This window comes from Oncorhynchus keta, unplaced genomic scaffold (assembly GCF_023373465.1).
Source record: "Oncorhynchus keta strain PuntledgeMale-10-30-2019 unplaced genomic scaffold, Oket_V2 Un_contig_6284_pilon_pilon, whole genome shotgun sequence".
NCBI lineage: Eukaryota > Metazoa > Chordata > Actinopteri > Salmoniformes > Salmonidae > Oncorhynchus > Oncorhynchus keta.
Genome location: NW_026288776.1, coordinates 1 through 72024, shown reverse-complemented (window position 1 = coordinate 72024; position 72024 = coordinate 1). Strand labels below are relative to the sequence as shown.

At 42.2% G+C, this 72024-nt stretch overlaps 1 pseudogene; it reads right to left on the bottom strand.

Moving 5' to 3' along the window:
- Positions 1 to 32557: 32557 nt before the first annotated feature.
- LOC127925807 (ras-specific guanine nucleotide-releasing factor 2-like) lies at positions 32558 to 65046 on the bottom strand (annotated as a pseudogene).
- Positions 65047 to 72024: the final 6978 nt, after the last annotated feature.

The following is a 72024-nucleotide window of genomic DNA, read 5'->3' as shown; positions in this document are numbered from 1 at the left end:
TCCAGTCATGTCTACTACAGTCATGTCTACTACAATCCAGTCACGTCTACTACAGTCCAGTCATGTCTACTACAGTCCAGTCATGTCTACTACAGTCCAGTCATGTCTACTACAGTCCAGTCGTGTCTACTACAGTCATGTCTACTAAATGTCTACTACAGTCCAGTCATGTCTACTATAGTCATGTCTACTACAGTCCAGTCATGTCTACTACAGTCCAGTCATGTCTACTACAGTCCAGTCATGTCTACTACAGTCCAGTCATGTCTACTACAGTCCAGTCATGTCTACTATAGTCCAGTCATGTCTACTACAGTCCAGTCATGTCTACTACAGTCCAGTCATGTCTACTATAGTCCAGTCATGTCTACTACAGTCCAGTCATGTCTACTATAGTCAAGTCTACTACAGTCCAGTCATGTCTACTACAGTCCAGTCATGTCTACTACAGTCCAGTCATGTCTACTACAGTCCAGTCATGTCTACTACAGTCCAGTCGTGTCTACTACAGTCATGTCTACTAAATGTCTACTACAGTCCAGTCACGTCTACTACAGTCCAGTCACGTCTACTACAGTCCAGTCATGTCTACTACAGTCCAGTCATGTCTACTACAGTCCAGTCGTGTCTACTACAGTCATGTCGTGTCGACTACAGTCCAGTCCAGTCTACGACAGTCATGTCGATGACAGTCATGTCTACGTCTGCTACAGTAATGTCTACTACAGTCATGTCTACTACAGTCGTGTCTACTACAGTCGTGTCTACTAGAGTCATGTCTACTACAGTCGTGTCTACTACAGTCATGTCTACTACAGTCATGTCTACTACAGTCATGTCTGCTACAGTCGTGTCTACTACAGTCCAGTCATGTCTACTACAGTCATGTCTACTACAGTCATGTCTACTACAGTCCAGTCATGTCTACTACAGTCATGTCTGCTACAGTCATGTCTACTACAGTCGTGTCTACTACAGTCATGTCTACTACAGTCATGTCTACTACAGTCATGTCTGCTACAGTCATGTCTACTACAGTCGTGTCTACTACAGTCATGTCTACTACAGTCGTGTCTACTACAGTCATGTCTACTACAGTCATGTCTACTACAGTCATGTCTGCTACAGTCATGTCTACTACAGTCATGTCTACTACAGTCATGTCTGCTACAGTCATGTCTACTACAGTCGTGTATAGTACAGTCATGTCTACTACAGTCGTGTCTACTACAGTCATGTCTACTACAGTCATGTCTACTACAGTCCAGTCATGTCTACTACAGTCATGTCTACTACAGTCATGTCTACTACAGTCATGTCTACTACAGTCATGTCTACTACAGTCCAGTCATGTCTACTACAGTCATGTCTACTACAGTCATGTCTACTACAGTCCAGTCATGTCTACTACAGTCATGTCTACTACAGTCATGTCTACTACAGTCATGTCTACTACAGTCCAGTCATGTCTACTACAGTCATGTCTGCTACAGTCGTGTCTACTACAGTCATGTCTACTACAGTCATGTCTACTACAGTCATGTCTGCTACAGTCGTGTCTACTACAGTCCAGTCATGTCTACTACAGTCATGTCTACTACAGTCCAGTCATGTCTACTACAGTCATGTCTGCTACAGTCGTGTCTACTACAGTCATGTCTACTACAGTCATGTCTACTACAGTAATGTCTACTACAGTCATGTCTACTACAGTCCAGTCATGTCTACTAAAGTCATGTCTACTACAGTCGTGTCTACTACAGTCATGTCTACGACAGTAATGTCTACTACAGTCATGTCTACGACAGTAATGTCTACTACAGTCATGTCTACTACAGTCATGTCTACTACAGTCATGTCTACTACAGTCCAGTCATGTCTACTACAGTCATGTCTACGACAGTAATGTCTGCTACAGTCGTGTCTACTACAGTCATGTCTACTACAGTCATGTCTACTACAGTAATGTCTACTACAGTCATGTCTACTACAGTCCAGTCATGTCTACTAAAGTCATGTCTACTACAGTCGTGTCTACTACAGTCATGTCTACGACAGTAATGTCTACTACAGTCATGTCTACTACAGTCCAGTCATGTCTACTACAGTCATGTCTACTACAGTCATGTCTACTACAGTCATGTCTACTACAGTCCAGTCATGTCTACTACAGTCCAGTCATGTCTACTACAGTCATGTCTACTACAGTCATGTCTACTACAGTCCAGTCATGTCTACTACAGTCCAGTCATGTCTACTACAGTCCAGTCATGTCTACTACAGTCATGTCTACTACAGTCCAGTCATGTCTACTACAGTCATGTCTACTACAGTCATGTCTACTACAGTCATGTCTACTACAGTCCAGTCATGTCTACTAAAGTCCAGTAATGTCTACTACAGTCCAGTCATGTCGACTACAGTCATGTCTACTACAGTCCAGTCATGTCTACTACAGTCATGTCTACTACAGTCCAGTCATGTCTACTACAGTCATGTCTACTAAAGTCCAGTAATGTCTACGACAGTCATGTCTACTACAGTCCAGTCATGTCGACTACAGTCATGTCTACTAAAGTCCAGTAATGTCTACTACAGTCCAGTCATGTCTACTACAGTCCAGTCATGTCTACTACAGTCCAGTCATGTCTACTACAGTCATGTCTACTACAGTCCAGTCATGTCTACTACAGTCATGTCTACTACAGTCATGTCTACTACAGTCCAGTCATGTCTACTACAGTCCAGTCATGTCTACTACAGTCCAGTCATGTCTACTAAAGTCCAGTAATGTCTACTACAGTCATGTCTACTACAGTCCAGTCATGTCTACTACAGTCATGTCTACTACAGTCATGTCTACTACAGTCATGTCTACTACAGTCCAGTCATGTCTACTAAAGTCCAGTAATGTCTACTACAGTCCAGTCATGTCTACTACAGTCATGTCTACTACAGTCCAGTCATGTCTACTACAGTCATGTCTACTAAAGTCCAGTAATGTCTACGACAGTCATGTCTACTACAGTCCAGTCATGTCGACTACAGTCATGTCTACTAAAGTCCAGTAATGTCTACTACAGTCCAGTCATGTCTACTACAGTCCAGTCATGTCTACTACAGTCATGTCTACTACAGTCCAGTCATGTCTACTACAGTCATGTCTACTACAGTCCAGTCATGTCTACTACAGTCATGTCTACTACAGTCCAGTCATGTCTACTACAGTCATGTCTACTACAGTCCAGTCATGTCGACTACAGTCATGTCTACTAAAGTCCAGTAATGTCTACTACAGTCCAGTCATGTCTACTACAGTCCAGTCATGTCTACTACAGTCATGTCTACTACAGTCCAGTCATGTCTACTACAGTCATGTCTACTAAAGTCCAGTAATGTCTACGACAGTCATGTCTACTACAGTCCAGTCATGTCTACTACAGTCATGTCTACTACAGTCCAGTCATGTCTACTACAGTCATGTGTACTACAGTCCAGTCATGTCTACTACAGTCATGTCTACTACAGTCATGTGTACTAAAGTCCAGTCATGTCTACTACAGTCATGTCTACTATAGTCCAGTCATGTCTACTACAGTAATGTCTACTACAGTAATGTCTACTACAGTCATGTCTACTACAGTCCAGTCATGTCTACTACAGTCATGTCTACTACAGTCCAGTCATGTCTACTACAGTCCAGTCATGTCTACTACAGTCCAGTCATGTCGACTACAGTCCAGTTCAGTCTACTACAGTCGTGTCTACTATAGTCATGTCTCACGACAGTAATGTCTACTACAGTCATGTCTACTACAGTCCAGTCATGTCTACTACAGTCATGTCTACTACAGTCCAGTCATGTCTACTACAGTCCAGTCATGTCTACTACAGTCCAGTCGTGTCTACTACAGTAATGTCTACTACAGTCATGTCTACTACAGTCCAGTCATGTCTACTAAAGTCATGTCTACTACAGTCGTGTCTACTACAGTCATGTCTACGACAGTAATGTCTACTACAGTCATGTCTACGACAGTAATGTCTACTACAGTCATGTCTACTACAGTCCAGTCATGTCTACTACAGTCATGTCTACTACAGTCATGTCTACTACAGTCATGTCTACTACAGTCCAGTCATGTCTACTAAAGTCCAGTCATGTCTACTACAGTCATGTCGACTACAGTCCAGTCATGTCTACTACAGTCCAGTCATGTCTACTACAGTCATGTCTACTAAAGTCCAGTAATGTCTACTACAGTCATGTCTACTACAGTCATGTCTACTACAGTCATGTCTACTACAGTCATGTCTACTACAGTCATGTCTACTACAGTCCAGTCATGTCTACTACAGTCATGTCTACTACAGTCCAGTAATGTCTACTACAGTCATGTCTACTACAGTCCAGTAATGTCTACTACAGTCATGTCTACTACAGTCCAGTAATGTCTACTACAGTCCAGTAATGTCTACTACAGTCATGTCTACTACAGTCCAGTAATGTCTACTACAGTCCAGTAATGTCTACTACAGTCCAGTCATGTCTACTACAGTCCAGTAATGTCTACTACAGTCCAGTCATGTCTACTACAGTCATGTCTACTAAAGTCCAGTAATGTCTACTACAGTCATGTGTACTAAAGTCCAGTCATGTCTACTACAGTCATGTCTACTATAGTCCAGTCATGTCTACTACAGTAATGTCTACTACAGTAATGTCTACTACAGTCATGTCTACTACAGTCCAGTCATGTCTACTACAGTCATGTCTACTACAGTCCAGTCATGTCTACTACAGTCCAGTCATGTCTACTACAGTCCAGTCATGTCGACTACAGTCCAGTTCAGTCTACTACAGTCGTGTCTACTATAGTCATGTCAACGACAGTAATGTCTACTACAGTCATGTCTACTACAGTCCAGTCATGTCTACTACAGTCATGTCTACTACAGTCCAGTCATGTCTACTACAGTCCAGTCATGTCTACTACAGTCCAGTCGTGTCTACTACAGTAATGTCTACTACAGTCATGTCTACTACAGTCCAGTCATGTCTACTAAAGTCATGTCTACTACAGTCGTGTCTACTACAGTCATGTCTACGACAGTAATGTCTACTACAGTCATGTCTACGACAGTAATGTCTACTACAGTCATGTCTACTACAGTCCAGTCATGTCTACTACAGTCATGTCTACTACAGTCATGTCTACTACAGTCATGTCTACTACAGTCCAGTCATGTCTACTAAAGTCCAGTCATGTCTACTACAGTCATGTCGACTACAGTCCAGTCATGTCTACTACAGTCCAGTCATGTCTACTACAGTCATGTCTACTAAAGTCCAGTAATGTCTACTACAGTCATGTCTACTACAGTCATGTCTACTACAGTCATGTCTACTACAGTCATGTCTACTACAGTCCAGTCATGTCTACTACAGTCATGTCTACTACAGTCCAGTAATGTCTACTACAGTCATGTCTACTACAGTCCAGTAATGTCTACTACAGTCATGTCTACTACAGTCCAGTAATGTCTACTACAGTCCAGTAATGTCTACTACAGTCATGTCTACTACAGTCCAGTAATGTCTACTACAGTCCAGTAATGTCTACTACAGTCCAGTCATGTCTACTACAGTCCAGTAATGTCTACTACAGTCCAGTCATGTCTACTACAGTCATGTCTACTAAAGTCCAGTAATGTCTACTACAGTCATGTCTACTACAGTCCAGTCATGTCTACTACAGTCATGTCTACTACAGTCCAGTAATGTCTACTACAGTCATGTCTACTACAGTCCAGTAATGTCTACTACAGTCATGTCTACTACAGTCCAGTAATGTCTACTACAGTCCAGTAATGTCTACTACAGTCATGTCTACTACAGTCCAGTAATGTCTACTACAGTCCAGTAATGTCTACTACAGTCATGTCTACTACAGTCCAGTAATGTCTACTACAGTCCAGTCATGTCTACTACAGTCCAGTCATGTCTACTACAGTCATGTCTACTACAGTCCAGTAATGTCTACTACAGTCCAGTAATGTCTACTACAGTCCAGTCATGTCTACTACAGTCCAGTAATGTCTACTACAGTCCAGTCATGTCTACTACAGTCATGTCTACTAAAGTCCAGTAATGTCTACTACAGTCATGTCTACTACAGTCCAGTCATGTCTACTACAGTCATGTCTACTACAGTCCAGTAATGTCTACTACAGTCATGTCTACTACAGTCCAGTAATGTCTACTACAGTCATGTCTACTACAGTCCAGTAATGTCTACTACAGTCCAGTAATGTCTACTACAGTCATGTCTACTACAGTCCAGTAATGTCTACTACAGTCCAGTAATGTCTACTACAGTCATGTCTACTACAGTCCAGTAATGTCTACTACAGTCCAGTAATGTCTACTACAGTCCAGTAATGTCTACTACAGTCATGTCTACTACAGTCCAGTAATGTCTACTACAGTCCAGTAATGTCTACTACAGTCCAGTCATGTCTACTACAGTCCAGTAATGTCTACTACAGTCCAGTCATGTCTACTACAGTCATGTCTACTAAAGTCCAGTAATGTCTACTACAGTCATGTCTACTACAGTCCAGTCATGTCTACTACAGTCATGTCTACTACAGTCCAGTAATGTCTACTACAGTCATGTCTACTACAGTCCAGTAATGTCTACTACAGTCATGTCTACTACAGTCCAGTAATGTCTACTACAGTCCAGTAATGTCTACTACAGTCATGTCTACTACAGTCCAGTAATGTCTACTACAGTCCAGTAATGTCTACTACAGTCATGTCTACTACAGTCCAGTAATGTCTACTACAGTCATGTCTACTACAGTCCAGTAATGTCTACTACAGTCATGTCTACTAAAGTCCAGTCATGTCTACTACAGTCATGTCGACTACAGTCATGTCTACTACAGTCCAGTCATGTCTACTACAGTCATGTCTACTAAAGTCCAGTAATGTCTACTACAGTCATGTCGACTACAGTCCAGTCATGTCTACTACAGTCCAGTCATGTCTACTAAAGTCCAGTAATGTCTACTACAGTCCAGTCATGTCTACTACAGTCATGTCTACTAAAGTCCAGTAATGTCTACGACAGTCATGTCTACTACAGTCCAGTCATGTCTACTACAGTCCAGTCATGTCTACTACAGTCATGTCTACTACAGTCCAGTCATGTCTACTACAGTCATGTGTACTACAGTCCAGTCATGTCTACTACAGTCATGTCTACTACAGTCATGTCTACTACAGTCATGTGTACTAAAGTCCAGTCATGTCTACTACAGTCATGTCTACTACAGTCCATTCATGTCTACTACAGTAATGTCTACTACAGTAATGTCTACTACAGTCATGTCTACTACAGTCCAGTCATGTCTACTACAGTCATGTCTACTACAGTCCAGTCATGTCTACTACAGTAATGTCTACTACAGTAATGTCTACTACAGTCATGTCTACTACAGTCCAGTCATGTCTACTACAGTCATGTCTACTACAGTCCAGTCATGTCTACTACAGTCCAGTCATGTCTACTACAGTCCAGTCATGTCTACTACAGTCATGTCTACTATAGTCCAGTCATGTCTACTACAGTAATGTCTACTACAGTAATGTCTACTACAGTCATGTCTACTACAGTCCAGTCATGTCTACTACAGTCATGTCTACTACAGTCCAGTCATGTCTACTACAGTCCAGTCATGTCTACTACAGTCCAGTCATGTCGACTACAGTCCAGTCCAGTCTACTACAGTCGTGTCTACTATAGTCATGTCTACGACAGTAATGTCTACTACAGTCATGTCTACTACAGTCCAGTCATGTCTACTACAGTCATGTCTACTACAGTCCAGTCATGTCTACTACAGTCCAGTCACGTCTACTACAGTCCAGTCATGTCGACTACAGTCCAGTCCAGTCTACTACAGTCATGTCTACGACAGTAATGTCTACTACAGTCATGTCTACTACAGTCATGTCTACTACAATCCAGTCATGTCTACTACAGTCATGTCTACTACAGTCCAGTCATGTCTACTACAGTCCAGTCATGTCTACTACAGTCCAGTCATGTCTACTACAGTCATGTCTACTAAAGTCCAGTAATGTCTACTACAGTCCAGTCATGTCTACTAAAGTCCAGTCATGTCTACTACAGTCCAGTCATGTCTACTAAAGTCCAGTCATGTCTACTACAGTCCAGTCATGTCTACTACAGTCCAGTCATGTCTACTACAGTCCAGTCATGTCTACTACAGTCATGTCTACTACAGTCATGTCGACTACAGTCATGTCTACTACAATCCAGTCATGTCTAATACAGTCATGTCTACTACAGTCATGTCTACTACAATCCAGTCATGTCTACTACAGTCATGTCTACTACAGTCATGTCTACTACAGTCCAGTCATGTCTACTACAGTCATGTCTACTACAGTCATGTCTACTACAATCCAGTCATGTCTACTACAGTCATGTCTACTACAGTCATGTCGACTACAGTCATGTCTACTACAATCCAGTCATGTCTACTACAGTCATGTCTACTACAGTCATGTCTACTACAGTCATGTCTACTACAGTCATGTCTACTACAGTCATGTCGACTACAGTCATGTCTACTACAATCCAGTCATGTCTAATACAGTCATGTCTACTACAGTCATGTCTACTACAATCCAGTCATGTCTACTACAGTCATGTCTACTACAGTCATGTCTACTACAGTCATGTCGACTACAGTCATGTCTACTACAGTCCAGTCATGTCTACTACAGTCATGTCGACTACAGTCATGTCTACTACAGTCATGTCTACTACAGTCATGTCTACTACAGTCATGTCTACTACAATCCAGTCATGTCTACTACAGTCATGTCTACTACAGTCATGTCTACTACAGTCATGTCTACTACAATCCAGTCATGTCTACTACAGTCATGTCTACTACAGTCATGTCTACTACAGTCATGTCTACTACAATCCAGTCATGTCTACTACAGTCATGTCTACTACAATCCAGTCATGTCTACTACAGTCCAGTCATGTCTACTACAGTCATGTCTACTACAATCCAGTCATGTCGACTACAGTCATGTCTACTACAGTCATGTCTACTACAGTCATGTCTACTACAGTCATGTCTACTACAATCCAGTCATGTCTACTACAGTCATGTCTACTACAGTCCAGTCATGTCTACTACAGTCCAGTCATGTCTACTACAGTCATGTCTACTACAATCCAGTCATGTCTACTACAGTCATGTCTACTACAGTCCAGTCATGTCTACTACAGTCCAGTCATGTCTACTACAGTCCAGTCATGTCTACTACAGTCATGTCTACTAAAGTCCAGTAATGTCTACGACAGTCATGTCTACTACAGTCATGTCGACTACAGTCATGTCTACTACAGTCCAGTCATGTCTAATACAGTCATGTCTACTACAGTCATGTCTACTACAATCCAGTCATGTCTAATACAGTCATGTCTACTACAGTCATGTCTACTACAATCCAGTCATGTCTAATACAGTCATGTCTACTACAGTCATGTCTACTACAGTCATGTCTACTACAGTCATGTCGACTACAGTCATGTCTACTACAGTCCAGTCATGTCTAATACAGTCATGTCTACTACAGTCATGTCTACTACAATCCAGTCATGTCTAATACAGTCATGTCTACTACAGTCATGTCTACTACAATCCAGTCATGTCTAATACAGTCATGTCTACTACAGTCATGTCTACTACAATCCAGTCATGTCTACTACAGTCATGTCTACTACAGTCATGTCTACTACAGTCATGTCTACTACAGTCATGTCGACTACAGTCATGTCTACTACAATCCAGTCATGTCTAATACAGTCATGTCTACTACAGTCATGTCTACTACAATCCAGTCATGTCTACTACAGTCATGTCTACTACAGTCATGTCTACTACAGTCATGTCTACTACAGTCATGTCGACTACAGTCATGTCTACTACAATCCAGTCATGTCTAATACAGTCATGTCTACTACAGTCCAGTCATGTCTACTACAATCCAGTCATGTCTAATACAGTCATGTCTACTACAGTCATGTCTACTACAATCCAGTCATGTCTACTACAGTCATGTCTACTACAGTCATGTCTACTACAGTCATGTCTACTACAGTCATGTCGACTACAGTCATGTCTACTACAATCCAGTCATGTCTAATACAGTCATGTCTACTACAATCCAGTCATGTCTACTACAGTCATGTCTACTACAGTCATGTCTACTACAGTCATGTCTACTACAATCCAGTCATGTCTACTACAGTCATGTCTACTACAGTCATGTCTACTACAGTCATGTCGACTACAGTCATGTCTACTACAGTCCAGTCATGTCTACTACAGTCCAGTCATGTCTACTACAGTCCAGTCATGTCTACTACAGTCATGTCGACTACAGTCATGTCTACTACAGTCATGTCTACTACAGTCATGTCGACTACAGTCATGTCTACTACAGTCCAGTCATGTCTACTACAGTCCAGTCATGTCTACTACAGTCCAGTCATGTCTACTACAGTCCAGTCATGTCTACTACAGTCATGTCTACTACAGTCATGTCGACTACAGTCATGTCTACTACAGTCCAGTCATGTCTACTACAGTCCAGTCATGTCTACTACAGTCCAGTCATGTCTACTACAGTCATGTCTACTAAAGTCCAGTCATGTCTACTACAGTCATGTCGACTACAGTCATGTCTACTACAATCCAGTCATGTCTAATACAGTCATGTCTACTACAGTCATGTCTACTACAATCCAGTCATGTCTACTACAGTCCAGTCATGTCTACTACAGTCCAGTCATGTCTACTACAGTCATGTCTACTAAAGTCCAGTCATGTCTACTACAGTCATGTCTACTACAGTCATGTCTACTACAATCCAGTCATGTCTAATACAGTCATGTCTACTACAGTCATGTCTACTACAATCCAGTCATGTCTAATACAGTCATGTCTACTACAGTCATGTCTACTACAATCCAGTCATGTCTACTACAGTCATGTCTACTACAGTCATGTCTACTACAGTCATGTCGACTACAGTCATGTCTACTACAATCCAGTCATGTCTAATACAGTCATGTCTACTACAGTCATGTCTACTACAATCCAGTCATGTCTACTACAGTCATGTCTACTACAGTCATGTCTACTACAGTCATGTCGACTACAGTCATGTCTACTACAATCCAGTCATGTCTACTACAGTCATGTCGACTACAGTCATGTCTACTACAGTCCAGTCATGTCTACTACAGTCATGTCTGCTACAGTCGTGTCTACTACAGTCATGTCTACTACAATCTAGTCATGTCTACTACAGTCATGTCTACTACAATCTAGTCATGTCGACTACAGTCATGTCTACTACAATCCAGTCATGTCTACTACAGTCATGTCTACTACAATCCAGTCATGTCTACTACAGTCATGTCTACTACAGTCATGTCTACTACAATCCAGTCATGTCTACTACAGTCATGTCTACTACAGTCATGTCTACTACAGTCATGTCGACTACAGTCATGTCTACTACAATCCAGTCATGTCTACTACAGTCATGTCTGCTACAGTCGTGTCTACTACAGTCATGTCTACTACAATCTAGTCATGTCTACTACAGTCATGTCTGCTACAGTCGTGTCTACTACAGTCATGTCTACTACAATCTAGTCATGTCTACTACAGTCATGTCTACTACAATCTAGTCATGTCTACTACAGTCATGTCTACTACAATCTAGTCATGTCTACTACAGTCATGTCTACTACAATCTAGTCATGTCTACTACAGTCATGTCTGCTACAGTCGTGTCTACTACAGTCATGTCTACTACAATCTAGTCATGTCTACTACAGTCATGTCTACTACAATCTAGTCATGTCTACTACAGTCATGTCTACTACAATCTAGTCATGTCTACTACAGTCATGTCTACTACAATCTAGTCATGTCTACTACAGTCATGTCTGCTACAGTCGTGTCTACTACAGTCATGTCTACTACAATCTAGTCATGTCTACTACAGTCATGTCTACTACAATCCAGTCATGTCTACTACAGTCATGTCGACTACAGTCATGTCTACTACAGTCCAGTCATGTCTACTACAGTCATGTCTGCTACAGTCGTGTCTACTACAGTCATGTCTACTACAATCTAGTCATGTCTACTACAGTCATGTCTACTACAATCTAGTCATGTCTACTACAGTCATGTCTACTACAATCTAGTCATGTCGACTACAGTCATGTCTACTACAATCCAGTCATGTCTACTACAGTCATGTCTGCTACAGTCGTGTCTACTACAGTCATGTCTACTACAATCTAGTCATGTCTACTACAGTCATGTCTACTACAATCTAGTCATGTCTACTACAGTCATGTCTACTACAATCCAGTCATGTCTACTACAGTCATGTCTACTACAATCTAGTCATGTCGACTACAGTCATGTCTACTACAATCCAGTCGTGTCTACTACAGTCATGTCTACTACAATCTAGTCATGTCTACTACAGTCATGTCTACTACAATCTAGTCATGTCTACTACAGTCATGTCTACTACAATCTAGTCATGTCTACTACAGTCATGTCTACTACAATCTAGTCATGTCGACTACAGTCATGTCTACTACAGTCCAGTCTTGTCTACTACAGTCATGTCTACTACAATCCAGTCATGTCGACTACAGTCCAGTCATGTCTACTAAAGTCATGTCTTCTACAGTCGTGTCTACTACAGTCATGTCTACTACAATCTAGTCATGTCTACTACAGTCATGTCTACTACAATCTAGTCATGTCGACTACAGTCATGTCTACTACAATCCAGTCATGTCTACTACAATCTAGTCATGTCGACTACAGTCATGTCTACTACAGTCCAGTCTTGTCTACTACAGTCATGTCTACTACAATCCAGTCATGTCGACTACAGTCCAGTCATGTCTACTAAAGTCATGTCTGCTACAGTCGTGTCTACTACAGTCATGTCTACTACAATCTAGTCATGTCTACTACAGTCATGTCTACTACAGTCATGTCTACTACAATCTAGTCATGTCGACTACAGTCATGTCTACTACAATCCAGTCATGTCTACTACAGTCCAGTCTTGTCTACTACAGTCCAGTCTTGTCTACTACAGTCCAGTCTTGTCTACTACAGTCCAGTCTTGTCGACTACAGTCATGTCTACTACAATCCAGTCATGTCGACTACAGTCCAGTCATGTCTACTACAGTCATGTCTTCTACAGTCATGTCTACTACAGTCCAGTCATGTCTACTACAGTCATGTCTACTACAGTCCAGTCATGTCTACTACAGTCCAGTCTTGTCTACTACAGTCCAGTCATGTCGACTACAGTCCAGTCCAGTCTACTAAGGTCATGTCTACTACAGTCATGTCTACTACATTCATGTCTAATGAAGTCCAGTAATGTCTACTACAGAGTCATGTCTACTACAGTCATGTCTACTACAGTCCAGTCATGTCTACTACAGTCCAGTAATGTCTACAACAGTCATGTCTGCTACAGTCATGTCTACTACAGTCATGTCTACTACAGTCATGTCTACTACAGTCATATCTACTACAGTCATGTCTTCTACAGTCATGTGTACTACAGTCCAGTCATGTCTACTATAGTCCAGTCATGTCTACTACAGTCCAGTAATGTCTACTACAGTCATGTCTGCTACAGTCGTGTCTACTACAGTCATGTCTACTACAGTCATGTCTACTACAGTCCAGTCATGTCTACTACAGTCATTGTCTGCTACAGTCGTGTCTACTACAGTAATGTCTACTACAGTCATGTCTACTATAGTCCAGTCATGTCTACTACAGTAATGTCTACTACAGTAATGTCTACTACAGTCATGTCTACTACAGTCCAGTCATGTCTACTACAGTCATGTCTACTACAGTCCAGTCATGTCTACTACAGTCCAGTCATGTCTACTACAGTCCAGTCATGTCGACTACAGTCCAGTCCAGTCTACTACAGTCGTGTCTACTATAGTCATGTCTACGACAGTAATGTCTACTACAGTCATGTCTACTACAGTCCAGTCATGTCTACTACAGTCATGTCTACTACAGTCCAGTCATGTCTAGTACAGTCCAGTCATGTCGACTACAGTCCAGTCATGTCTACTACAGTCCAGTCATGTCTACTACAGTCCAGTCATGTCGACTACAGTCCAGTCCAGTCTACTAACGTCATGTCTACTACAGTCGTGTCTACTACAGTCATGTCTACGACAGTAATGTCTTCTACAGTCATGTCTACTACAGTCATGTCTACTACAATCTAGTCATGTCTACTACAGTCATGTCTACTACAGTCCAGTCATGTCTACTACAGTCCAGTCATGTCTACTACAGTCCAGTCATGTCTACTACAGTCGTGTCTACTACAGTCATGTCTACGACAGTAATGTCTACTACAGTCATGTCTACTACAGTCATGTCTACTACAATCTAGTCATGTCTACTACAGTCATGTCTACTACAGTCCAGTCATGTCTACTAAAGTCCAGTCATGTCGACTACAATCCAGTCATGTCTAATACAGTCATGTCTACTACAGTCATGTCGACTACAATCCAGTCATGTCTAATACAGTCATGTCTACTACAGTCCAGTCATGTCTAATACAGTCATGTCTACTACAGTCCAGTCATGTCTAATACAGTCATGTCTGCTACAGTCGTGTCTACTACAGTCATGTCTACTACAGTCATGTCTACTACAGTCATGTCGACTACAGTCATGTCGACTACAGTCATGTCGACTACAGTCATGTCTACTACAGTCATGTCTACTACAGTCATGTCTACTACAGTCATGTCGACTACAGTCATGTCGACTACAGTCATGTCGACTACAGTCATGTCGACTACAGTCATGTCTACTACAGTCATGTCTACTACAATCCAGTCATGTCTAATACAGTCATGTCTACTACAGTCCAGTCATGTCTAATACAGTCATGTCTACTACAGTCCAGTCATGTCTAATACAGTCATGTCTACTACAGTCCAGTCATGTCTAATACAGTCATGTCTACTACAGTCCAGTCATGTCTAATACAGTCATGTCTACTACAGTCCAGTCATGTCTAATACAGTCATGTCTACTACAGTCCAGTCATGTCTACTACAGTCATGTCTGCTACAGTCGTGTCTACTACAGTCATGTCTACTACAGTCATGTCGACTACAGTCATGTCTACTACAGTCATGTCTACTACAGTCATGTCGACTACAGTCATGTCGACTACAGTCATGTCTACTACAGTCATGTCGACTACAGTCATGTCGACTACAGTCATGTCTACTACAATCCAGTCATGTCTACTACAGTCATGTCTACTACAATCCAGTCATGTCGACTACAGTCATGTCGACTACAGTCATGTCGACTACAGTCATGTCTACTACAGTCATGTCTACTACAGTCATGTCTACTACAATCCAGTCATGTCTACTACAGTCATGTCTACTACAGTCATGTCGACTACAGTCATGTCTACTACAATCCAGTCATGTCTAATACAGTCATGTCTACTACAGTCCAGTCATGTCTACTACAGTCATGTCTGCTACAGTCGTGTCTACTACAGTCATGTCTACTACAATCTAGTCATGTCTACTACAATCCAGTCATGTCTACTACATTCATGTCTAATAAAGTCCAGTAATGTCTACTACAGTCATGTCGACTACAGTCATGTCTACTACAATCCAGTCATGTCTACTACAGTCATGTCATGTCTACTACAGTCCAGTCATGTCTACTACAGTCATGTCATGTCTACTACAGTCCAGTCATGTCTACTACAGTCATGTCTACTACAGTCATGTCTACTACAGTCCAGTCATGTCTACTACAGTCATGTCTACTACAGTCCAGTCATGTCTACTACAGTCATGTCTACTACAATCCAGTCATGTCTACTACAGTCATGTCTACTACAGTCCAGTAATGTCTACTACAGTCATGTCTGCTACAGTCGTGTCTACTACAGTCATGTCTACTACAGTCATGTCGACTACAGTCATGTCTACGACAGTCATGTCTACTACAGAAATGTCTACTACAATCCAGTCATGTCTAATACAGTCATGTCTACTACAATCCAGTCATGTCTAATACAGTCATGTCTACTACAATCCAGTCATGTCTACTACAATCCAGTCATGTCTACTACAATCCAGTCATGTCTACTACAATCCAGTCATGTCTACTACAATCCAGTCATGTCTAATACAGTCATGTCTACTACAATCCAGTCATGTCTACTACAATCCAGTCATGTCTACTACAATCCAGTCATGTCTACTACAATCCAGTCATGTCTACTACAATCCAGTCATGTCTACTACAATCCAGTCATGTCTAATACAGTCATGTCTACTACAATCCAGTCATGTCTACTACAATACAGTCATGTCTACTACAATCCAGTCATGTCTACTACAATCCAGTCATGTCTACTACAATCCAGTCATGTCTACTACAATCCAGTCATGTCTAATACAGTCATGTCTACTACAATCCAGTCATGTCTACTACAATCCAGTCATGTCTACTACAATCCAGTCATGTCTACTACAATCCAGTCATGTCTACTACAATCCAGTCATGTCTAATACAGTCATGTCTACTACAATCCAGTCACGTCTACTACAGTCATGTCTACTACAGTCATGTCTACTACAGTCATGTCGACTACAGTCATGTCTACTACAGTCATGTCTACGACAGAAATGTCGACTACAGTCATGTCTACTACAATCCAGTCATGTCTAATACAGTCATGTCTACTACAGTCCAGTCATGTCTACTACAGTCATGTCTACTACAGTCATGTCTACTACAGTCATGTCTACGACAGAAATGTCGACTACAGTCATGTCTACTACAATCCAGTCATGTCTAATACAGTCATGTCTACTACAGTCCAGTCATGTCTACTACAGTCATGTCTGCTACAGTCGTGTCTACTACAGTCATGTCTACTACAATCTAGTCATGTCTACTACAATCCAGTCATGTCTACTACAGTCATGTCTACTACAGTCATGTCTACTACAGTCATGTCTACTACAATCTAGTCATGTCTACTACAATCCAGTCATGTCTACTACATTCATGTCTAATAAAGTCCAGTAATGTCTACTACAGTCATGTCGACTACAGTCATGTCTACTACAATCCAGTCATGTCTACTACAGTCATGTCTACTACAATCCAGTCATGTCTACTACAGTCCAGTAATGTCTACTACAGTCATGTCTACTACAATCCAGTCATGTCTACTACAGTCCAGTAATGTCTACTACAGTCCAGTCATGTCTACTACAATCCAGTAATGTCTACTACCGTCATGTCTACTACAATCCAGTCATGTCTACTACAATCCAGTCATGTCTACTACAGTCATGTCTACTACAATCCAGTCATGTCTACTACAGTCATGTCTACTACAATCCAGTCATGTCTACTACAGTCATGTCTACTACAATCCAGTCATGTCTACTACAGTCATGTCATGTCTACTACAGTCCAGTCATGTCTACTACAGTCATGTCTACTACAGTCCAGTCATGTCTACTACAGTCATGTCTACTACAATCCAGTCATGTCTACTACAATCCAGTCATGTCTACTACAGTCCAGTCCAGTCTACTACAGTCATGTCTACTACAGTCCAGTAATGTCTACTACAGTCATGTCTACTACAGTCCAGTCATGTCTACTACAGTCCAGTCATGTCTACTACAGTCCAGTAATGTCTACTACAGTCATGTCTACTACAGTCATGTCTACTATAGTCCAGTCATGTCTACTACAGTCGTGTCTACTACAGTCATGTCTACTACAGTCCAGTCGTGTCTTCTACAGTCATGTCTACTACAGTCCAGTCATGTCTACTACAGTCGTGTCTACTACAGTTGTGTCTACTACAGTCATGTCTACTACAGTCCAGTCGAGTCTTCTACAGTCATGTCTACTACAGTCCAGTCGTGTCTTCTACAGTCATGTCTACTACAGTCCAGTCATGTCTACTACAGTCGTGTCTACTACAGTTGTGTCTACTACAGTCATGTCTACTACAGTCCAGTCGTGTCTTCTACAGTCATGTCTACTATAGTCCAGTCATGTCTACTACAGTCATGTCTACTACAGTCATGTCTTCTACAGTCATGTCTACTACAGTCCAGTCATGTCTTCTACAGTCATGTCTACTACAGTCATGTCTTCTACAGTCATGTCTACTACAGTCCAGTCATGTCTACTACAGTCATGTCTACTACAGTCATGTCTACTACAGTCATGTCTACTACAATCCAGTCATGTCTACTACAGTCATGTCTACTACAGTCATGTCTTCTACAGTCATGTCTACTACAGTCCAGTCATGTCTACTACAGTCATGTCTACTACAGTCCAGTCATGTCTACTACAGTCATGTCTACTACAGTCATGTCTACTACAGTCATGTCTACTACAGTCATGTCTACTACAGTCCAGTCATGTCTACTACAGTCATGTCTACTACAGTCCAGTCATGTCTACTACAGTCATGTCTTCTACAGTCATGTCTACTACAGTCCAGTCATGTCTACTACAGTCATGTCTACTACAGTCATGTCTACTACAGTCATGTCTACTACAATCCAGTCATGTCTACTACAGTCATGTCTACTACAGTCATGTCTTCTACAGTCATGTCTACTACAGTCCAGTCATGTCTACTACAGTCATGTCTACTACAGTCCAGTCATGTCTACTACAGTCATGTCTACTACAGTCCAGTCATGTCTACTACAGTCATGTCTACTACAGTCCAGTCATGTCTACTACAGTCATGTCTACTACAGTCATGTCTTCTACAGTCATGTCTACTACAATCCAGTCATGTCTAATAAAGTCCAGTAATGTCTACTACAGTCATGTCTACTACAGTCCAGTCATGTCTACTACAGTCATGTCTACTACAGTCCAGTCATGTCTACTACAGTCCAGTCATGTCTACTACAGTCGTGTCTACTACAGTCCAGTCATGTCTACTACAGTCCAGTCCAGTCTACTACAGTCATGTCTACTACAGTCCAGTAATGTCTACTACAGTCATGTCTACTACAGTCCAGTCATGTCTACTACAGTCCAGTCATGTCTACTACAGTCCAGTAATGTCTACTACAGTCATGTCTACTACAGTCATGTCTACTACAGTCCAGTCATGTCTACTACAGTCCAGTCCAGTCTACTACAGTCATGTCTACTACAGTCCAGTAATGTCTACTACAGTCATGTCTACTACAGTCCAGTCATGTCTACTACAGTCCAGTCATGTCTACTACAGTCCAGTAATGTCTACTACAGTCATGTCTACTACAGTCATGTCTACTATAGTCCAGTCATGTCTACTACAGTCGTGTCTACTACAGTCATGTCTACTACAGTCCAGTCATGTCTACTACAGTCATGTCTACTACAGTCATGTCTACTACAGTCCAGTCATGTCTACTACAGTCATGTCTACTACAGTCCAGTCATGTCTACTACAGTCATGTCTTCTACAGTCATGTCTACTACAGTCCAGTCATGTCTACTACAGTCATGTCTACTACAGTCATGTCTACTACAGTCCAGTCATGTCTACTACAGTCCAGTCCAGTCTACTACAGTCATGTCTACTACAGTCCAGTAATGTCTACTACAGTCATGTCTACTACAGTCCAGTCATGTCTACTACAGTCCAGTCATGTCTACTACAGTCCAGTAATGTCTACTACAGTCATGTCTACTACAGTCATGTCTACTACAGTCCAGTCATGTCTACTACAGTCCAGTCCAGTCTACTACAGTCATGTCTACTACAGTCCAGTAATGTCTACTACAGTCATGTCTACTACAGTCCAGTCATGTCTACTACAGTCCAGTCATGTCTACTACAGTCCAGTAATGTCTACTACAGTCATGTCTACTACAGTCATGTCTACTATAGTCCAGTCATGTCTACTACAGTCGTGTCTACTACAGTCATGTCTACTACAGTCCAGTCATGTCTACTACAGTCATGTCTACTACAGTCATGTCTACTACAGTCCAGTCATGTCTACTACAGTCATGTCTACTACAGTCCAGTCATGTCTACTACAGTCATGTCTTCTACAGTCATGTCTACTACAGTCCAGTCATGTCTACTACAGTCATGTCTACTACAGTCATGTCTACTACAGTCATGTCTACTACAATCCAGTCATGTCTACTACAGTCATGTCTACTACAGTCATGTCTTCTACAGTCATGTCTACTACAGTCCAGTCATGTCTACTACAGTCATGTCTACTACAGTCCAGTCATGTCTACTACAGTCATGTCTACTACAGTCCAGTCATGTCTACTACAGTCATGTCTACTACAGTCCAGTCATGTCTACTACAGTCATGTCTACTACAGTCATGTCTTCTACAGTCATGTCTACTACAGTCCAGTCATGTCTACTACAGTCATGTCTACTACAGTCATGTCTTCTACAGTCATGTCTTCTACAGTCATGTCTACTACAGTCCAGTCATGTCTACTACAGTCATGTCTACTACAGTCATGTCTTCTACAGTCATGTCTACTACAGTCCAGTCATGTCTACTACAGTCATGTCTACTACAGTCCAGTCATGTCTACTACAGTCATGTCTACTACAGTCCAGTCATGTCTACTACAGTCATGTCTACTACAGTCCAGTCATGTCTACTACAGTCATGTCTACTACAGTCCAGTCATGTCTACTACAGTCATGTCTACTACAGTCATGTCTACTACAGTCCAGTCATGTCTACTACAGTCATGTCTACTACAGTCCAGTCATGTCTACTACAGTCATGTCTACTACAGTCCAGTCATGTCTACTACAGTCATGTCTACTACAGTCATGTCTTCTACAGTCATGTCATACTACAGTCCAGTCATGTCTACTACAGTCATGTCTACTACAGTCCAGTCATGTCTACTACAGTCATGTCTACTACAGTCCAGTCATGTCTACTACAGTCATGTCTACTACAGTCATGTCTACTACAGTCCAGTAATGTCTACTACAGTCATGTCTACTACAGTCATGTCTACTACAGTAATGTCTACTACAGTCCAGTCATGTCTACTACAGTCATGTCTACTACAGTCATGTCTACTACAGTCCAGTCATGTCTACTACAGTCATGTCTACTACAGTCATGTCTACTACAGTCATGTCTACTACAATCCAGTCATGTCTACTACAGTCATGTCTACTACAGTCATGTCTTCTACAGTCATGTCTACTACAGTCCAGTCATGTCTACTACAGTCCAGTCATGTCTACTACAGTCCAGTCATGTCTACTACAGTCATGTCTACTACAGTCATGTCTTCTACAGTCATGTCTACTACAGTCATGTCTACTACAGTCATGTCTTCTACAGTCATGTCTACTACAGTCCAGTCATGTATACTACAGTCCAGTCATGTCTACTACAGTCCAGTCATGTCTACTACAGTCATGTCTACTACAGTCCAGTCATGTCTACTACAGTCCAGTCATGTCTACTACAGTAATGTCTACTACAGTCCAGTCATGTCTACTACAGTCATGTCTACTACAGTCCAGTCATGTCTACTACAGTCCAGTCATGTCTACTACAGTCATGTCTACTACAATCCAGTCATGTCTACTACAGTCATGTCTTCTACAGTCATGTATACTACAGTCCAGTCATGTATACTACAGTCCAGTCATGTCTACTACAGTCATGTCTACTACAGTCCAGTCATGTCTACTACAGTCCAGTCATGTCTACTACAGTCATGTCTACTACAATCCAGTCATGTCTACTACAGTCATGTCTTCTACAGTCATGTCTACTACAGTCCAGTCATGTCTACTACAGTCCAGTCATGTCTACTACAGTCCAGTCATGTCTACTACAGTCCAGTCATGTCTACTACAGTCATGTCTACTACAGTCCAGTCATGTCTACTACAGTCCAGTCATGTCTACTACAGTAATGTCTACTACAGTCCAGTCATGTCTACTACAGTAATGTCTACTACAGTCCAGTCATGTCTACTACAGTAATGTCTACTACAGTCCAGTCATGTCTACTACAGTAATGTCTACTACAGTCCAGTCATGTCTACTACAGTCCAGTCATGTCTACTACAGTCCAGTCATGTCTACTACAGTCCAGTCATGTCTACTACAGTCCAGTCATGTCTACTACAGTAATGTCTACTACAGTCCAGTCATGTCTACTACAGTAATGTCTACTACAGTCCAGTCATGTCTACTACAGTCATGTCTACTACAGTCCAGTCATGTCTACTACAGTCCAGTCATGTCTACTACAGTCCAGTCATGTCTACTACAGTCCAGTCATGTCTACTACAGTCCAGTCATGTCTACTACAGTAATGTCTACTACAGTCCAGTCATGTCTACTACAGTAATGTCTACTACAGTCCAGTCATGTCTACTACAGTCATGTCTACTACAGTCCAGTCATGTCTACTACAGTCATGTCTACTACAGTCATGTCTACTACAGTCCAGTCATGTCTACTACAGTCCAGTCATGTCTACTACAGTCATGTCTACTACAGTCCAGTCATGTCTACTACAGTCCAGTCATGTCTACTACAGTCCAGTCATGTCTACTACAGTCCAGTCATGTCTACTACAGTAATGTCTACTACAGTCCAGTCATGTCTACTACAGTAATGTCTACTACAGTCCAGTCATGTCTACTACAGTCATGTCTACTACAGTCCAGTCATGTCTACTACAGTCCAGTCATGTCTACTACAGTCCAGTCATGTCTACTACAGTCATGTCTACTAAATGTCTACTACAGTCCAGTCATGTCTACTACAGTCATGTCTACTACAGTCCAGTCATGTCTACTACAGTCCAGTCATGTCTACTACAGTCATGTCTACTACAGTCCAGTCATGTCTACTACAGTCATGTCTACTACAGTCATGTCTTCTACAGTCATGTCTACTACAGTCCAGTCATGTCTACTACAGTCATGTCTACTACAGTCCAGTCATGTCTACTACAGTAATGTCTACTACAGTCCAGTCATGTCTACTACAGTCATGTCTACTACAGTCCAGTCATGTCTACTACAGTAATGTCTACTACAGTCCAGTCATGTCTACTACAGTCCAGTCATGTCTACTACAGTAATGTCTACTACAGTCCAGTCATGTCTACTACAGTAATGTCTGCTACAGTCCAGTCATGTCTACTACAGTCCAGTCATGTCTACTACAGTAATGTCTACTACAGTCCAGTCATGTCTACTACAGTCCAGTCATGTCTACTACAGTAATGTCTACTACAGTCCAGTCATGTCTACTACAGTCATGTCTACTACAGTCCAGTCATGTCTGCTACAGTCATGTCTACTACAGTCCAGTCATGTCTACTACAGTCATGTCTACTACAGTCCAGTCATGTCTACTGGTAATGTCTACTACAGTCCAGTCATGTCTACTACAGTCATGTCTACTACGGTCAGTCATGTCTACTACAGTCCAGTCATGTCTACTACAGTCATGTCTACTACAGTCCAGTCATGTCTACTACAGTCCAGTCATGTCTACTACAGTCATGTCTACTACAGTCCAGTCATGTCTACTACAGTCATGTCTACTACAGTCATGTCTTCTACAGTCATGTCTACTACAGTCCAGTCATGTCTACTACAGTCATGTCTACTACAGTCCAGTCATGTCTACTACAGTAATGTCTACTACAGTCCAGTCATGTCTGCTACAGTCATGTCTACTACAGTCCAGTCATGTCTACTACAGTAATGTCTACTACAGTCCAGTCATGTCTACTACAGTCCAGTCATGTCTACTACAGTAATGTCTACTACAGTCCAGTCATGTCTACTACAGTAATGTCTACTACAGTCAGTCATGTCTACTACAGTCCAGTCATGTCTACTACAGTAATGTCTACTACAGTCCAGTCATGTCTACTACAGTCCAGTCATGTCTACTACAGTAATGTCTACTACAGTCCAGTCATGTCTACTACAGTCATGTCTACTACAGTCCAGTCATGTCTACTACAGTCATGTCTACTACAGTCCAGTCATGTCTACTACAGTCATGTCTACTACAGTCCAGTCATGTCTACTACAGTAATGTCTACTACAGTCCAGTCATGTCTACTACAGTCATGTCTACTACAGTCCAGTCATGTCTACTACAGTCCAGTCATGTCTACTACAGTCATGTCTACTACAGTCCAGTCATGTCTACTACAGTCATGTCTACTACAGTCATGTCTTCTACAGTCATGTCTACTACAGTCCAGTCATGTCTACTACAGTCATGTCTACTACAGTCCAGTCATGTCTACTACAGTCATGTCTACTACAGTCATGTCTACTACAGTCCAGTCATGTCTACTACAGTCATGTCTACTACAGTCCAGTCATGTCTACTACAGTCATGTCTACTACAGTCATATCTACTACAGTCCAGTCATGTCTACTACAGTCATGTCTACTACAGTCCAGTCATGTCTACTACAGTCATGTCTACTACAGTCCAGTCATGTCTACTACAGTCATGTCTACTACAGTCATATCTACTACAGTCCAGTCATGTCTACGACAGTCATGTCTAATACAGTCATGTCTACTACAGTCCAGTCATGTCTACTACAGTCATGTCTTCTACAGTCCAGTCATGTCTAATACAGTCATGTCTACTACAGTCCAGTCATGTCTACTACAGTCATGTCTACTACAGTCCAGTCATGTCTAGTACAGTCATGTCTTCTACAGTCATATCTACTACAGTTAGATCTACTACAGTTATATCTACAACAGTCATGTCTTCTACAGTCATGTCTACTACAGTCCAGTCATGTCTACTACAGTCATGTCTACACAGTCCAGTCATGTCTAATACAGTCATGTCTACTACAGTCCAGTCATGTCTACTACAGTCATGTCTACTACAGTCCAGTCATGTCTAGTACAGTCATGTCTTCTACAGTCATATCTACTACAGTTAGATCTACTACAGTTATATCTACAACAGTCATGTCTTCTACAGTCATGTCTACTACAGTCCAGTCATGTCTACTACAGTCATGTCTACTACAGTCCAGTCATGTCTAATACAGTCATGTCTACTACAGTCCAGTCATGTCTACTACAGTCATGTCTAGTACAGTCCAGTCATGTCTAGTACAGTCATGTCTTCTACAGTCATATCTACTACAGTTAGATCTACTACAGTTATATCTACAACAGTCATGTCTTCTACAGTCATGTCTACTACAGTCATATCTACTACAGTCATATCTACTACAGTCATGTCTTCTACAGTCATATCTACTACAGTCATATCTACTACAGTCATATCTACTACAGTCATGTCTTCTACAGTCATGTCTTCTACAGTCATGTCTTCTACAGTCCAGTCATGTCTACTACAGTCATGTCTACTACAGTCCAGTCATGTCTACTACAGTCCAGTCATGTCTACTACAGTCCAGTCATGTCTACTACAGTCATGTCTACTACAGTCATGTCTACTACAGTCATATCTACTACAGTCATGTCTTCTACAGTCATGTCTTCTACAGTCATGTCTTCTACAGTCCAGTCATGTCTACTACAGTCATGTCTACTACAGTCATGTCTACTACAGTCCAGTCATGTCTACTACAGTCATGTCTTCTACAGTCATATCTACTACAGTTAGATCTACTACAGTTATATCTACTACAGTCATGTCTTCTACAGTCATGTCTTCTATAGTCATATCTACTACAGTCATATCTACTACAGTCATGTCTTCTACAGTCCAGTCATGTCTACTACAGTCCAGTCATGTCTTCTACAGTCCAGTCATGTCTTCTACAGTCCAGTAATGTCTACTACAGTCCAGTCATGTCTTCTACAGTCCAGTCATGTCTACTACAGTCATATCTACTACAGTCCAGTTATGTCTTCTACAGTCCAGTCATATCTACTACAGTCATGTCTTCTACAGTCCAGTCATGTCTACTACAGTCCAGTCATGTCTTCTACAGTCATGTCTACTACAGTCATGTCTTCTACAGTCATATCTACTACAGTCATGTCTTCTACAGTCATGTCTTCTACAGTCATGTCTACTACAGTCACTTCTTCTACAGTCATATCTACTACAGTCATGTCTACTACAGTCCAGTCATGTCTTCTACAGTCCAGTCATGTCTTCTACAGTCCAGTCATGTCTACTACAGTCCAGTCATGTCTACTACAGTCACTTCTTCTACAGTCATGTCTACAGTCATGTCTACTACAGTCCAGTCATGTCTTCTACAGTCCAGTCATGTCTTCTACAGTCCAGTCATGTCTACTACAGTCCAGTCATGTCTACTACAGTCATGTCTACTACAGTCATGTATTCTACAGTCCTGTCATGTCTACTACAGTCATGTCTTCTACAGTCATGTCTTCTACAGTCATGTCTTCTACAGTCCAGTCATGTCTACTACAGTCATGTCTACTACAGTCCAGTCATGTCTACTACAGTCATGTCTACTACAGTCCAGTCATGTCTACTACAGTCATGTCTACTACAGTCCAGTCATGTCTACTACAGTCATGTCTACTACAGTCATGTCTACTACAGTCCAGTCATGTCTACTACAGTCATGTCTACTACAGTCCAGTCATGTCTACTACAGTCATGTCTACTACAGTCCAGTCATGTCTACTACAGTCATGTCTACTACAGTCATGTCTTCTACAGTCATGTCTACTACAGTCCAGTCATGTCTACTACAGTCATGTCTACTACAGTCCAGTCATGTCTACTACAGTCATGTCTACTACAGTCCAGTCATGTCTACTACAGTCATGTCTACTACAGTCATGTCTACTACAGTCCAGTAATGTCTACTACAGTCATGTCTACTACAGTCATGTCTACTACAGTAATGTCTACTACAGTCCAGTCATGTCTACTACAGTCATGTCTACTACAGTCATGTCTACTACAGTCCAGTCATGTCTACTACAGTCATGTCTACTACAGTCATGTCTACTACAGTCATGTCTACTACAATCCAGTCATGTCTACTACAGTCATGTCTACTACAGTCATGTCTTCTACAGTCATGTCTACTACAGTCCAGTCATGTCTACTACAGTCCAGTCATGTCTACTACAGTCCAGTCATGTCTACTACAGTCATGTCTACTACAGTCATGTCTTCTACAGTCATGTCTACTACAGTCATGTCTACTACAGTCATGTCTTCTACAGTCATGTCTACTACAGTCCAGTCATGTATACTACAGTCCAGTCATGTCTACTACAGTCCAGTCATGTCTACTACAGTCATGTCTACTACAGTCCAGTCATGTCTACTACAGTCCAGTCATGTCTACTACAGTAATGTCTACTACAGTCCAGTCATGTCTACTACAGTCATGTCTACTACAGTCCAGTCATGTCTACTACAGTCCAGTCATGTCTACTACAGTCATGTCTACTACAATCCAGTCATGTCTACTACAGTCATGTCTTCTACAGTCATGTATACTACAGTCCAGTCATGTCTACTACAGTCATGTCTTCTACAGTCATGTATACTACAGTCCAGTCATGTATACTACAGTCCAGTCATGTCTACTACAGTCATGTCTACTACAGTCCAGTCATGTCTACTACAGTCCAGTCATGTCTACTACAGTCATGTCTACTACAATCCAGTCATGTCTACTACAGTCATGTCTTCTACAGTCATGTCTACTACAGTCCAGTCATGTCTACTACAGTCCAGTCATGTCTACTACAGTCCAGTCATGTCTACTACAGTCCAGTCATGTCTACTACAGTCATGTCTACTACAGTCCAGTCATGTCTACTACAGTCCAGTCATGTCTACTACAGTAATGTCTACTACAGTCCAGTCATGTCTACTACAGTAATGTCTACTACAGTCCAGTCATGTCTACTACAGTAATGTCTACTACAGTCCAGTCATGTCTACTACAGTAATGTCTACTACAGTCCAGTCATGTCTACTACAGTCCAGTCATGTCTACTACAGTCCAGTCATGTCTACTACAGTCCAGTCATGTCTACTACAGTAATGTCTACTACAGTCCAGTCATGTCTACTACAGTAATGTCTACTACAGTCCAGTCATGTCTACTACAGTCATGTCTACTACAGTCCAGTCATGTCTACTACAGTCCAGTCATGTCTACTACAGTCCAGTCATGTCTACTACAGTCCAGTCATGTCTACTACAGTCCAGTCATGTCTACTACAGTAATGTCTACTACAGTCCAGTCATGTCTACTACAGTAATGTCTACTACAGTCCAGTCATGTCTACTACAGTCATGTCTACTACAGTCCAGTCATGTCTACTACAGTCATGTCTACTACAGTCATGTCTACTACAGTCCAGTCATGTCTACTACAGTCCAGTCATGTCTACTACAGTCATGTCTACTACAGTCCAGTCATGTCTACTACAGTCCAGTCATGTCTACTACAGTCCAGTCATGTCTACTACAGTCCAGTCATGTCTACTACAGTAATGTCTACTACAGTCCAGTCATGTCTACTACAGTAATGTCTACTACAGTCCAGTCATGTCTACTACAGTCATGTCTACTACAGTCCAGTCATGTCTACTACAGTCCAGTCATGTCTACTACAGTCATGTCTACTAAATGTCTACTACAGTCCAGTCATGTCTACTACAGTCATGTCTACTACAGTCCAGTCATGTCTACTACAGTCCAGTCATGTCTACTACAGTCATGTCTACTACAGTCCAGTCATGTCTACTACAGTCATGTCTACTACAGTCATGTCTTCTACAGTCATGTCTACTACAGTCCAGTCATGTCTACTACAGTCATGTCTACTACAGTCCAGTCATGTCTACTACAGTAATGTCTACTACAGTCCAGTCATGTCTACTACAGTCATGTCTACTACAGTCCAGTCATGTCTACTACAGTAATGTCTACTACAGTCCAGTCATGTCTACTACAGTCCAGTCATGTCTACTACAGTAATGTCTACTACAGTCCAGTCATGTCTACTACAGTAATGTCTACTACAGTCCAGTCATGTCTACTACAGTCCAGTCATGTCTACTACAGTAATGTCTACTACAGTCCAGTCATGTCTACTACAGTCCAGTCATGTCTACTACAGTAATGTCTACTACAGTCCAGTCATGTCTACTACAGTCATGTCTACTACAGTCCAGTCATGTCTACTACAGTCATGTCTACTACAGTCCAGTCATGTCTACTACAGTCATGTCTACTACAGTCCAGTCATGTCTACTACAGTAATGTCTACTACAGTCCAGTCATGTCTACTACAGTCATGTCTACTACAGTCCAGTCATGTCTACTACAGTCCAGTCATGTCTACTACAGTCATGTCTACTACAGTCCAGTCATGTCTACTACAGTCCAGTCATGTCTACTACAGTCATGTCTACTACAGTCCAGTCATGTCTACTACAGTCATGTCTACTACAGTCATGTCTTCTACAGTCATGTCTACTACAGTCCAGTCATGTCTACTACAGTCATGTCTACTACAGTCCAGTCATGTCTACTACAGTAATGTCTACTACAGTCCAGTCATGTCTACTACAGTCATGTCTACTACAGTCCAGTCATGTCTACTACAGTAATGTCTACTACAGTCCAGTCATGTCTACTACAGTCCAGTCATGTCTACTACAGTAATGTCTACTACAGTCCAGTCATGTCTACTACAGTAATGTCTACTACAGTCCAGTCATGTCTACTACAGTCCAGTCATGTCTACTACAGTAATGTCTACTACAGTCCAGTCATGTCTACTACAGTCCAGTCATGTCTACTACAGTAATGTCTACTACAGTCCAGTCATGTCTACTACAGTCATGTCTACTACAGTCCAGTCATGTCTACTACAGTCATGTCTACTACAGTCCAGTCATGTCTACTACAGTCATGTCTACTACAGTCCAGTCATGTCTACTACAGTAATGTCTACTACAGTCCAGTCATGTCTACTACAGTCATGTCTACTACAGTCCAGTCATGTCTACTACAGTCCAGTCATGTCTACTACAGTCATGTCTACTACAGTCCAGTCATGTCTACTACAGTCATGTCTACTACAGTCATGTCTTCTACAGTCATGTCTACTACAGTCCAGTCATGTCTACTACAGTCATGTCTACTACAGTCCAGTCATGTCTACTACAGTCATGTCTACTACAGTCATGTCTACTACAGTCCAGTCATGTCTACTACAGTCATGTCTACTACAGTCCAGTCATGTCTACTACAGTCATGTCTACTACAGTCATATCTACTACAGTCCAGTCATGTCTACTACAGTCATGTCTACTACAGTCCAGTCATGTCTACTACAGTCATGTCTACTACAGTCCAGTCATGTCTACTACAGTCATGTCTACTACAGTCATATCTACTACAGTCCAGTCATGTCTACGACAGTCATGTCTAATACAGTCATGTCTACTACAGTCCAGTCATGTCTACTACAGTCATGTCTTCTACAGTCCAGTCATGTCTAATACAGTCATGTCTACTACAGTCCAGTCATGTCTACTACAGTCATGTCTACTACAGTCCAGTCATGTCTAGTACAGTCATGTCTTCTACAGTCATATCTACTACAGTTAGATCTACTACAGTTATATCTACAACAGTCATGTCTTCTACAGTCATGTCTACTACAGTCCAGTCATGTCTACTACAGTCATGTCTACTACAGTCCAGTCATGTCTAATACAGTCATGTCTACTACAGTCCAGTCATGTCTACTACAGTCATGTCTACTACAGTCCAGTCATGTCTAGTACAGTCATGTCTTCTACAGTCATATCTACTACAGTTAGATCTACTACAGTTATATCTACAACAGTCATGTCTTCTACAGTCATGTCTACTACAGTCCAGTCATGTCTACTACAGTCATGTCTACTACAGTCCAGTCATGTCTAATACAGTCATGTCTACTACAGTCCAGTCATGTCTACTACAGTCATGTCTAGTACAGTCCAGTCATGTCTAGTACAGTCATGTCTTCTACAGTCATATCTACTACAGTTAGATCTACTACAGTTATATCTACAACAGTCATGTCTTCTACAGTCATGTCTACTACAGTCATATCTACTACAGTCATATCTACTACAGTCATGTCTTCTACAGTCATATCTACTACAGTCATATCTACTACAGTCATATCTACTACAGTCATGTCTTCTACAGTCATGTCTTCTACAGTCATGTCTTCTACAGTCCAGTCATGTCTACTACAGTCATGTCTACTACAGTCCAGTCATGTCTACTACAGTCCAGTCATGTCTACTACAGTCCAGTCATGTCTACTACAGTCATGTCTACTACAGTCATGTCTACTACAGTCATATCTACTACAGTCATGTCTTCTACAGTCATGTCTTCTACAGTCATGTCTTCTACAGTCCAGTCATGTCTACTACAGTCATGTCTACTACAGTCATGTCTACTACAGTCCAGTCATGTCTACTACAGTCATGTCTTCTACAGTCATATCTACTACAGTTAGATCTACTACAGTTATATCTACTACAGTCATGTCTTCTACAGTCATGTCTTCTATAGTCATATCTACTACAGTCATATCTACTACAGTCATGTCTTCTACAGTCCAGTCATGTCTACTACAGTCCAGTCATGTCTTCTACAGTCCAGTCATGTCTTCTACAGTCCAGTAATGTCTACTACAGTCCAGTCATGTCTTCTACAGTCCAGTCATGTCTACTACAGTCATATCTACTACAGTCCAGTTATGTCTTCTACAGTCCAGTCATATCTACTACAGTCATGTCTTCTACAGTCCAGTCATGTCTACTACAGTCCAGTCATGTCTTCTACAGTCATGTCTACTACAGTCATGTCTTCTACAGTCATATCTACTACAGTCATGTCTTCTACAGTCATGTCTTCTACAGTCATGTCTACTACAGTCACTTCTTCTACAGTCATATCTACTACAGTCATGTCTACTACAGTCCAGTCATGTCTTCTACAGTCCAGTCATGTCTTCTACAGTCCAGTCATGTCTACTACAGTCCAGTCATGTCTACTACAGTCACTTCTTCTACAGTCATGTCTACTACAGTCATGTCTACTACAGTCCAGTCATGTCTTCTACAGTCCAGTCATGTCTTCTACAGTCCAGTCATGTCTACTACAGTCCAGTCATGTCTACTACAGTCATGTCTACTACAGTCATGTATTCTACAGTCCTGTCATGTCTACTACAGTCATGTCTTCTACAGTCATGTCTTCTACAGTCATGTCTTCTACAGTCCAGTCATGTCTACTACAGTCATGTCTACTATAGTCCAGTCATGTCTACTACAGTCGCCAGAACACCAGAGTGCCCTTGGGGAGCAGAGTGACATTTCTCTGGGCATCATGAGTACAGAGCAGGTCTGGCAGGGGGCAGGCAGTGTGTGTGTGTGTGTGTGTGTGTGTGTGTGTGTGTGTGTGTGTGTGTGTGTGTGTGTGTGTGTGTGTGTGTGTGTGTGTGTGTGTGTGTGTGTGTGTGTGTGTGTGTGTGTGTGTGTGGTCCAGACCTGTGAGTGCTTGGAGACCCAGTGACGCAGTACATTGAGGACTCTGTTGGTAGCAGCTCTACGGATGATAAACTCCCTGTCACAGGTCCTCTCGCTATTATTGAAACCTGAGAGAGAGAGAGAGAGAGAGAGAGAGAGAGAGAGAGAGAGAGAGAGAGAGAGAGAGAGAGAGAGAGAGAGAGAGAGAGAGAGAGATAAGGAGAAAGCGAGAGTCAAAGAAGGAAATTTACGACGCAGGTATTTACCAGGTGTTGATCTTGTCTTTTACCCTGGGAACTGCCGTGTCCGGCAGCTGCTGTTGCAATAGCATAGGCTGAGGCTGAGGCTGGAGACATCGTACCACGATTGTTCTCCCCCGTGGAGCCTCCAGACTGTCTGTATCGCATGTGTCGGTGTGTAGAGGGGGAGCGACAGGGGGACTCCGTCAGGGGGACTCGGTCCTCGCTGACTTGAGGGTTAGACTCTGGAAGGAACTTCTCCAGAGAAACGGTCTCCAGAACAGCTGTTAATTAAAATACACAGGCACTCAGTAAGTGTGCGTTATTTGTGTGTGTGTTCGTGTGTTCCTGCGTGTGTGTGTATTTTCATGTGTGTGTTTTCCTGCATGTGTGTGTGTATGTTCGTGTGTGTGTGTGTTCTTGCATGTGTGTGTGTGCCAGCCTACCCCTGCGGATGCTGCGTCTGAGTTTCCCACAGCAGGCGTCGATGCGTGGCATGTCTCCTCCTCCGTCTTCCAGCGTTGGGGGGGCAGGTTCCGGAGAACTGGGAGGATGGTCCAGAGAGGTGGTATGAGGGGAGTTGGAGAGCCCCGGGATTGTTGGCAGGCTGGGAGCCCGCGTGCAGGTGGGAGGGGGGGACGAGAACCCTGACGGAGCCCGGTTGGAGGTGGGAGGGGGGGACGAGAACCCTGAAGGAGCCAGGGTGGAGGTGGGAGACCGGGAGAAGGAGGGAGGGTGGGAGGAGGTGGGAGAGTTAGCAGCAGAGGAGGAAGGGGTGGAGAGGTCTAGGACTCCTGCCTTGGAGAAGGGGGAGGAGAGGGAAAGTTTGCGGGAGTGGAAGGGGGAGGAGAGGGAGAGTTTGCGGGAGTGGACAGGGGAGGAGGTGAGAGAGGGGGTGATGAGAGGAGGAGAGGAGAACTTGCGACAGAGACGGGGAGATTTGTTGTTGAAGTGCTCGCCGCCCCACGTCCCCTGGCTGGTAGCAAAGAACAACTCCAGAGACCTGAGAGGAGGAGAGGAGAGAAGAGAGGGGTGGGATAAGAAGAGGAGAGGAGAGAACAAAGGTAGAAGAAGATGAGGAGAAAGAAAAAAATGGACACACTTATTTCTACTGAGAAAGACGTCATGTGACAAACCGCTGCAACTGGGTCATTCCACGAAATGAGTGCCTTTTGATATTTTAGGAAGAAATTGTGCACAAATATTGAATATATAATATTAAAAGTATTAATATTAAATATTAAAAGCCTGTTATATTAAATTAAGTGACCTATATACCACACAGAAAATTCAAGTTTTCCATGTTTTCCAAAATTCCAAAAGTTTTTATATGAATATAAACTTGCTAAAGTGCCAAAGCTCAGCATCATGACATCTCCCTCTGTGCACCCTCTGACTTCTAGGAAGATTTGAACCCCCTTAACCCCAACATTTCTCCAAGTTTTCACCATCTGTCACGCCTTGGTCATAGTATTTTGTGTTTTCGTTATATATTTGGTCAGGCCAGGGTGTGACATGGGTTTAAAATGTTGTGTTTCGTATTGGGGTTTTGTAGGCATTGGGATTGCGGCTGAGTAGGGGTGTAGCATAGGTTTGGCTGCCTGAGGCGGTTCTCAATCAGAGTCAGGTGATTCTCGTTGTCTCTGATTGGGAACCATATTTAGGTAGCCGGGGTTTCACTGTGTATTTTGTGGGTGATTGTTCCTGTCTCTGTGTTTGTTATCACAAGATAGGCTGTATAGGTTTTCGCGTTTCGTTTGTTGTTTTTGTATATTTAGTTATTTCATGTATCGTTGTTTTTTCATTAAAGAACATGAGTAACTACCACGCCGCATTTTGGTCCGACTCTCTTTCGACAGACGAACGCCGTTACACCATCATTGTAAAGCCCTCATTATTTTGTTGCTTTAAGAAAGTAATTTCTGAAGTATTAAGTCATTTCTGAAGTACTAACTCACTTCTGAAGATGTATTATGTATTTAATGTGATTAGTGATTAAATGTAAGGTAAAAAAAAATACCTGTCAAGTGTTAATGTTTTTTAAAGAAACATTGAACATCTAATAGTCAGATCATATTGTCAAAGCAGGTGAACTGATTCTCTTTTTGGCCATTTTTTTGTGTTTTGGGGTGGAAAACTAAGCGGGTCGAGCATTACGAGTCAACCCTGTTACCCATAGATAGGCTAGAAATGTTTAAACAATAAAAAAAAATTGTGTGAAGCGTGCATTCAATTACTCGTCCTTGTTGCACAAAGCAAGCTTTCTTCCCCCTGTCACAAGGGGATTTATGGCTGATTTAAGATTACATCTGTCATGATTCCAACTGTCACGAGAGGGTGGCAGAGACCGCCCAGGAGACATTAAATGACGCTCAGGTGTGTCCTATTACTAATTATAATTTCCCTCTAAGAGAGGTGTGTTTTCTGTATCGCTTTGCAGTAGCTTGATTTCTGTTCCCTGTGTGTTCGTCCCCAGAGTGAGTTGTCCAGTGTTGGTTGTTTTTCCCAGTATCACTGTTATCCTTATATTTACGTTTATCTCAAATTGTTGATTCCTCATCTGGTCCATTCTCTGCACCTGGGTTCAACCTCCGCCCCTCACAAAATCATCAACCTTGTAAAGACACTTACTATAGTAATTTGAGATGGGAAACGTTGTTTTTCATTAAGTTGAACATGTGATATTTATGACAGAATGTTACAATTCATGTTACAATATCTTTGTTTTAAAGGATCTACTGTATGAACTACTGTAGGAGTGAAATGAAGGATGTACTGTATGAACTACTGTAGGAGTGAAATGAAGTATCCACTGTATGAACTACTGTATGAGTGAAATGAAGGATCTACTGTATGAACTACTGTAGGAGTGAAATGAAGAATCTACTGTATGAGTGAAATGAAGAATCTACTGTATGAGTGAAATGAAGGATGTACTGCACAAACTATTGTAGGAGTGAAATTAAGAACCTACTGTATGAGTGAAATGAAGAATCTACTGTATGAGTGAAATGAAGGATGTACTGTATGAACTACTGTATGAGTGAAATGAAGGATCTACAGTATGAACTACTGTATGAGTGAAATTAAGGATCTACTGTATGAACTACTGTATGAGTGAAATGAAGGATCTACAGTATGAACTACTGTATGAGTGAAATGAAGGATGTACTGTATGAGTGAAATTAAGAATCAACTGTATGAACTACTGAATGAGTAAAATGAAGGATCTACTGTATGATTTACTGTATGAGTGAAATAAATGATATACTGTATGAACTACTGTATGAATGAAATGAAGGACCTAATGTATGAACTACTGTATGAGTGAAATGAAGGATCTACTGTATGAGTGAAATTAAGAATCTACTGTATGAGTGAAATTAAGCATCTACTGTATGAACTACTGTATGAGTGAAATTAAGGATGTACTGTATGAGTGAAATGAAGGATCTACTGTATGAACTACTGTATGAGTGAAATGAAGGATCTACTGTATGAACTACTGTATGAGTGAAATGAAGGATCTACTGTATGAGTGAAATTAAGAATCTACTGTATGAGTGAAATGAAGGATGTACTGTATGAACTACTTTTAGTGAAATTAAGAATCTACTGTATGAGTGAAATTAAGCATCTACTGTATGAACTACTGTATGAGTGAAATTAAGGATGTACTGTATGAGTGAAATGAAGGATCTACTGTAGGAACTACTGTATGAGTAAAATGAAGGATCTACTGTATGAGTGTAATTAAGAATCTACTGTAGGAGTGAAATGAAGCATCTACTGTATGAACTACTGTAGGAGTGAAATGAAGGATGTACTGTATGAACTACTGTAGGAGTGAAATGAAGGATGTACTGTATGAATTACTGTAGGAGTGAAATGAAGGATCTACTGTATGAACTACTGTAGGAGTGAAATGAAGGATGTACTGTATAAATTACTGTAGGAGTGAAATGAAGGATCTACTGTATGAACTACTGTAGGAGTGAAATGAAGGATGTACTGTATGAACTACTGTAGGAGTGAAATGAAGGATGTACTGTATGAATTACTGTAGGAGTGAAATGAAGGATCTACTGTATGAACTACTGTAGGAGTGAAATGAAGAATCTACTGTATGAACTACTGTATGAACTACAATATGAGTGAAATGAAGGATGTACTGCACAAACTATTGTAGGAGTGAAATGAAGAACCTACTGTATGAGTGAAATGAAGAATCTACTGTATGAGTGAAATGAAGGATGTACTGTATGAACCACTGTATGAGTGAAATGAAGGATGTACTGCATGAACTACTGTATGAGTGAAATTAAGGATCTACTGTATCAATTACTGTATGAGTGAAATTAAGAATCAACTGTATGAACTACTGAATGAGTGAAATGAAGGATCTACTGTATGATTTACTGTATGAGTGAAATAAATGATATACTGTATGAACTACTGTATGAATGAAATGAAGGACCTAATGTATGAACTACTGTATGAGTGAAATGAAGGATCTACTGTATGAGTGAAATTAAGCATCTACTGTATGAACTACTGTATGAGTGAAATTAAGGATGTACTGTATGAGTGAAATGAAGGATCTACTGTATGAACTACTGTATGAGTGAAATGAAGGATCTGCTGTATGAACTACTGTATGAGTGAAATTAAGGATCTACTGTATGAACTACTGTATGAGTGAAATGAAGAATCTACTGTATGAGTGAAATGAAGGATGTACTGTATGAACTACTGTATGAGTGAAATGAAGGATCTACAGTATGAACTACTGTATGAGTGAAATTAAGGATCTACTGTATGAACTACTGTATGAGTGAAATGAAGGATCTACAGTATGAACTACTGTATGAGTGAAATGAAGGATGTACTGTATGAGTGAAATTAAGAATCAACTGTATGAACTACTGAATGAGTAAAATGAAGGATCTACTGTATGATTTACTGTATGAGTGAAATAAATGATATACTGTATGAACTACTGTATGAATGAAATGAAGGACCTAATGTATGAACTACTGTATGAGTGAAATGAAGGATCTACTGTATGAGTGAAATTAAGAATCTACTGTATGAGTGAAATTAAGCATCTACTGTATGAACTACTGTATGAGTGAAATTAAGGATGTACTGTATGAGTGAAATGAAGGATCTACTGTATGAACTACTGTATGAGTGAAATGAAGGATCTACTGTATGAACTACTGTATGAGTGAAATGAAGGATCTACTGTATGAGTGAAATTAAGAATCTACTGTATGAGTGAAATGAAGGATGTACTGTATGAACTACTTTTAGTGAAATTAAGAATCTACTGTATGAGTGAAATTAAGCATCTACTGTATGAACTACTGTATGAGTGAAATTAAGGATGTACTGTATGAGTGAAATGAAGGATCTACTGTAGGAACTACTGTATGAGTAAAATGAAGGATCTACTGTATGAGTGTAATTAAGAATCTACTGTAGGAGTGAAATGAAGCATCTACTGTATGAACTACTGTAGGAGTGAAATGAAGGATGTACTGTATGAACTACTGTAGGAGTGAAATGAAGGATGTACTGTATGAATTACTGTAGGAGTGAAATGAAGGATCTACTGTATGAACTACTGTAGGAGTGAAATGAAGGATGTACTGTATAAATTACTGTAGGAGTGAAATGAAGGATCTACTGTATGAACTACTGTAGGAGTGAAATGAAGGATGTACTGTATGAACTACTGTAGGAGTGAAATGAAGGATGTACTGTATGAATTACTGTAGGAGTGAAATGAAGGATCTACTGTATGAACTACTGTAGGAGTGAAATGAAGAATCTACTGTATGAACTACTGTATGAACTACAATATGAGTGAAATGAAGGATGTACTGCACAAACTATTGTAGGAGTGAAATGAAGAACCTACTGTATGAGTGAAATGAAGAATCTACTGTATGAGTGAAATGAAGGATGTACTGTATGAACCACTGTATGAGTGAAATGAAGGATGTACTGCATGAACTACTGTATGAGTGAAATTAAGGATCTACTGTATCAATTACTGTATGAGTGAAATTAAGAATCAACTGTATGAACTACTGAATGAGTGAAATGAAGGATCTACTGTATGATTTACTGTATGAGTGAAATAAATGATATACTGTATGAACTACTGTATGAATGAAATGAAGGACCTAATGTATGAACTACTGTATGAGTGAAATGAAGGATCTACTGTATGAGTGAAATTAAGCATCTACTGTATGAACTACTGTATGAGTGAAATTAAGGATGTACTGTATGAGTGAAATGAAGGATCTACTGTATGAACTACTGTATGAGTGAAATGAAGGATCTGCTGTATGAACTACTGTATGAGTGAAATTAAGGATCTACAGTATGAACTACTGTATGAGTGAAATTAAGGTAGATGCCCTCAATCTCACACAAATCATCAAGGAACCCACCAGGTACAACCCTAAATCAGTAAACAAGGGCACCCTCATAGACGTCATCCTGACCAACTGGCCCTCCAAATACACCTCCGCTGTCTTCAACCAGGATCTCAGCGATCACTGCCTCATTGCCTGTATCCGCTACGGAGCCGCAGTCAAACGACCACCCCTCATCACTGTCAAACGCTCCCTAAAACACTTCTGTGAGCAGGCCTTTCTAATCGACCTGGCCCGGGTATCCTGGAAGGACATTGACCTCATCCCGTCAGTTGAGGATGCCTGGTCATTCTTTAAAAGTAACTTCCTCACCATTTTAGATAAGCATGCTCCGTTCAAAAAATGCAGAACTAAGAACAGATATAGCCCTTGGTTCACTCCAGACCTGACTGCCCTCGACCAACACAAAAACATCCTGTGGCGGACTGCAATAGCATCGAATAGTACCCGCGATATGCAACTGTTCAGGGAAGTCAGGAACCAACACACGCAGTCAGTCAGGAATGCTAAGGCCAGCTTCTTCAGGCAGATATTTGCATCCTGTAGCTCCAACTCCAAAAAGTTCTGGGACACTGTGAAGTCCATGGAGAACAAGAGCACCTCCTCCCAGCTGCCCACTGCACTGAGGCTAGGGAACACGGTCACCACCGACAAATCCATGATTATCGAAAACTTCAACAAGCATTTCTCAAAGGCTGGCCATGCCTTCCGCCTGGCGACTCCAACCTCGGCCAACAGCTCCGCCCCCCCCGCAGCTACTCGCCCAAGCCTCTCCAGGTTCTCCTTTACCCAAATCCAGATAGCAGATGTTTTGAAAGAGCTGCAAAACCTGGACCCGTACAAATTAGCTGGGCTTGACAATCTGGACCCTCTATTTCTGAAACTATCCGCCGCCATTGTAGCAAACCCTATTACCAGCCTGTTCAACCTCTCTTTCATATCGTCTGAGATCCTCAAGGATTGGAAAGCTGCCGCAGTCATCACCCTCTTCAAAGGGGGAGACACCCTGGACCCAAACTGTTACAGACCTATATCCATCCTGCCCTGCCTATCTAAGGTCTTCGAAAGCCAGGGGAGACACCCTGGACCCAAATTGTTACAGACCTATATCCATCCTGCCCTGCCTATCTAAGGTCTTCGAAAGCCAAGTCAACAAACAGGTCACTGACCATCTCGAATCCCACCGTACCTTCTCCACTGTGCAGTCTGGTTTCCGAGCCGGTCACGGGTGCACCTCAGCCACGCTCAAGGTACTAAACAATATCATAACCGCCATCGATAAAAGACAGTACTGTGCAGCCGTCTTCATCGACCTTGCCAAGGCTTTCGACTCTGTCAATCACCATATTCTTATCGGCAGACTCAGTAGCCTCGGTTTTTCGGATGACTGCCTTGCCTGGTTCACCAACTACTTTGCAGACAGAGTTCAGTGTGTCAAATCGGAGGGCATGCTGTCCGGTCCTCTGGCAGTCTCTATGGGGGTGCCATAGGGTTCAATCCCCGGGCCGACTCTTTTCTCTGTATATATCAATGATGTTGATCTTGCTGCGGGCGATTCCCTGATCCACCTCTACGCAGACGACACCATTCTATATACATCCGGCCCGTCCTTGGACACTGTGCTATCTAACCTCCAAACGAGCTTCAATGCCATACAACACTCCTTCCGTGGCCTCCAACTGCTCTTAAACACTTGTAAAACCAAATGCATGCTTTTCAACCGTTCGCTGCCTGCACCCGCACGCCTGACCAGCATCACCACCCTGGATGGTTCCGACCTTGAATATGTGGACATCTATAAGTACCTAGGTGTCTGGCTAGACTGTAAACTCTCCTTCCAGACTCATATCAAACATCTCCAATCGAAAATCAAATCTAGAGTCGGCTTTCTATTCCGCAACAAAGCCTCCTTCACTCACGCCGCCAAACTTACCCTAGTAAAACTGACTATCCTACCGATCCTCGACTTTGGCGATGTCATCTACAAAATTGCTTCCAACACTCTACTCAGCAAACTGGATGCAGTTTATCACAGTGCCATCCGTTTTGTCACTAAAGCACCTTATACCACCCACCACTGCGACCTGTATGCTCTAGTCGGCTGGCTCTCGCTACATATTCGTCGCCAGACCCACTGGCTCCAGGTCATCTACAAGTCCATGCTAGGTAAAGCTCCGCCTTATCTCAGTTCACTGGTCACGATGGCAACACCCATCCGTAGCACAAGCTCCAGCAGGTGTATCTCACTGATCATCCCTAAAGCCAACACCTCATTTGGCCGCCCTTCGTTCCAGTTCTCTGCTGCCTGTGATTGGAACGAATTGCAAAAATCGCTGAAGTTGGAGACTTTTATCTCCCTCACCAACTTCAAACATCTGCTGTCTGAGCAGCTAACCGAAATCGCTACAGCTGTACATAGTCGGTAAATAGCCCACCCTTTTTCTACCTACCTCATCCCCATACTGTTTTTATTTATTTACTTTTCTGCTCTTTTGCACACCAATATCTCTACCTGTACATGACCATCTGATCATTTATCACTCCAGTGTTAATCTGCAAAATTGTAATTATTCGCCTACCTCCTCATGCCTTTTGCACACAATGTATATAGACTCCCCTTTTTTTCTACTGTGTTATTGACTTGTTAATTGTTTACTCCATGTGTAACTCTGTGCTGTCTGTTCACACTGCTATGCTTTATCTTGGCCAGGTCGCAGTTGCAAATGATAACTTGTTCTCAACTAGCCTACCTGGTTAAATAAAGGTGAAATAAACATAAAAAAAGGATCTCTTGTATGAACCACTGTATGAGTGAAATGAAGGATGTACTGTATCAATTACTGTTTGAGTGAAATTAAGGATCTACTGTATGAAATACTGTATGAGTGAAATTAAGGATCTACTGTATGAACTACTGTATGAGTGAAATGAAGGATGTACTGTATGAACCACTGTATGAGTGAAATGAAGGATGTACTGTATGAATTACTGTATGAACCACTGTATGAGTGAAATTAAGGATCTACTGTATGAACTACTGTATGAGTGAAATTAAGGATCTACTGTATGAACTACTGTATGAGTGAAATGAAGGATGTACTGCATGAATTACTGTATGAGTGAAATGAAGGATGTACTGCATGAATTACTGTATGTGTCACGCCCTGGTCGAAGTATTTTGTGTTTTTCTTCATGTATTTGGTCAGGCCAGGGTGTGACATGGGTTTTTGTATGTGGTGTGTAGCTTAGTGGGATTGTAGCTTAGTGGGGTGTTCTAGGAGAGTCTATGGCTGTCTGAAGTGGTTCTCAATCAGAGGCAGGTGTTTATTGTTGTCTCTGATTGGGAACCATATTTAGGCAGCCATATTCTTTGGTTGTATTGTGGGTGATTGTCCTGAGTGTCTTGATGTCCTTGTGCTGTGTTAGTTGACACAAGTATAGGCTGTTTTCGGTTTTCGTTTCGTTTATTGTTTTGTAGTGTTTGTGTTTATTCGTGTTTACGTTGTGTGATTAAACATGGATCGCAATATACACGCTGCAGTTTGGTCCGACTCTCCTTCACCATATGAAAACCGTGACAGAATCACCCACCACAGGACCAAGCAGCGTGTCAACAGGCAGGAGCAGCCCAAAGAGGAGAAGCGCAATAAGGATTTCTGGACATGGGAGGAAATCCTCGACGGGAGAGGACCCTGGGCTAAACCAGGGGAATATCGCCGCCCCAAGGAGGAACTAGAGGCAGCCCCAAAAATGTATTGGGGGGGAGGCTTACAGGGAGTATGGCTACGCCAGGTAGGAGACCTGCGCAAACTCCCTGTGCTTACCGGGGCTAGAAAGACCGGGCAGGCACCGTGTTATGCAGTGGTGCACACGGTGTCCCCAGTGCGGGTGCATAGCCCGGTGCGGTATATTCCAGCTCTGCGTATTGGCCGGGCTAGATTGAGCATCGAGCCAAATGCCATGAAGCCGGCTCTATGCATCTGGTCCCCAGTGCGTCTCCTTGGGCCGGCTTACATGGCACCAGCCTTGCGCTCGGTGTCTCCGGTTCGCCTAAATAGCCCAGTGCGGGCTATTCCACCTCGCCGCACTGGCAGGGCGACCGAGAGTATTCAACCAGGTAAGGTTGGGCAGGCTCGGTGCTCAAGAGCTCCAGTGCGCCTGCACGGTCCGGTCTATCCAGTACCACCTCCACACTCCAGCCCTCCGGTAGCAGCTCCCCGCACCAGGCTTCCTGTGCGTGTCAACTGCACAGTACCACCAGTGCCAGCACCACGCATCAGGCCTACAGTGCGCCTCGCCTCTCCTGCGCTGTCGGAGTCTCCCGCCTGTCCGGCGTTGCTGCCGGAGTCTCCCGCCTGTCCGGCGCTGCTGCCGGAGTCTCCCGCCAGTCCGGCGCTGCAGCCCCTCAGCCCAGAGGCGCCAGAGCCCCTCAGCCCAGAGGCGCCAGAGCCCCTCTGTCCTGAGCTTCTTTTCACTCCTGAGCTTCTTTTCACTCCTGAGCTTCTTTTCACTCCTGAGCTTCTTTTCATTCCTGAGCTTCTTTTCACTCCCGAGCTTCTTTTCATTCCCGAGCTTCCCCTCAGTCCCGAGCTTCCCCTCAGTCCCGATCTGCTCCTCAGTCTAGTGGGGTTCTGGGTGAGGAATACTAGGCCATGGTTGGCGGCGAGTGTGGACTATCTAGGGACGCAAGGAGAGGGGACTAAGACATTTACTGAGTGGGGTCCACGTCCCGCGCCGGAGCCGCCACCATGGACAGACGCCCACCCGGTCCCTCCCTATCGATGTGAGGTGCGTTCGGGAGTCCGCACCTTAGGGGGGGTTCTGTCACGCCCTGGTCAAAGTATTTTGTGTTTTTCTTCATGTATTTGGTCAGGCCAGGGTGTGACATGGGTTTTTGTATGTGGTGTGTAGCTTAGTGGGATTGTAGCTTAGTGGGGTGTTCTAGGAGAGTCTATGGCTGTCTGAAGTGGTTCTCAATCAGAGGCAGGTGTTTATTGTTGTCTCTGATTGGGAACCATATTTAGGCAGCCATATTCTTTGGTTGTATTGTGGGTGATTGTCCTGAGTGTCTTGATGTCCTTGTGCTGTGTTAGTTGACACAAGTATAGGCTGTTTTCGGTTTTCGTTTCGTTTATTGTTTTGTAGTGTTTGTGTTTATTCGTGTTTACGTTGTGTGATTAAACATGGATCGCAATATACACGCTGCAGTTTGGTCCGACTCTCCTTCACCATATGAAAACCGTGACAGTATGAGTGAAATTAAGAATCAACTGTATGAACTACTGAATGAGTGAAATGAAGGATCTACTGTATGATTTACTGTATGAGTGAAATAAATGATATACTGTATGAACTACTGTATGAGTGAAATTAAGAATCTACTGTATGATTTACTGTATGAGTGAAATAAATGATATACTGTATGAATGAAATGAAGAATCTACTCTGAGTGAAATGAAGGATATACTGTATGAGTGAAATGAAGCATCTACTGTATGAGTGAAATGAAGCATCAACTGTATGAGTGAAATGAAGGATCTACTGTATGAGTGAAATTAAGAATCAACTGTATGAACTACTGAATGAGTGAAATTAAGGATCTACTGTATGATTTACTGTATGAGTGAAATAAATGATATACTGTATGAGTGAAATTAAGAATCTACTGTATGAGTGAAATTAAGAATCTACTGTATGAATGAAATGAAGAATCTACTCTGAGTGAAATGAAGGATATACTGTATGAGTGAAATGAAGCATCTACTGTATGAGTGAAATGAAGCATCTACTGTATGAACTACTGTATGAGTGAAATAAAGGATCTACTGTCCATTCTCTGCACCTGGGTTCAACCTCCGCCCCTCACAAAATCATCAACCTTGTAAAGACACTTACTATAGTAATTTGAGATGGGAAACGTTGTTTTTCATTAAGTTGAACATGTGATATTTATGACAGAATGTTACAATTCATGTTACAATATCTTTGTTTTAAAGGATCTACTGTATGAACTACTGTAGGAGTGAAATGAAGGATGTACTGTATGAACTACTGTAGGAGTGAAATGAAGGATGTACTGTATGAACTACTGTATGAGTGAAATGAAGTATCCACTGTATGAACTACTGTATGAGTGAAATGAAGGATCTACTGTATGAACTACTGTATGAGTGAAATGAAGGATCTACTGTATGAACTACTGTATGAGTGAAATGAAGGATCTACTGTATGAACTACTGTATGAGTGAAATAAAGGATCTACTGTTTGAACTACTGTGAGTGAAATAAAGGATGTACTGTATGAACTACTGTATGAGTGAAATGAAGCATCTACTGTATGAACTACTTTGAGTGAAATAAAGGATCTACTGTATAAACTACTGTGAGTGAAATAAAGGATCTACTGTATGAGTGAAATTAAGAATCTACTGTATGAGTGAAATTAAGAATCTACTGTATGAGTGAAATTAAGAATCTACTGTATGAGTGAAATGATGGATCTACTGTATGAATTACTGTATGAGTGAAATAAAGGATCTACTGTATGAACTACTGTATGAGTGAAATGTAGGATCTACTGTATGAACTACTGTATGAGTGAAATAAAGGATCTACTGTTTGAACTACTGTGAGTGAAATAAAGGATCTACTGTATGAGTGAAATGAAGCATCTACTGTATGAACTACTGTGAGTGAAATAAAGGATCTACTGTATGAGTGAAATTAAGACTCTACTGTATGATTGAAATGATGGATCTACTGTATGAACTACTGTATGAGTGAAATAAAGAATCTACTGTATGAGTGAAATGATGGATCTACTGTATGAATTACTGTATGAGTGAAATAAAGGATCTACTGTATGAACTACTGTATGAGTGAAATAAAGGATCTACTGTATGAACTAATATAATAATAATAATAATAATAATAATATATATAATGAAGGATCGACTGTATGAACTACTGTATGAGTGAAATTAAGGATCTACTGTATGAACTACTGTATGAGTGAAACAAAGGATCTACTGCATGAACTACTGTATGAGTGAAATAAAATAATCTATGTATGAACTACTGTATGAGTGAAATAAAATAATCTATGTATGAACTACTTTATGAGTGAAATGAAGAATCTACTGTATTAGTGAAATGAAGGATCTACTGTATGATTTACTGTATGAGTGAAATAAATGATCTACTGTATGAACTACTGTATGAGTGAAATTAAGGATCTACTGTATGAACCACTGTATGAGTGAAATGAAGGATGTACTGTATGAATTACTGTATGAGTGAAATTAAAAATCAACTGTATGAAGCATGTACTGTATGAACTACTGTAGGACTGAAATAAAGGAAAGAAAGAAAAAAGAGTGTTACTCTTGTTGGTCCAGAGCAAGCTGTGTGATCTTCAAAAACTGTAGTCAGGACAGAGAGACGTGATGGACAGACGATCAGAGGAGTGATACTGAACCCTGTGAGGAGAGGGGAGGAGGAGGATAGCACAGGAAAGGATGGGAGAGTAAGTGGAGGAGTGAAGTGGAGGAGAGGAGCAGAGTAGAGGAGGGGAGGAGTAGGGGAGGAGTGGAGGATGGGGGTGGAGTAGGGGAGTAGTGGAGGACAGGAGAGGAGGAGGGGAGGGGAGTGGAGGAGGACAGGGGTGGAGGGAGAGAATGAGAGTGAAAGAGACAGAGATGGTGATGGTCAGCATGCATGTCTAATATATGAGGATGGAGGGGGAAGAGAGAAAATGGATAAAGGAGTGATGGATGAATGAGAAGATACATATTGTGTATGTGTGTGTGGGTTCATACAGTATATCTTTCTACCTGACCGGTATAGAGGTAAAGGGTTTCTTGTATATGTCAGCCAGTTTGTCCATGACCACAGCAGCAGTAGTAAAGATCCTGTATGTGTGGAGGAAGGTGTTGAGGAAGTCGATAGAGAGGAAGCGCAGGTCCGTCAGTCTTTCCAGCAGCCGCTCCACGCTGGCGTAGCGGATCTGGGGGACCTTGCAGGAGTTGAGCGTCTTGCTGAAGCAGATGTCCACATCATCTTTGTGCAGACATGCGTCCGATCTGGTGGGACACGTATGAATAAGATCAACATGATCTCCCAGAGAGGACGAAGGGAATTGGATAACCTGGGGATTATAAACCCTCACTGGTGTAGAAAAGGGGAAAAAATGATTTAAACTTTATTTGAGCTCTTACTTGATCATGTGCGGCACAGTGACTTTAGAGTTTTCCTCAAACACACTGGTCATCAGGCCATTACAGCGGATGTTATCTATACACTATCAACAGAGAGAAAGAAATAGTTACAGAATGAAAGACAGAGGGAGAAAAGAGTGGTGAGACACATGTCCCTGTCCCTGGTTCTGAACCTCTTTCAAAATGAGTGGTTAGAGGCTTGCAGAAGCAGTTGGAGTATGAGTTGATTTGGGACTGGGCACCTCATCCCCAGGTGTGTTTACCTGACTGATGTCACTGGTCCAGCCAGCTTTCTCCTGGCGGGAGGGAGCCAATAGGATGACAGAGAAGGTGGGGCCATCAGGGGGTTCCACCATGATCTTAAATTCCAGGTGGTTGAAGCCCTGACTTCCTGCATTGTCTACATAGGAGAGAGAGGGGGAGAGCAAGAGAGAGAGTGAGAGAACAAGAGAGAGAGAGAGAGAGAGAGAGAGAGAGAGAGAGAGAGAGAGAGAGAGAGAGAGAGAGAGAGAGAGAGAGAACAAGAGAGAGAGAGAGAGAGAGAGAGAGAGAGAGAGAGAGAGAGAGAGAGAGGAGAGAGAGGGAGAGAGAACAGAGAGAACAAGAGAGAGAGAGAGAGAGAGAGAGAGAGAGAGGTGCAGAGAGAGAGAGGGAGAGAGAGAGAAAGAAACAGAGAGACAAGATTAATAGACTTCTTGTTGATTGGGGGATTGATTTGTTTGATTGATTAAGAAAGACACTTACAGTCCTCATCATTGGCGTCCAGCTCCTCTACAAGTGTACATTCTATCAGGGTCAACACCCCACCCTGCTGTTAGGATCAAAGGGCAGAGGTTAGAGGTCATACATCATGTATAGAGGAAGGCCAGTTGAGTTCAAATCTGCTTGACATACAAATGTTTCCCACTACCTTGTGTACAGGTGTTTGACCATGCGAAAGTACATGCATGTGTGTCTGTGTTTGATTCTCACCTTGATCAGGTGCAGCTTGCCCCCGGAGGTGCGTGTGCAGACAAGGAAGTGTTTTGTAAACAGGAAACACTGTCGCTCTCCTTCCTTCTTGAGTGACAGAGAGCCCAGACGGACCTTACTGAGCATGCCCCGTTCATTGCTGGATGGGAGCTGGATCAGTGAGCCTGATGGGTAGATGGAGAGGGGGGATGGTGTGTGTGTATATTTGGTGGGAGGCGGGGAAACAAAAAACATAGGTTACACATACTGTACTACTGATGACAGTTACCGGCAACCATCTTTACATTTAAGTCATTTAACATTTAAGTCATTTAGCAGACGCTCTTATCCAGAGCGACTTACAAATTGGTGCATTCACCTTATGACATCCAGTGGAACAGCCACTTTACAATAGTGCATCTAAATCTTTTAAGGGGGGAGAAGGATTACTTTATCCTATCCTAGGTATTCCTTAAAGAGGTGGGGTTTCAGGTGTCTCCGGAAGGTGGTGATTATAATGCTGTGTATTCTGCCTGGTGTGTGTGTGGGTGATAATACGCATATGTACTCACCCTGTCTGACAAAGGTCTGGCTGGTATCCAGTAATATGTCACAACCTTCTACGATCATTCTCTCAATGGCCAGATTCTTACGAATGTTCTCTGTATCGCTCACCTCATCATGCATCATCCTGACAACAAAACCACAGTTAGCTACATTATCAATACAACTACTGTTACCTACATTATGAACATAACCACCTTTAGCTACATTATCAAGACAGTGACAGTTAGCTACATTATCGACACAGCCGACGTTAGCTACATTATAGAAACAACCACTGTTTGCTGAAAATACATTAACTTCATAACCACTGTTAGCTTAATCTATATTATCTAAGCAACCACTGTTAGCAACAGCTACATTTTCTACACAACCACGCTTGGAAAAATTATCAACACAACCACTTTTAGCTACATCCACACAGCCACTGTTAGCTACATAATCTACACAACCACTGTTAGCTAAATTATATACACAACCACTGTTAGCTACACCTACATTTTTTACGCAAGAACTATTAGCTCCATTAACTACACAACAACCCTTAGCTAAATTATCAACATTATCTACACAGCCACTGTTATTAACTACAGCTAAATTATCTACACAACCACTGTTAGCTACAGCTGCCTTGTCTATGCAACCACTGTTAGCTACAGCTACATTTTTTACACAACCACTGTTAGCTACATTATCCACACAACCACTGTTAGCAACATTATCTACACAATCACTGATAGCTAGATTATCAACACAACCCCAGATAGCTACATTACCTACACAACCACTGTTAACTACAACTACATTATCAACAAAACTACTGTTAACTACATTATCAACACAACTACTGTTAGCTAAAGCTACAGTATCCACACAGCTACTGTTAACTACATTATCTACACAACCACTGTTAGCTACAGCTACATTATCTACACAACCACCCTTAGCTACATTATCCACACAGCCACTGTTAGCTACATTATCAATACAACTACTGTTACCTACATTATGAACATAACCACCTTTAGCTACATTATCAAGACAGTGACAGTTAGCTACATTATCGACACAGCCGACGTTAGCTACATTATAGAAACAACCACTGTTTGCTGAAAATACATTATCTACATAACCACTGTTAGCTTAATCTATATTATCTAAGCAACCACTGTTAGCAACAGCTACATTTTCTACACAACCACGCTTGGAAAAATTATCAACACAACCACTTTTAGCTACATCCACACAGCCACTGTTAGCTACATAATCTACACAACCACTGTTAGCTAAATTATATACACAACCACTGTTAGCTACACCTACATTTTTTACGCAAGAACTATTAGCTCCATTAACTACACAACAACCCTTAGCTAAATTATCAACATTATCTACACAGCCACTGTTATTAACTACAGCTAAATTATCTACACAACCACTGTTAGCTACAGCTGCCTTGTCTATGCAACCACTGTTAGCTACAGCTACATTTTTTACACAACCACTGTTAGCTACATTATCCACACAACCACTGTTAGCAACATTATCTACACAATCACTGATAGCTAGATTATCAACACAACCCCAGATAGCTACATTACCTACACAACCACTGTTAACTACAACTACATTATCAACAAAACTACTGTTAACTACATTATCAACACAACTACTGTTAGCTAAAGCTACAGTATCCACACAGCTACTGTTAACTACATTATCTACACAACCACTGTTAGCTACAGCTACATTATCTACACAACCACCCTTAGCTACATTATCCACACAGCCACTGTTAGCTACATAACCCACACAACCACAGTTAGCTACATAATCTACACATACACCGTTAGCTACATTGTCAACACAAACCATGTTAACTACATTATCACCACAATCATTGTTAGCTACATATACAACATACACACTGTTATCTACAGCTACAGTTGAAGTCATAAGTTTACATACACCTTAGCCAAATACATTTAAACTCAGTTTTTCACAATGCCTGATATTTAATCCCAGTAAAAAGTCCCTGTCTTAGGTCAGTTAGGATCACCACTTTATTTTAAAAACGTGACATGTCAGAATAACAGTAGAGAGAATGATTTATTTCAGCTTTCATTTCATCACATTCCCAGTGGGTCAGGCCTTGCCTTTAAATTGTTTCAGTTGGGTCAAACGTTTCGGGTAGCCTTCCACAAGCTTCCCACAATAAGTTGGGTGAATTTTGTCCCATTCCTCCTGACAGAGCTGGTGTAACTGAGTCAGGTTTATTGGCCTCCTTGCTCGCACACACTTTTTCAGTTCTGCCCACAAATTTTCTATTGGATTGAGGTCAGGGCTTTGTGATGGCCACTCCAATACCTTGACTTTGTTGTCCTTAAGCTATTTTGCCACAACTTTGGAAGTATGCTTGGGGTCATTGTTAATTTGGAAGACCCATTTGCAACAGGGCTCCGGGCAGCCGAGCGGAAATGGAGGAAAACTCGCCTCCCTGCGGACCTGGCATCCTTTCACTCCCTCCTCTCTACATTTTCCTCCTCTGTCTCTGCTGCTAAAGCCACTTTCTACCACTCTAAATTCCAAGCATCTGCCTCTAACCCTAGGAAGCTCTTTGCCACCTTCTCCTCCCTCCTGAATCCCCCTCCCTCCCCCTCTCTGCAGATGACTTCGTCAACCATTTTGAAAAGAAGGTCGACGACATCCGATCCTCGTTTGCTAAGTCAAACGACACCGCTGGTTCTGCTCACACTGCCCTACCCTGTGCTCTGACCTCTTTTTCCCTCTCTCTCCAGATGAAATCTCGCGTCTTGTGACGGCCGGCCACCCAACAACCTGCCCGCTGACCCTATCCCCTCCTCTCTTCTCCAGACCATTTCCGGAGACCTTCTCCCGCCACCTCACCTCGCTCATCAACTCATCCCTGACCGCTGGCTACGCCCTTCCGTCTTCAAGAGAGCGAGAGTTGCACCCCTTCTGAAAAAAACCTACACTCGATCCCTCCGATGTCAACAACTACAGACCAGTATCCCTTCTTTCTTTTCTCTCCAAAACTCTTGAACGTGCCGTCCTTGGCCAGCTCTCCCGCTATCTCTCTCAGAATGACCTTCTTGATCCAAATCAGTCAGGTTTCAAGACTAGTCATTCAACTGAGACTGCTCTTCTCTGTATCACGGAGGCGCTCCGCACTGCTAAAGCTAACTCTCTCTCCTCTGCTCTCATCCTTCTAGACCTATCGGCTGCCTTCGATACTGTGAACTATCAGATCCTCCCTCTCCACCCTCTCCGAGTTGGGCATCTCCGGCGCCCCACGCTTGGATTGCGTCCTACCTGACAGGTCGCTCCTACCAGGTGGCGTGGCGAGAATCTGTCTCCTCACCACGCGCTCTCACCACTGGTGTCCCCAGGGCTCTGTTCTAGGCCCTCTCCTATTCTCGCTATACACCAAGTCACTTGGCTCTGTCATAACCTCACATGGTCTCTCCTATCATTGCTATGCAGACGACACACAATTAATCTTCTCCTTTCCCCCTTCTGATGACCAGGTGGCGAATCGCATCTCTGCATGTCTGGCAGACATATCAGTGTGGATGACGGATCACCACCTCAAGCTGAACCTCGGCAAGACGGAGCTGCTCTTCCTCCCGGGAAGGACTGCCCGTTCCATGATCTCGCCATCACGGTTGACAACTCCATTGTGTCCTCCTCCCAGAGCGCTAAGAACCTTGGCGTGATCCTGGACAACACCCTGTCGTTCTCAACTAACATCAAGGCGGTGGCCCGTTCCTGTAGGTTCATGCTCTACAACATCCGCAGAGTACGACCCTGCCTCACACAGGAAGCGGCGCAGGTCCTAATCCAGGCACTTGTCATCTCCCCGTCTGGATTACTGCAACTCGCTGTTGGCTGGGCTCCCTGCCTGTGCCATTAAACCCCTACAACTCATCCAGAACGCCGCAGCCCGTCTGGTGTTCAACCTTCCCAAGTTCTCTCACGTCACCCCGCTCCTCCGCTCTCTCCACTGGCTTCCAGTTGGCTCGCATCCGCTACAAGACCATGGTGCTTGCCTACGGAGCTGTGAGGGGAACGGCACCTCAGTACCTCCAGGCTCTGATCAGGCCCTACACCCAAACAAGGGCACTGCGTTCATCCACCTCTGGCCTGCTCGCCTCCCTACCACTGAGGAAGTACAGTTCCCGCTCAGCCCAGTCAAAACTGTTCGCTGCTCTGTCCCCCAATGGTGGAACAAACTCCCTCACGACGCCAGGACAGCGGAGTCAATCACCACCTTCCGGAGACACCTGAAACCCCACCTCTTTAAGGAATACCTAGGATAGGATAAAGTAATCCTTCTCACCCCCCTTAAAAGATTTAGATGCACTATTGTAAAGTGGCTGTTCCACTGGATGTCATAAGGTGAATGCACTAATTTGTAAGTCGCTCTGGATAAGAGCGTCTGCTAAATGACTTAAATGTAAAAATGTAATGTAATGTCCCATGGTGTTTATACTTGCGTACTATTGTTTGTACAGATTAACGTGGTACCTTCAGGCATTTAAAAAAAAGGAGAGCCGCACACTTAAAGAGCTCAGATGCAAAAACTTTAAAGTGTTTGGAATTTGCTCCCAAGGATGAACCAGACTTGGGAGGTCTCCAATTTTTTTCTGAGGTCTTGGCTGATTTCTCTGGATTTTCCATGATGTCAAGCAAAGAGGCACTGAGTTTAAAGGTCAGTCTTGAAATACATCCACAGGTACACCTCCAATTGACTCAAATTATGTAAATTATCAGATGCTTCTAAAGCCATGACATCATTTTCTGGAATTTTCCAAGCTGTTTAAAGGCACAGTCAACTTAGCGTATGTAAACTTCTGACGTACTGGAATTGTGATACAGTGAATTATAAGTTAAATATTCTGTCTGTAAGTCGCTCTGGATAAGAGCGTCTGCTAAATGACTTAAATGTAAATGTAATGTAAACAATTGTTGGTAAAATGACTTGTGTCATGCACAAAGTAGATGTCCTAACCGACTTGCCAAAACTATAGTTTGTTAACAAGACATTTGTGGAGTGGTTGAAAACTAGTTTAAATGACTCCAACCTAAGTGTATGTAAACTTCCTACTTCAACTGTACATTAACAGATACATTATCCACACTCACTTTGACAGCTCCTCTAGTTTGGACTTGGCGAACTCCAGGCTCTTGCGCTCCACGTGCTCATGAGGTGTGTGCCAGCAACTCATGGAGAGTGATGATGTAATGAGGAATCTAAACACATCGGAAAGCTGTCTGACTGTCTGTCAGTCAGGCGACATATAGCTCTACATGTGAGGAGAGAGGAGGTCTGGATCATATGGTAGATGTGGAAGTTGAGGGGTTAAAGGTCGGAGGTTAATGAGGTCTGATGTGTGTGTGCGCGCGCACGTGTTTTTACCTGAACATGGGGTATGTGAGGAAGGTCTCCAGCATGCGTTCCTCACAGGCAGTATTAGTCTCATACTGCTTCAGCAGCTTGTCAAAGTCTCTGTTCTGTTTACAGTTGGCCAGGACCTGCAGGCTGTACTGGTGGTTCCTCACAAACTCCTGGTAGATATTCAGCATGGGCAGCAGAATGTCAAACAGGTCCGCTAGAGAGAGAGCAAGAGAGACATTACTACACATTATACACACGTAATAAATTACACTGAACAAAATATTAAAACATTTAAATGCAACTGAGTTACAGTTCATATAAGGAAATGTATTAGGCCCTAATCTATAGATTTATCATGACTGGGAATACAGATCTGCATCTGTTTGTCATAAATAACATTTTTAAAGGTAGGGGCGTGGATCATAAAACAGTCAGTATCTGGTGTAACCACCATTTTCCTCATGCAGCATGACACATCTCCTTCGCATAGAGTTGATCAGGCTGTTGATTGTGGCCTGTGGAATGTTGTCCCACTCATCAATGGCTGCAAAGTTGCTGCATATTGGTTGGAACTGGAACATGCTGATGCACACGTCAATCCAGAGTATCCCAAACATGCTCAATCGGTGACATGTCTGGTGAGTATGCAGGCCAGCTTCAGGAATTGTGTACAGATCCCTGCAACATGGGGCCGTGCATTATGATGCTGAAACATGAGGTGATGGCGGTGGATGAATGGCACGACAATGGGCTTCAGGATCTCGTCATGGTATCTCTGTGCATTCAAATTGCCATCAGTAAAATGCAATTGTGTATGTAGCTTATGCTTGCCTGCCCATACCATAACCCCACCGCCACCATAATAATAATAATAATAATATATGCCATTTAGCAGACGCTGCGAACAGTCATGTGTGCATACATTCTACGTATGGGTGGTCCCGGGGATCAACCCACTACCCTGGCGTTACAAGCATGCCTCTACCAACTGAGCTACAGAAGGACTTGGTGAACTCTAATTCACAATGTTGACATAAGCAAACCGCTTTGCCCACACGACGTCATACACGCTGTCTGCCATCTATGACACCGAACTGCAGCCAGGTCAAGACCCTGGTGAGGAGATTCACTATTTTAAATATGCTATTGGACCAAAAACAGATCTGGCAAATTAATCTATATGGGCCAAATAATGATGATCCACGCTTCTTCAAAAATATATATATATAATCTATTGAGCTCACAAGCAACAAATTAATCTATTATTATTGTGGGAGATTATAATATGGTTTTTAAGTACCTCAATGGATCGTAAAGGATTCCCACTACAAACATTCACCCTCAAGCACTTAAGGACATCACAAATATCATGGCTACATTATAACTAGTGGATATATGGAGGCTACCTTGTAGTTTACCAATAAAATGGGAGGATGGTGAAGTAGACATACTTGGTATTCATATCTCAAAAAATATAAATTAACTTACCACAATAAATTTCAATAGGAAGTTTGCAAAAATAGATAAGATTCTGCAACCATGGAGAGGTCAATACTTGTCTATTAATGGAAAACCCACATTGATTAACTCTTTGGTCCTATCACAGTTTACTTACTTTCGTTTTTTTAAATAAATAAAACAATATTTCATTTTATTTGGAATGCTAAGTCAGACAAAATTAAATGTGCCTATTTATATAATAAATATGAATTTTGGCAGGCTAAAATGATTAAATATTAAAGTTTTAAACCTCTCACTAAATATTAACTCATACATTGGTTAAACTTAAACCCCAAATGGTTCTCAGTAGATTATAAAGAAAGGCCCATGCTTTCTTCAAAATGTGCCCTTTTGCATGTATACAGATTACAATTTTCTCATTTCTGACTAATTGAAAATGACATTTTGCTTCAAGTATCGCCCTTTCTTCAACAAGCCCACTAAAGCTGGTTACAATTTCGGTTTTATCCTCCAGAAAAGATAGAACAAATATTACAACAAATGTTATGGTGAAACTCAAATTTACTGATGAATAAAAACATTCTTTACGGAAAAAAATGGTTTAAAATGGTATTATATTTATGAATGATATTATTAATACTAGAAACTGTGGGAGTTATGTCACATATGCAGCTATCGAAAATATGAGAATGTCTGTTCAATCCAGACTTACAACCAACTGATTGCAGCATTACCCATAGAGGAGGCAAGTGGAAAAGGGAGAAGGTAGAGACTGTTTTGTCTGCCATATTAAAGATACAAATTGGCTGAAAGGAATGAGATAAATAGATTAATATACCAGCTTCATTTGAGGACAAAATTTTGACAGCTGCTCCATACAGGTTGCAAAATAAATGAGAAGATTTTTGATGTACCGATTCCATGGCACATGGTTTATGAACTGGTACAAAAACAACATTTGATTCAACACTTGAGTTTTTCAATGTAAATTACCATACAAAATAATTGCCACCAATGAATGCTATATACAGTTGAGGTCGGAAGTTTACATACACTCAGGTTGGAGTCATTAAAACTCATTTTCAAGTCGGTTAGGACATCTAATTACTAAGTCATTTTTGCAACAATTGTTAACAGACAGATTATTTTACTTATAATTCACTGTATCACAATTCCAATGGGTCATCAGAAGTTAACATACACTAAATTGACTGTGCATTTAAACAGCTCTGAAAATTCCAGGAAATTATGTCATGGCTTTAGAAGCATGTGATAGGCTAATTGACATAATTTTGGAGGTCAATTGGAGGTGTACCTGGGGATGTATTTCAAGGCCAACCTTCAAACTCAGTGCCTCTTTGCTTGGCATCATGGGAAAATCCAAAGAAAACAGCCAAGAGCTCAGAAAAAAAATTGTAGACCTCCACAAGTCTGGTTCATCATTGGGAGCAATTTCCAAATGCCTGAAGGTACCACGTTCATCTGTACAAAGAATAGTATGGAAGTATAAACACCATAGGACCACACAGCCGTCATACCGCTCAGGAGGGACGCGTTCTGTCTCTAGAGATGAACATACTTTGGTGTGAAAAGTATCAATCAATCCCAGATCAACAGCAAAGGACCTTGTGAAGATGCTGGAGGAAACAGGTACAAAAGTATCTATATCCACAGTAAAACAAGTCCTATATCGACATAACCTGAAAGGCCGATCAGCAAGGAAGAAGCCATTACTCCAAAACCACCATAAAAAAACAGATTACGGTTTGCAACTGCACATGGGGACAAAGATCATACTTTTTGGAGAAATGTCCTCTGGTCTGTTGAAAAAAAATAGAACTGTTTGGCCATAATGACCATCGTTATGTTTGGAGGGGCTGCTTGCAAGCTGATGAACACCATCCCAACCGTGAAGCACGGGGTTGGCAGCATCATGTTGTGAGGTGCTTTGCTGCTGGAGGGACCGGTGCACTTCACAAAATAGATGGCATCATGAGGATGGAAAATGATGTGGATATATTGAAGCAACATCTCAATACATCAGTATTAAAACTCGGTTGCAAATGGGTCTTCCAAATGGACAATGACCCCAAGCATACTTCCAAAGTTGTGGCCTGGTGTGTTTACGGACATATTCAATCAATCCTATGCCAGTCTGCTGTTCCCACATGCTTCAAGAGGGCCACCATTGTTCCTTTTCCCAAAAAGCTAAGGTAACTGAGCTAAATGACTATCACCCGTCGCGCTCCTTCCGTCATCATGAAGTGCTTTGAGAGACTGGATTAAGAGCATGTCACCTCTACCCTACCTGACACCTAGACCCACTCCAATTTGCTTACACCGCCCCAATAGGTCCATAGGCAGCCCTTAATCGCAATCCTGCACATTGCCTAACCCATCTGGACAACAGGAATACCTATGTAAGAATGCTGTTCATCGACTACAGCTCAGCATTTAACACCATAGTACCCTCCAAACTGCGTCATTAAGATCGAGACCCTGGGTCTCGACTCCGCCCTGTAACTTGGTCTGGACTTTCTGACGGGACACCCCCAGGTGGTGAGGGTAGGAAACAACATCTCCACCCCACTGATCCTCAACACTGGGACCCCACAAGGGTGCGTTATCAGCCCCTCTCCTCTACTTCCTGTTCACCCATGGCTGAGTGGCCATGCACGCCACTAACTCAATCATCAAGTTTGCAGACGACACACTACAGTGGTAGGCTCGGAGTGTGGTGTCAGGAAAATAACCTCACACTCAATGTCAACAAAACAAAGGAGATGATCGTGGACTTCAGGAAACCGCAGAGGAGCACTCCCCATCCACATCGATGGGACAGTAGTGGAGAAGGTGGAAAGTAGTGGCCTCTCATCATCTTTTTTAAGTGGGAAGAACATGCACAATTGGTGGCTGACTAAATACTTTTTGCCCCACTGTATTTATATGTACATATTCTTATTCATTCCTTACACTTGTGTGTAAAAGGTAGTTGTTGTGAAATTGTTTGATTACTTATTAGATATTACTGCATGGTAGGAACTAGAAGGGACAAACATTTCGCTTACACTCGCATTAACATCTGCTAACCATGTGTAGGTGACCAATAACATTTGATTTGATTTGTGCACACATTTTTGTGTGTATCGAAAATACATAGGATCTTTTATTTCAGCTCATGAAACATGGGACCTTTTCTTGCTGCATTCATATTTTTGTTCATAGCTAGATTCATGCACAGATCCTAGAAATACAATACATTGATAGAACAGGTCGCAAGACGATTCCATATTGATAATCAAAGAGTTCAGCATTAAATAACCCACTGTTTAAGCACTCTACTCACCCAGCACCAGAGTGGGCCAGTTGGCTATCCGAGCCTTCAGCCCCTGGTGGAAGATCTCATGGAGGAACATGATAGCCTCACTGAGGACAGAGAGAAGAAGAAGAGATGTAGTTGAGATCTCAGGCCTACCAGGTGAAGAAGATGCTTCTGACATCGTAGTCTGCGTGTGTGTGCGTGCTTTCATATGCATGTGTGTTACCTGTTGAGGAAGATGCTGCTGACGTCATCGTGGCTGATGGGAGGTTTCTTGGAGCTGGCGGCCATACGTAGTGGTCTGAGGAAGAAGTTGACCAGGACAGAGAGCTGGCATACGTACTCTGTCTCTGCCTCCACCATGTTAAATACGATGTGGTTCCTCTTCCTCATGTTCTCAGCTTGTGGAGAACAGATGTAGTCCTGAACAATGATCTTCCACTTCCTCCGACACAGCCAGCCTCGCATGAAACTCTGGACCTGGAGGGGAGACAGGACACACCGGTCAGAATACACACATAAATATAGGTCAGAATACCTATCAAAACCTTGAGGGAAAAGTAATCAAATACCGTAGAGACAATTGCTGATACCTTTTTGATCTTTTTAATGTCTGGATCCTCCTCCTCTTCATTAGTCTGGCAAGGCAGCATCCTTTCCTTGTCCTTATTCAACAGTACGATCTCGAAGAACACAGTCAACAGTCAGATCCATGTGAGTGTGTGTGTATGTTTGTGTGGGTATGTGTGTGTGTATGTGTGTGTGCGTATGTGTGTGTGTGTGTGTGTCTATTAGAGGTCGACCGATTATGATTTTTCAATGCCGATACCGATTATTGGAGGACCAAAAAAAGACGATACTGATTAATCGGCCCGATTTTTATTTATTTATTTGTAATAATGACAATTACAACAATACTGAATGAACACTTATTTTAACTTAATATAATACATCAATAAAAATCTATTTAGCTCAAATAAATAATGAAACATGTTCAATTTTGGTTTAAATGCCAATGCAAAACAAAGTGTTGAGAAGTAAAGGTGCAATATGTGCCATGTAAAAAAAAGCTAACGTTTGAGTTCCTTAACATGAGACTTCAATATTCAAGGTAAGAGGTTTTAGGTTGTAGTTAATATAGTATTTATAGAACTATTTTATCTATACCATTTGAATTTTATATACCTTTGACTATTGGATGTTCTTATAGGCACTATAGTATTGCCAGTGTAACAGTATAGCTTCCATCCCTCTCTTCGCCCCTACCTGGGCTCGAACCAGAACACATCGACAACAGCCACACTTGAAGCAGCGTTACCCATCGCTCCACAAAGGCCGACGCCCTTGCAGCGCAAGGGGAATAACTACTCAAGTCTCAGAGCGAGTGACGTTTGAATCGCTATTAGTGCGCAACCCGCTAACTAGCTAGCCGTTTCACATCGGTTACACCAGATATTCGGCTGATAGGCTTGAAGTCATAAACAATGCTGTGCTTGCAAAGAGCTGCTGGCAAACGCACTAAAGTGTTGTTTGAATTAATGCTTACGAGCCTGCTGCTGCCTGCCACCGCTCAGTCAGACTGCTCTATCAAATCATAGACTGAGTTATAACACACAGAAATACGAGCCTTTGGTCATTAACATGGTAGAATCCAGAAACGTCTAGAAACGTTTATTGTTTCAGTATTTTATTGAACGGTTGGCATCCCTAAGTCTAAATATTCTTGTTACATTACACAACCTTCAATGTTATGTCATAATACGTAAAATTCTGGCAAATTATTTACAATGAGCCAGGCTGCCCAAACTGTTGCATATACCCTGACTCTGCGTGCAATGAATGCAAGAGAAGTGACACAATTTCACCTGGTTAATATTGCCTGCTAACCTGGATTTCTTTTAGCTAAATATGCAGGTTTAAAAATATATACTTCTGTGTATTGATTTTTTAAGAAAGGCGTTGTCAGGACCCGGTTATGAACCCGGGTCTCCGGAGTGAGAAACAGTCACTTAACCAACTGAGCCACGAATAGTCGGCAGAACCCAGAAGATGAGGCAGACACAGCAGTACTTGAGACTGTGTATTTAATGAAGTAAAAGTGAAGTTCTTCAGGAAAATATGTAACTCCACAACCTCAAAAGGAATCCTACAAGAACAAAGGTAATCCTCCAAGACAAAAAGGTACATCCACAAGGTGGAAGGTAAAGCACAAAAGCCTCAAAAGATACTCAAAAAACAAACAAACAAACAAGAACAAAAACAGAATTCCACAAGAGAGTCCACCGGGATCAACAAGAGTTCTCAGAGTACTAGGGCTGGGTGCTAACATACAAACACAGAGCAAAGAACAGAGGAAAACAAAGGGTTTAAATACAATCAGGGGAAACGAGGCACAGGTGCAAATAATGGGGATCAAGGGAAAACAAAAGGTCAAAAGGCACAATGGGGGCATCTAGTGACCAAAAACCGGAACAACCCTGGCCAAATCCTGACAGGCGTTGGTGTTTATGGTTAGGTACAGTCGTCACAACGATTGTGCTTTTTTGCAAATGCGCTTTTGTTAAATCATCCCCCAGCGTTGCATCGATTATATGCAAACGCAGGACACGCTAGATAAACTAGTAATATCATCAACCATATGTAGTTATAACTAGTGATTATGATGGTTTGATTGTATTTTATAAGATAAGTTTAATGCTCGCTAGCAACTTACCTTGGATTCTACTGCATTTGCGTAAGAGTCTCCTTGTGGTGTGCAACCAGAGGCAGGTGGTTATAGTATTGGACTAGTTAACTGTAAGGTTGCAAGATTGAATCCCCCGAGCTGACAAGGTGAAAATCTGTCGTTCTGCCCCTGAACAAGACAGTTAACCCACCGTCCCTAGGCCGTCATTTAAAATAAGAATGTGTTCTTAACTGACTTGCCCAGTTAAATAAACATATAAAAAACAATATATACAGTGGGGAGAACAAGTATTTGATATTTTGCTTACAATTTTGCAGGTTTTCCTACTTACAAAGCATGTAGAGGTCTGTCATTTTTATCATAGGTATACTTCAACTGTGAGAGACGGAATCTAAAACAAAAATCCAGAAAATCACATTGTATGTTTTTAAATAATTAATTAGCATTTTATTGCATGACACAAGTATTTGATACATCAGAAAAGCAGAACTTAATATTTGGTACAGAAACCTTTGTTTGCAATTACAGAGATCATACGCTTCCCTATAGTTCTTGACACGGTTTACACACTGCAGCAGGGATTTTGGCCCACTCCTCCATACAGACCTTCTCCAGATCCTTCAGGTTTCGGGGCTGTCGCTGGGCAATACGGACTTTCAGCTCCCTCCAAAGATGTTCTATTGGGTTCAGGTCTGAGACTGGCTAGGCCACTCCAGGACCTTGAAATGATTCTTATGGAGCCACTCCTTAGTTGCCCTGGCTGTGTGTTTCGGGGTCGTTGTCTGCTGGAAGACCCAGCCACGACCCATCTTCAATGCTCTTACTGAGGGAAGGAGGTTGTTGGCCAAGATCTCGCGATACATGGCCCCATCCATCCTCCCTCAATATTGTGCAGTCGTCCTGTCCCCTTTTGCAGAAAAGCATCCCCAAAGAATGATGTTTCCACCGCCATGCTTCACGGTTGGGATGGTGTTCTTGGGGTCGTACTCATCCTTCTTCTTCCTCCAAACATGGCAAGTGGAGTTTAGACCAAAAATCTCTATTTTTGTCTCATCAGACCAGATGACCTTCTCCCATTCCTCCCTGGATCATCCAGATGGTCATTGGCAAACTTCAGACGGGCCTGGACATGCACTGGCTTGAGCAGGGGACCTTGCGTGCGCTGCAGGATTTTAATCCCATGACGGCGTAGTGTTTACTAATGTTTTTCTTGAGACTGTGGTCCCTGCTCTCTTCAGGTAATTGACCAGGTCCTACCGTGTAGTTCTGGTCTGATCCCTCACCTTCCTCATGATCATTGATGCCCCACGAGGTGAGATCTTGCATGGAGCCCCAGACCGAGGGCAGATTGACCATCATCTTGAACTTCTTCCATTTTTCTAATAATTGCGCCAACAGTTGTTGCCTTCTCACCAAGCTGCTTGCCTATTGTCCTGTAGCCCATTCCAGCCTTGTGCAGGTCTACAATTTTACCCTGATGTCCTTACACAGCTCCTGGTCTTGGCAATTGTGGAGAGGTTGGAGTCTGTTTGATTGAGTGTGGACAGGTGTCTTTCATACAGGTAACGAAGTTCAAACAGGTGCAGTTAATACAGGTAATGAGTGGAGAAACAGGAGGGCTTCTTAAAGAAAACGAATAGGTCTGTGAGAGCCGAATTCTTACTGGTGATAGGTGATCAAATAATTATGTCATGCAATAAAATGCTAATTAATTACTTCAAAAAATCATACAATGTGATTTTCTGGGTTTTGTTTTAGATTCAGTCTCTCACAGTTGAAGTGTACCTATGATAAAAATTACAGACCTCTACATGCTTTGTAAGTAGGAAAACCTGCAAAATCGGCAGTGTATCAAATACTTCTCCCCACTGTATGTATGTGTGTATGAGTGTGTGTGTGTACCTCTGCTTTCAGCCTCTCTATCTCTGTGTCCTGGTCCTCTAACTGGGTGCGTATCTGGTTGGCCGCCACCTTCTCTGTCTCCATGATCTGGACCAGGTGGATGTACTTCTGCATCAGGACTTCACGCTCAATGATGATGTCAGAGTAACTACAGGTGGAATGGTAAGTGTTGAATGTTAAAACTAAGTTGACATGGTGAACATTGCACAGCGAACATTGATACATATTACCAAGAAAAATTATTTTCAAAGTTAACATTATAGCATTCATATATTCATAATCCATCAATGCTTACATTAGTAACAGCAAAACATACACATCTAGTTCAGTGGTAGTCTCTGGAGGAGGAGGAGGGAGGGAGGGAGGGGAGGGGAGAGGGGAGGAAGGGAGGGAGACAGAATGTGTGATTAGTGGGATCAAGAGAAGAGAAGGGGAGAGAGTGAGGTGGAGGTGTTGAGGTCAGGGGTGTATTTGTAATCACTATGGCAGTACAGCACCAAGGTGTAGCCCAGACTAAAGTAGCAGACAGCCTGAGCAGAGCACGCACACACACACACACACACACACACACACACACACACACACACACACACACACACACACACACACACACACACACACACACACACACACACACACACACACACACACACACACACACACACACAATCTCTTGCAAATGGAGCAGACATGAGAGGATTGTGTGTGTGTGTGTTTACGTGTGATCACTATACAAACACTGTAAGCCTAAGTAGCCACACTGGCTACTTAGGGAGAGTCAGCTGTTGCATTTACATGTGTGTCATGAGTACAACAAGCAAGCCAGACTCAAATCAAGCCCTAACTCCTATCCTTCCCCCAGCCCCCTAGCTGCTACCTCTTGTAAAGAGGTGTTGAGGTTTTGTTGTTGGATAGACTCCACCCTCTTACCTGGCCTGTTGGATACTCCACCCACTTATTGCAAAGTCTGACTCTCCTCTGTCCGCAGCTCCAGAGGCTTCTGACCGTCATGGCCAAACACCACCAGGAAGTAGTGCTGAGGACACAGGAAACAGAAATACTATTACCTGAAGTAAACAGGAAATAGAATCAACATATGGAAGGCTACTCCAATCAATTGCAAGTATCAGATCAAATCAAAGTTTATTGGTTACATGCTCAATACAACAGGTGTATAGACCTACAGTGAAATACTTAATTACAGGCTCTAACCAATAGTGCAAAAATATTTTAAGTGAACAATAGGTAAGTAAAGAAAAAGAACAACAGTTAAAAAGACAGTGAAAAATAACAGTAGCGAGGCCATAGACAGTAGCGAGGCTATAGACAGTAGCGAGGCTATAACAGTAGCGAGGCTATAACAGTAGCGATGCTATAGACAGTGCGAGGCTATAGACAGTAGCGAGGCTATAACAGTAGCGATGCTATAGACAGTGCGATATAGACAGTAGCGAGGCTATATACAGTAGCCGAGGCTATAACAGTAGCGAGGCCATAGACAGTAGCGAGGCTATAGACAGTAGCGAGGCTATAACAGTAGCGAGGCTATAACAGTAGCCGATATAGACAGTGCGAGGCTATAGACAGCAGCGTGCCATATACAGTAGCGAGGCTATAGACAGTAGCGAGGCTATAGACAGTAGCTAGGCTATATACAGTAAGCGAGGCTATGACAGTAGCGAGGCTATATACAGTAGCGAGCTATACCAGTAGCGAGGCTGTAACAGTAGCAGGCTATAGACAGTAGAGAGGCTATATACAGTAGCGAGCCTATAACAGTAGAGAGGCTATAACAGTAGCGAGGCTATATACAGTAGAGACTATATACAGTAGCGAGGCTATATACAGTAGCGAGGCTATAACAGTAGAGAGGCTATATACAGTAGCGATGCTATAACTGTAGTGAGGCTATAACAGTAAGCGAGCTATAACAGTAGTGAGGCTATATACAGTAGCGAGGCTATAATAGTAGCGAGGCTATAACAGTAGTGAGACTATAACAGTAGTATAACAGTAGTGAGGCTATAACAGTAGCGGGCTATATACAGTAAGCGAGCTATAACAGTAGTGAGGCTATAACAGTAGCGAGGCTATATACAGTAGCGGGCTATAACAGTAGCGAGGCTATAACAGTAGCGAGGCTATAACAGTAGCGAGGCTATAACAGTAGCGAGCTATAACAGTAGCGGGGCTATAACAGTAGCGAGGCTATAACAGTAGCGAGGCTATAACAGTAAGCGAGACTATAACAGTAGCGATGCAATATACAGTAGAGAGGCTATAACAGGCGAGGCTATATACAGTAGCGAGGCTTAGACGTTGGACTATAAAAAATAGCGAGTATATACAGTACCCTGAGCTATAAAGTACGAATATCTGTCGTATCTGCCCCTGAACAGGTGAGACTTAACCCAGTGAAGCTGTTCCCAGGCCATCATAATGAAAATAAGAATAGTGTTCTATAACAGTGACTTGCCTGTAACAGTAGTGAGGTACAATTTAAAAAATATAGGCTGTAACAGTATATATACAGTAGCGAGCAATAACAGTAGTGAGGCTATAACAGTAGTGAAGGCTATAACAGTAGCGAGGCTGTAACAGTAGTGAGGCTATAACAGTAGTGAGGCTATAACAGTAGTGAGGCTATAACAGTAGTGAGGCTATATACAGTAGCGGAGGCTATATACAGTAGTGAGGCTATATACAATATATATACAGTAAGCGAGCTATATACAGTAGCGAGGCTATAACAGTAGTGAGCTATAACAGTAGCGAGGCTATATACAGTAGCGAGGCTATATACAGTAAACGAGGCTATAACAGTAGCGAGGCTATAACAGTAGCGAGCTATAACAGTAGCGAGGCTATAACAGTAGTGAGGCTATATACTGTAGCGATGCTATATACAGTAGCGAGCCTATAACAGTAAGCGAGGCTATAACAGTAAGCGAGGCTATATACAGTAGCGAGGCTATAACAGTAGCGAGCTATATACAGTAGTGAGCTATAACAGTAGCGAGCTATAAAAGTAGTGAGGCTATATACAGTAGCGAGGCTATAACAGTAGCGAGCTATAACAGTAAGCGAGGCTATAACAGTAGTGAGGCTGTAACAGTAGTGAGACTATATACAGTAGTGAAGCTATAACAGTAGTGAGGCTGTAACAGTAGTGAGGCTATAACAGTAGTGAGCTATAACAGTAGTGAGGCTGTAACAGTAGTGAGGCTATAACAGTAGCGAGGCTATAACAGTAGTGAGGCTGTAACAGTAGCGAGGCTATATACAGTAGGAGGCTATAACAGTAGTGAGGCTATAACAGTAGTGAGGCTATAACTGTAGTGAGGCTGTAACAGTAGTGAGCTATAACAGTAGTGAGCTATAACAGTAGTGAGACTATAACAGTAGTGAAGGCTATATACAGTGAGGCTATATACAGTAAGCGAGGCTATATACAGTAGCGAGGCTATATACAGTAGCGAGGCTATATACAGTAGCGAGGAAGGCTATATACAGTAGTGAGCTATAACAGTAGCGAGCTATATACAAATGACGAGCTATATACAGTAGCGAGGCTATAACAGTAGCGAGCTATAACAGTGGCGAGCTATAACAGTAGCGAGCTGTAACAGTAGTGAGGCTATATACAGTAGCGATGCTATATACAGTAAGCGAGCCTATAACGTGGGGCTATAACAGTAGCGAGCTATAACAGTAAGCGAGACTATATACAGTAGAGAGGCTATAACTGTAGTGAGGCTATATACAGTAGCGAGGCTATAACAGTAGTGACTATAAAAATAGCGAGGCTATAGCAGTAGCGAGGCTATAACAGTAGGCTATAACAGTAGTGAGGCTATATACAGTAGCGAGGCTATATACAGTAGCGAGCTATAACAGTAGTGAGACTATAACAGTAGTGAGGCTATAACAGTAGTGAGGCTATAATAGTAGTGAGGCTATAACAGTAGTGAGGCTATAACAGTAGCGAGGCTATATACAGTAGTGAGACTATAACATTAGCGAGTTATAACAGTAGTGAGGCTATAACAGTAGCGAGCTATATACAGTAGGGAGGCTATAACAGTAGTGAGGCTATAACAGTAAGTGAGGCTATAACAGTAGTGAGGCTATAACAGTAGTGAGGCTATAACAGTAGTGAGGCTATAACAGTAGTGAGACTATAACAGTAGCGAGCTATAACAGTAGTGAGGCTATATATACAGTCGCGAAGAGGCTATATACAGTAGCGAGGCTATAACAGTAGTGAGGCTATAACAGTAGCGAGGCTATAACAGTAAGCGAGCTATATACAGTAAGCGAGCTATAACAGTAGGCTATAACAGAGCTATAACAGTAGCGAGGCTATAACAGTAGCGAGGCTATAACAGTAGCGAGCTATAACAGTAGTGAGGCTATATACAGTAGCGATGACTATAACAGTAGCGAGCCTATAACAGTAGCCAGCTATAACAGTAAGCGAGCTATAACAGTCAGCGAGACTATATACAGTAGCGAGCTATAACTGTAGTGAGGCTATATACAGTAGCGAGGCTATAACAGTAGCGAGGCTACATACAGTAGCGAGCTATAGCAATGGTGAGCTATAACAATGCTTGAGAGCTATAACAGTAGTGAGGCTATATACAGTAGCGAGGCTATATACAGTAGCGAGCTGTAACAGTAGTGAGACTATAACAGTAGTGAAGCTGTAACAGTAGTGAGGCTATAATAGTAGTGAGGCTATAACAGTAGTGAGGCTATAACAGTAGTGAGCTATAACAGTAGGTTATAACGAGGCTATATACATTAGTGAGGCTATAACAGTGTGAGGCTATAACAGTAGCGAGGCTATATACAGTAGGAACAATGGCTATAACAGTAGTGAGGCTATAACAGTACAGTAGTGAGGCTATAACAGTAGTGAGGCTATAACAGTAGTGAGGCTATATACAGTAGCGAGGCTATATACAGTAGTGGAGCTATATACAATAGAGGCTATAACAGTAGCGAGGCTATATACAGTAGCGAGGCTATATACAGTAGCGAGCTATAACAGTAGCGAGAGGCTATACCAGTAGCGAGGCTATATACAGTAGCGAAGGCTATAACAGTAGTGAGGCTATATACAGTAGCGAGGCTATATACAGTAAGCCTATAACAGAAACGGCTATAACAGTAGCGAGGCTATATACAGTAGCGAGGCTATAACAGTAGCGAGGCTATAACTGTAGCCAATAACAGTAGCGAGGCTATAACAGTAGCGAGGCTATATACAGTAGGCTATAGAGCCTATAACAGTAGCGAGGCTATAACAGTAGTGAGGCTATATACAGTAGCGAGCTATATACAGTAGCGAGGCTATAACAGTAGCGAGGCTATATACAGTAGTGAGGCTATAACAGTAGTGAGGCTATATACAGTAGCGAGGCTATAGCAGTAGTGAGGCTATAACAGTAAGCGAGACTATAACAGTAGTGAGGCTATATACAGTAGCGAGGCTATAACAGTAGCGAGGCTATAACAGTAGCGAGGCTATATACTGTAGCGAGGCTATATACAGGCTATAACAGTAGCGAGCTATAACAGTAGCGAGGCTATAACAGTAGCGAGGCTATAACAGTAGTCGAGGCTATAACAGTAGCGAGGCTATACAGTAGAGGCTATAACAGTAGCGAGGCTATATACAGTAGCGAAGGCTATAACAGTAGTGAGGCTATAACAGTAGCGAGGCTATATACAGTATAACAGTAGCTATAACAGTAGCAGGCTATAACAGTAGCGCGGCTATAACAGTAGCAAGGCTATAACAGTAGCGAGGCTATATACAGTAGCGAGGCTATAACAGTAGCGAGCTATAACAATAGCGAGGCTATATACAGTAGCGAGCTATAACAGTAGCGAGGCTATATACAGTAGCGGGGCTACAACAGTAGCGAGGCTATAACAGTAGCGAGGCTATAACAGTAGAAGGCTATAACAGTAGCGAGCTATACAGTAGCGAGGCTATAACAGTAGCGAGGCTGTAACAGTAGTGAGACAGTAGCGAGCTATAACAGTAGCGAGGCTATAACAGTAGTGAGCTATAACAGTAGCGAGGCTATAACAGTAGCGAGGCTATAACAGTAGTGACTATAACATATACAGTGATGCTATAACAGTAGTGAGGCTATAACAGTAGCGAGGCTATAACAGTAGTGAGGCTATAACAGTAGCGAGGCTATAACAGTAGTGAGGCTATAACAGTAGTGAGACTATAACAGTAGCGAGCTATAACAGTAGTGAGGCTATATACAGTAGCGAGGCTATATACAGTAGCGAGGCTATAACAGTAGAGAGGCTATAACAGTAGCGAGGCTATATACAGTAGCGAGGCTATATACAGTAGCGAGGCTATAACAGTAGCGAGGCTATATACAGTAGCGAGGCTATAACAGGTAGCGAGCTATAACAGTAGCGAGGCTATATACAGTAGCGAGCTATAACAGTAGCGAAGGCTATAACAGTAGCGAGACTATAACAGTAGCGAGGCTATAACTGTAAAGCGAGGCTATATACAGGCGAGCTAGCAGTAGTGAGGCTATATGCAGTAGCGAGGCTATAGCAGTAGTGAGCTATAACAGGTATAACAGTAGTGAGGCTATAACCGGAAGGTAGAGGCTATAACAGTAACCCTGAGCTATAACAGTAGCAAGGCTATAACAGTTCTGCTATAACAGTAGCGAGTATAACAGTAAGCGAGGCTATTACAGTAAACGAGGCTATAACAGTGAAAATATAACAGTGTGAGGCTATACATTAGCGAGGCTATAACAGTAGCCTGGCTATAACATAAAGGCTACAACAGTTTATAACAGTAGCGAGGCTATAACAGTAGCGAGGCTATATACAGTAAGCGAGGCTATAACAGTAGCGAGGCTATAATTGTAGTGGGCTATATACAGTAGCGAGGCTATAACAGTAGCGAGGCTATAACAGTAGCGAGGCTATAACAGTAAGCGAGGCTATATACATTAGCGAGGCTATAACAGCGAGGCTATAACAGTAGCGAGGCTATAATAGTGCAATAACAGTAACGAGGCTTTATACAGTAGCGAGGCTATATACAGTAGCGAGGCTATAACAGTAGCGAGGCTATAACAGTAGCGATGCTATAGACAGTGCGAGGCTATAACAGTAGCGAGGCTATAGACAGTAGCGAGGCTATAACAGTAGCGAGGCTATATACAGTAGCGAGGCTATATACAGTAGCGAGGCTATATACAGTAGAAGGCTATAGACAGTAGCGAGGCTATATACAGTAGCGAGGCTACTGTAGCGAGAGCTATATACAGGCACCGGTTAGCGAGGCTATATACAGTAGAGAGGCTATAGACACTAGCGAGGCTATAGACAGTAGCGAGGCTATATACAGTAGCGAGGCTATAGACAGTAGCGAGGCTATAGACAGTAGCGAGGCTATATACAGTAAGCGAGGCTATAGACAGTAGCGAGGCTATATACAGTAGCGAGGCTATAGACAGTAAGCGAGGCTATAGACTAAGCGAGGCTATAACAGTAGCGAGGCTATAGGCAGTAGCGAGGCTATAGACAGTAGCGAGGCTATATACAGTAGCGAGGCTATATACAGTAGCGAGAGCTATAACAGTATCGAGGCTATAGACAGTAGCGAGGCTATAACAGTAGCGAGGCTATAGACAGTAGCGAGGCTATATACAGTAGCGAGGCTATAACAGTAAGCGATGCTATAGACAGTGCGAGGCTATAACACTAGCAAGGCTATAGACAGTAGCGAGGCTATAACAGTAGCGAGCTATAACAGTAGCGATGCTATAGACAGTGCGAGGCTATAACAGTAGCGAGGCTATAGACAGTAAGCGAGGCTATAACAGTAGCGAGGCTATATACAGTAGCGAGGCTATATACAGTAGCGAGGCTATATACAGTAGAGAGGCTATAGACAGTAGCGAGGCTATATACAGTAGCGAGGCTACTGTGGCGAGCTATATACAGGCAC